Source organism: Trachurus trachurus (genome assembly GCF_905171665.1).
Source record: "Trachurus trachurus genome assembly, chromosome: 11".
Lineage (NCBI taxonomy): Eukaryota > Metazoa > Chordata > Actinopteri > Carangiformes > Carangidae > Trachurus > Trachurus trachurus.
The window spans coordinates 5,021,351-5,082,298 of record NC_139904.1 but is presented as its reverse complement, the minus strand read 5'-3'; the positions used below and the strand labels follow the sequence as shown (position 1 = coordinate 5,082,298).

The 60,948-nt window shown below is 42.9% G+C and overlaps 2 protein-coding genes and 1 long non-coding RNA gene across 3 annotated transcripts; all 3 read right to left on the bottom strand.

Moving 5' to 3' along the window:
* Positions 1-427: 427 nt before the first annotated feature.
* myo1g (myosin IG) lies at positions 428-43,505 on the bottom strand (the record flags this gene model as incomplete). The annotated part of the gene is made up of 22 exons (XM_083981639.1): positions 43,342-43,505; positions 36,439-36,647; positions 33,815-33,908; positions 33,529-33,694; positions 32,429-32,482; positions 32,232-32,327; positions 31,973-32,089; positions 30,737-30,943; positions 29,812-29,957; positions 28,808-28,922; positions 27,652-27,822; positions 25,618-25,688; positions 23,340-23,414; positions 22,022-22,154; positions 19,274-19,440; positions 17,934-18,141; positions 16,737-16,960; positions 12,026-12,170; positions 9,493-9,597; positions 8,575-8,688; positions 2,597-2,754; positions 428-590 (listed from the first exon to the last, which is right to left on the bottom strand). Exons 1-22 carry the CDS (start codon positions 43,434-43,436, stop codon positions 428-430), a joined length of 3,033 nt encoding a protein of 1,010 aa, XP_083837765.1. The 5' UTR covers positions 43,437-43,505.
* A 2,571-nt stretch (positions 43,506-46,076) lies between these two features.
* rbm43 (RNA binding motif protein 43) lies at positions 46,077-50,785 on the bottom strand (the record flags this gene model as incomplete). Its single annotated transcript, XM_083982341.1, has 4 exons — positions 50,714-50,785; positions 50,489-50,587; positions 47,442-48,905; positions 46,077-46,193 (listed from the first exon to the last, which is right to left on the bottom strand). The coding sequence occupies exons 3-4, from the start codon at positions 48,870-48,872 to the stop codon at positions 46,077-46,079; spliced, it is 1,548 nt and encodes a 515-aa protein (XP_083838467.1). The 5' UTR covers positions 48,873-48,905; positions 50,489-50,587; positions 50,714-50,785.
* A 660-nt stretch (positions 50,786-51,445) lies between these two features.
* Positions 51,446-55,205, bottom strand: LOC310993485. Its single transcript, XR_014595736.1, has 6 exons — positions 55,072-55,205; positions 54,844-54,875; positions 54,038-54,141; positions 53,169-53,272; positions 51,893-52,001; positions 51,446-51,500 (listed from the first exon to the last, which is right to left on the bottom strand). It is a non-coding gene; the product is annotated as an uncharacterized lncRNA (long non-coding RNA).
* Between the last annotated feature and the right edge of the window lie 5,743 nt (positions 55,206-60,948).

Here is a 60,948-nt window from a genome sequence, read left to right as displayed (position 1 = left end):
CTTGAACCCCCCCCCCAGCCACAGTGTTGCCATGGTTACAGCTCATTGATTGATTGACAGGTCAGTGACTCTGTGTGTGTTGTTAACCCCCCCCCCCCCCCCCCTCCCTCCTCTCTGTGGGGTCAGTGGGTTTCTGTGTCAGACAGCTGGGGGGGGGAAACACCTGTCGAAGTGTTAATAACACACATAGTGAGACAGCATCAAGTGACACACACACACACCTACACACACACAGATACACACACACACAGACTCGGTGAATAAACGATAATAATTTATTTATTTATTTGTTTGTTCTTCTTCTTCAACGTACAAAAATATCTCTGGTTTCTCTCTGAGCAACAAAAACTATCTGGTTGTTTCTTCTTTAACGTCGTTCAGATTCTTCTACAGTATAAACCCCCCCCCCCCCCCCCCCCCTCCCCTCTCAGTTTGCGGGGACCAGCAGGATGAATCCGTCTCGACTCTTCTTGAAGTCGGCGACAGTCTGACCCGGTTTGGTTTCCACGGCGACGCTCTTGGGCTTCCCTCTCATGTGGATCTGAAGAGTCGGACGACAGACCTGGACCGGGATCGGGACCTTCCTGATCCTGGAGCAGACACACAACACACAACACACAACACACAACATGATCATTTTTGGAGAAATTATGAGATTATAATGGGTGTGTATTGCACGGAATGTTCGTGTCAGAGTGTGTGACATCATCGGTTAGAGTGGGAGAAGTTGTCTGAAATCGTATGAAACTTTTCTCTTTCCACGCTCCTCCCGGACACAATTTTCACTCTACACACGTGATTTTTTCCTAATTTGTAGACAAACTTGTTCTGTGTCTCACAATGATATCAAAATATCAGAGAGACTTACAGAATTTGAATTGTCAGCCTCTAAGTGCGACCACGTCTGTCTCTGCTCCTCATTGACTCCAATACAAAGATTTTCTGAGAGAAGCAGAACGGACCGATGTTTTAAAATCGCACGTTTCTGCAAAATATTTACTGTAGAAACACCAAAATCACACCAAATCGTTCAGGAAGTCCTTACAGCGATGATGGTCTGGGTTTTTTCTGATAGGAGTTACCGTTTTGTCACAGTAAACCTAAATGTGAGACCAGTGCAGAGGCAGAAAATTGCTCTTTTTCTCCACGTTTCTGTCTGCCTCAGCCTATCGTCATTGGCAACCACCTCAAGTTGCCGTGGTAACCTCTGAGCCTCAGGCCAGAGCTCATTAAGGTTCATAAACAATCCACCTGGAGCTCGTTAAAATGTTTATAAACAATCCACCTGGAGCCACACACACACACCAAAACACACAGGTAACATACACATGTGTGCGAATGCGCGCACTCCTCTCCCATACACAGGTAACTTTTTTTAAGTATATTTTTTTGGCTTTTTTGCCTTTATTTGATAGCCATAGTATAGATAGACAGGAAAGGGGGAGGCAGAGAGAGGGGGAATGATCTGCAGGAAAGGTCTGCCCGACGCGGGATTCGAACCGGGGACGCCTGCGTTGAGGACTGTAGCCTCTACATGGGGCGGCCGCTTTAACCACTGCGCCACGCACCGCCCCCCACACACAGGTAACTTCATGTGATTAAAGAGATACACACACACACACAGGTAACCTAATGTGGTTACAGCTCCTCCATATCAGTGCTTATAGAAAGATGATTATGTGTCTGTCTGATCAGCTCTGTCTTCACCTTAAAGTCCCACTCCCGCGACCCTTTTCGGCCATTTTAAAACCAGCTCATTAGCCATGCACATTAGCAATGCACCTCCGGGGGGTGGGCGGAGACTGCGCTGTTTTGCACCCGCCCAGCCACCTCCTCGCACCCCACCCCCCGGTTGCTGACAGCTGGACATTGTACAACTACAGATTCAGCGTGTTTAGCGCAAAACTACACACTGGGATTCAATCCCAGACTGGAACATAGTCCTTGCTTACAGTGCAAGCTGCTCTACCAGGTGAGCTATACTTGCTATACCATGACAGTTACACCGAGCTGTGAAGCCTTTCACCTCTGAGCCAGATGCAGAGCGGGGCGGGAGCTTGTAGCACTAGTGCCCTCCCCTGGAGCTGTGACACCCTCAACTCCAGTCTCCCTGAAACTGCCAGTTTGCGTCAGCCATTGGTTCACAGCAGTTTGAAGGCAGAAAAACTCAGAAATGCAATTTTGCACTTCCTTTTCTGCTGATATGTCCTCTAACACAAGAAAAATGCCACAGGAACATGTGAAAAGCTCAAAAAACACGATTTTCACGGGAGTGGGTCTTTAAGATCGTGGGTGTTGATTCCCATGTCTACAGAGATGGTATACCCGGCAGTAGCCCCCCCGTGGTCCTATCAAAATTTCCCAGAGGAAATTTTCTAGTAAACTCGACTGTACTGTACCCACCTCCACTCTACTGTACTCTACTATTGCTGTGTAACGCTGGAGGAGCCTCAGTCAGTGGTAAGTCAGTGTAACATCTCATCTATAAACAGAGTTTGTCTCTATAACTGAAGTAAAAATGTGTTTTAGTTGTGTTAGCTGAGGAGAACTGTTGTTGTTGTTGTTGTAGTAGTAGTAGTAGTAGTTGTGTACTGACCGTGTGAAGTGGTCAACCAGGGCTCCCACCAGTTCTCCCACCCGGTCCTGGTTGGGGCTCAGCTGTCCTCGCTGCAGACACAGCAGGACGTCGTCTTCACAGGACGTGTGCAGCGCCACCATCTGGTCCACGCCAGACGTCACACTCACTCCGCTCAGCTGTAACACACACACACACACACACACACACACACACACACACACACACACACACACACACACACACACACACACACACACACACACACATCAGTATTGTGATGATAATACCAGTGAAACGTCCTGTTATCTGGATGCTATTACTGCTAAAGCTAACCATGCTAACAGTCAGCTTCAGGCTACACACACACACACACACACACACACACACACACACACACACACACACACACATACAGACACACACAGACACACATTGAGTGGCGTTCAGGGTCGCCTACTGGACGGAGCAGCAGTGTAAATTAATTTGCAGAGCGGAGCAGAGAGGAATGAGGTCGACGTATGATTTAATATAAAGAGTCAGGATCAAAGACCACACATGAGTGGAGCAGAGGATTAATACTGTGGGGGGGGGGGGGTGAATGAAGCAGAGGAAACAGCATCACAGTGACGGAGCTCAGAGACAGGACGGTTGGAGGTGAGTCACATGAGGGGGCGGAGCCAGAGGAGAAGGAGGAGGGGGGGCGGAGTCAGGGTGGACTAAGCCTCTTACGGCCCCCAGAACACAACACACAACACACAGGTTAATCCAGCAGAGACAATGGAGCAGGACGTCCTCTTCCCCCCCCGCCAGCCCCCCCCTCCACCCCCCAGCACAGAGGTCACCTGACCGTAACCCACGGTGACAATACGGCTGGACAAGAGGAGCAGTTCAGCAATATCTTTAAACATTGTCTTAGGTTTTGTATTCAGAATATGTTAAAATAAATGATTCCAGTTCTAACCTGAGAAGACCACTATTATCTGAGAAACCAAAGACTAGTGATGTTCGATACCACAAATTTTCTTTCCGATCCCATACTGAGTAAAATTCATCACACAATCAATCACACAATCGTACAAAATATGTGAAAATGGTGTTTCAAACACTAAAAAAAGAACATATTGTAAAATAATAAAACCATTAAACCAAAATATTATTTATAATTTTCCCACAGATATCTGTCTTCGCTGTTTGTGGAGCTGAAATAGCTCCACACATGACTGCGCCATTGACTGACTGTTGAGTGAGCAGCGGGTTACGCATTACGCACTTACCCAGGCGGAAGAAAAAGTAGTTCCTAAAAACTGCATGTCATTTAGACAAGGTCTCAATAGTTTAGTTACTTTCCACCATGTTCCTGTTAATGATATGCATGTATGAAGTATCAAAAGTATCGATATTTTCATTTGAGAATCGATTTTTGAGCACACAGACCTGGTATCGGAAGTATCGATATTTCAGTATCGATCCGCACATCACTACCAAAGACTCAAACTACTGTAAAAAAACAAAACAAAAAAAAAACACTGTCTTTCTGTTAGAGGGGTGAACATCTGGAATAATTGTCCTGAAAATATTACATTCTGCTGTACTCTAGTCAACTTTAAAAGACTTTATAAGAACAACATCATTTCTTGTTACAGTAAAAGGGGGTAGGGGTATATAAGTTTGGCTTCAACCTACACTACACCCTTTAAGCTTGATATACCAAAATAAATAAATAAATTCATGTTGGTTTTACGTCATTTGAAATGAAATTTGAACCATTTTTAACAAAAGTCAGACAAATGTCAACCACAAATGAATGATATTAAATATTTTATCCACCTACAGTGAATTTAATTCTGAAAACATTAAATTAAAACGGAGCAGGACTGACCCTAAAAACATGGCGTTGCTGTAAAGGTGGATTACACGTGTTTCACATCTGAGTCCAGATTTATTTTGATTTTTATGGAAGAAATATTGATATTAAAGGGACAATTCAACATTTAGTCAGATTCTCCTCTCACCATAATCCCTATAGTCACAGCAGTAGGGATCTCCTGAAATCCCTCCGCCCAGCAGCCATGTCTGGAATGTAGTTCCGGCTGCATTTCCCTCTAAAACAACTCTGTCTGGTAACGTTGTGTTATTATCTCATAGCGTGGTGAATGTACAGGTCACAACTTGTCCACCAGAGCGTTTTGGAGTTGTTGGATTGTGTATTTGATGAGTTTGATGAGGGAAACCAAGAAATCCCATGAGCCTCCGTAGTGTAGCTCTGAGCAGCTCACGGCTCTGCTCCGCCGTTCTAAAAATAGCTTGCACCGACAATTAAAGGTAACAAACCTACTGCTATGACTATAGGGATTATGGCATTGGGCCAGTTTGACAAAATGTTGGCGTATCCCTTTAAAAGCAGTGTGAACACAGGGAAGCTCTGACACAGCTGCTCACTGGTCACTGATCCAGAGTCAGAGGGATCGATCAGTTCATCTGCTCATCCATCATCACACACACACGTGACTTCACTGTGTGTGTGTGTTTCATCCAGTCGACTGGAGGGAAACCGGTGAAGTGTTACAGAACTCATCGGGCTCATCGGGTTCATCCAGAGTCTCGGTGCTTTTCATGTTCAACACACAGAGATCAGCTGTGTGTGTGTTTACATCCTCCTCATCATCAGCTGTTTGTCTGTCACATGCATCGGCCTCAGTTTGAAGCTGCACACTGACAGTCACATGTCTTCACACTGCACACACACTGACACACACACACACCTTAAAGGACAATTCCGGGCAAATTCAACTCGGGGCTGTGTGTTCCTAACATTTTAGGTCCAAAAGAAGGAATCTGAAGATTTTCAGTTTAAAGGGATAGTTCACCCAAAATGCAAATTGCACTCATTATCTACTCACCCTCATATGGACTAAGGGCTGGGAGAAGTTTCAGAGTCCTCCGTGCCTTCTCTGAGTTACAGCGGGGCTCCGTGCAGCACTGCATGTCCATATGATGGTTGAGAACGGAGCTCACTTTTCTAAAAACCTCCATAGTGCTCGTCTGTAATGTCCCTCTTGTATTGAAGCCCCAACATATAAATAAGTCTATATTTCAAGCTTGTTTGTAGTGGAAGCTCCCAGTGTCTCAGTTGACTGCTTTGCCTGTGTCTGTGCAAATCTCGCGCAATTTGCAGTTCACGGCTCCGCAAATCGTGCGAGATTCCCGCAGAGCAACACTGGGAGCTTCCGCTACAAACAAGCTTAAAATATAGACTTGTTTAATTTTTTTCTGAACAATTTCTCATGTCGGGGCTTCAATACAAGAGGGACATTACAGACGAGCAGTATGGAGGTATTTGGATGTTTTTTGGTGTGTCTTTTTGGACGAAGAGATTAACTCAGAAAAGGAACGGAGGACTCTGAAAATTCTCACAGCTCTTAGTTGACATTAGGGTGAGTTGATAATAAGTGACATTTCAATTTTGAGTGAACTATCAATCCGCTCCCATTCATCGTTGCCGTGGCGATGCGGGGACAGACACAACTACCGCAAAACAGGAGCAATTAAACTGAAAACCTTCAGATTCCTTCTTTTAGGCCTAAAATGTTAGGAACATACAGCCCTGAGTTGAATTTGCTCGGAATCGTCCTTTAAGCGAGCAGGTTAAACACAGATGTGATGGACTGTGTCTCCTCCAGCCTCCAGGGAAACTCTGATCCACTTTCTAACATCAGACTGAGCCAGGGACACACACACACACACACACACACACACACTCTGGACTGTAAGTTTTATTCCTCTCATACTTCTCTCACTTACTGATGGAGGCAGTGAACCAGGTCAAACATGATGGAAGGTGTGTGTGTGTGTGTGTGTGTGTGTGTGTGTGTGTGTGTGTGTGTGTGTGTGTGTGTGTGTGTGTGTGTGTGTGTGTGTGTGTGTGTGTGTGTGTGTGTGTGTGTGTGTGTGTGTGTGTGTGTGTGTGTGTGTGTGTGTGACAGCTGGGTGAAGTGAGACTGACCCAGATAGTGTGCGGTGAGGAAGAGGAGCGGTGAGGAAGAGGAGCAGTGAACAGAGCAGCTGTGTTTCCTCCATGTGAGGCTGCAGCTCACAAACAAACATCATCATTAACAGACTGAGTCTCATTCATCCTCAAATAGTTCAAACACACACTGAGCTGCTCTACTGTACTATATACTCTTATTATACTGGTATTATACTGTACTATATACTCTTATTATACTGTACTATATACTCTTATTATACTGGTATTATACTGTACTATATACTCTTATTAGGGCCACAGGGAAATCACACAGAGCACTGGCCCCTACAGTTATTTGTAGGGGCCAGTGCTCGGGGCGACGCAAACTGCGAAAAATTTTGCATTGAAGTCAATGGGACGGCCGAAAAAAAATAGCGAAAAAGAAGTTTTACAAACGTCTACTGCTCAGGCATACTTTCACCTAGAGACTTCATTTGAACTTTAAACAGTAGACACAAGTCTTGTGTATTGGTGTATTAATCCACATTTTGATAGGTCAAATAGTTTTTGATCAATCCCTGATCAATGACCATGATCATTTTTGGAGAAATGATGAGATTATAATGGGTGTGTATTGCACGGAATGTTCGTGTGAGTGCGTGACATCATCGGTTAGAGTGGGAGAAGTTGTCTGAAATCTTCTGAAACTTTTCTCTTTCCACACTCCTCCCGGCTACAATTTACACTCTACACACATGATTTTTTCCTAATTTGTAGACAAACTTGTTCTGTCTCTCACCGTGTGCTCAAAATATCTGAGAGACTTACAGAATTTGAATTATCAGCCTCTGAGTGCAACCACGTCTGTCTCTGCTCCTCATTGACTCCAATACAAAGATTTTCTGAGAGAAGCAGAACGGACCCCTGTTTTAAACTCGCAAGTGTCTCCAAAATATTTACTGTAGAAACACCAAATCGTACCAAATCGTTCAGGAAGTCCTTACAGTGACGATGGTCTGTGTTTTTTTTCTGATAGGAGTTACCGTTTTGTCACAGTAAGCCTAAATCGAGACCAGAGCAGAGGCAGAAAATCGCTCTTTTTCTCCACGTTTCTGTCTGCCTCAGCCTGGGGGGCCTCTATCGTCATTGGCAACCACCTCAAGTTGCCGTGGTAACCTCTGAGCCTCAGGCCAGAGCTCGTTAAGGTTTATAAACAATCCACCTGGTGCTCGTTAACATGTTTATAAACACACACAGGTAGCTTCATGTGGTTACAGTTACACACACACCAAAACACACAGGTAACATACACATGTGCGCACTCCTCTCCCACACACACAAGCACACACAGGTAACTTCAAAGAGATACACAGACACACACACACACACACACACACACACAGATACACACAGGTAACCTAATGTGGTTACAGCTCCTCCATATCAGAGCTCAGTGAAAGATGATCATGTGTCTGTCTGATCAGCTCTGTCTTGACCTTAAGATCGTGGGTTTGATTCCCATGTTGACACAGATGGTATGCCCAGTAGCCCCCCCAAGGTCCTATCAAAATTTCCCAGAGGAAATTTCCTAGTTATACTCTTATTATACTCTTATTATATTGTACTATAAACTCTTATTATACTGTACTATGTACTCTTATTATACTGGTATTATACTATACTATATACTCTTATTATACTCTTATACTTTACTATATACTCTTATCATACTGTACTATATACTCTTATTATACTGGTATTATACTGTTGTTATACAGTATAATATATGTACATGACATAAACAATGTGAAGCACAGAGAACATTGTAATTATAAAGTTAATCTGTTATTACACTGTTATAACACAGGATGTGTTGAGCTACACTGAGGTTGTGAAAATGAAATTCTTTACATGAGATTTATTGTTGATGAACAAATGAAATGTTGTTTAAAGGGATAGTTCAACATTTTGTAAAATTGGCCCATAACTATCCCTTTAAAGCTGAATGAAAATATGTGTGTGTCCTCACCGTGTCCAGAGGAAGCCTCTTCAGGACCTTGAACTGTTTCTTGGGCTCTAGTTTGTAGATGAACTTGTCAGTGATGAAGAGGCCGCGGTCGGAACTTTTATTGAACCTGTTCACCTGAGACAAACAAACAAACAAACAAACAAACAGACAAACAGGCTGAGGGTCAGTGGATCTGTTTTATTATTATTGATTCATTAGAGGATCAGAGGGAACTCATCTGAGCTTCATGTTGATGTTGATGTCACAGCTCAGTGAGTTTCCTGTCAAAGGTCAGTGATGGAGGAACAGCGTTATAAATAAACACTGTTACTAACGGAGATACTTTTATCAGTAAAGTTACTGTTTCCTCCGTTATAACTCTGTTACTGACGTCCAGACACATAATAACAACACACATGTTAAAGTGTAGTTAAAGTTATAAACACATTAGCTTCAGTTCATCAACTGGTTGGAAAACACATGTTTATCAGGAACTAACCGACTCACTACAGGCGGAGGGATACTGAGTGAGCCGGTTAGTTCCTGATTTAACATATTTGAGCAGTTTATTAAAAAAGGGACACAATAGTTACTTTTACTGGTATTTAATTACTTTTGTAATGTAGTAACTTTACTTCTGTACATTACATTTTATTTGCTATTTTACTATTTTATTATGTATAGTTTGTTCTTTATATTCTTATCCTATATGTTGTTATCATCACTGTGTGTAATGCTGCTGCTGCACTGTCATTTCCCAGCTTGGGATCAATAAAATCTATCTATCTATCTATCTATCTATCTATCTATCTATCTATCTATCTATCTATCTATCTATCTATCTATCTATCTATCTATCTCAGTTACTTTTTGGGGAGAGTAACTAGTTCCCTTAGTACAGTATGGTGTGTTGAGGTGTTTGTGTTTGTGTTTGTGTACCTTCCTGCAGAAGCCGGAGAAGATGACCTGAGAGAACTCGTCCTTGTTCCTCAGCTCCTTGGAGACACGGACGAAGGCGGCGCTGGTCTGAGGACAGTCCCTCACCTGCGGGGGGAGGGGGGGGGGGGGGGCACAGGAGGGTAGAGGGGGGGGTTATCGTTACGTGAGCTCTGATTGGTCGACTTGTCTCTCCACTTCCTGGTCAGACTCCTCCAGGTCCTGGTTCAGACTCTGTGCACGTTTCATCATCTCCTCTCTGGGTCTTTGTGCCGTTAAGCACCGTCACGTGAAGCTCTGGGTCACGGGGGGGGGGGGGCTCTGGACTGGGTCACAGCGGCGCGTGTGTGTGTGTGTGTCACAGCCTTCAGGGGGGTGGGGGGCATTCAGCTTTCAGGCCTCAGATTAACAGTGAATGAGCCTCATTAGAAGAAGCAGCGTTCACAGTCACGCTGCTGTTTACAGCTGTTTACTGTGACCTCATCACGTGCTGCACATACGTTCAAACACACACACACACACACACACACACACACACACACACACACACACACACACACACACACACACAACGCTGATGAACTTTTTAGTTTATATGAAGCACTGAAGTCCTGTTAGTGTACTGTAACTATACTGCTACTATACAATTAATATAATGTTAGTATATTGTTAATATACTGTAACTATACTATTACTACAGTGTTAAAGCAGAAGTAAGCAGAATATTTGTGTTAATGTAAGTCTTAAATAGTTATATCTTCCGACAGCAATCACTTATATAGAGTGTTTGGTCTGAAACACGGGTCTGTCAGTCACTCTGCTCTGCTGTAAGCCGAGGAGAAAACTTTCCTCGTGTCCTACAACCTTTATCCAATGAGGAGAGAGAACGGCATAAAGGGGCGGTCCTCTCTGTGTGTGCAGCCAAGGGATGCGCGTGAATGTGGTGACGTAGGGACGAGGACGGGGACTGCTAACTCCATCGGCTGACAAGAAGTTAGCCAAAACCACCGGATCGCTTACTTCTGCTTTAATATTATGTTAGTATAATGTTAACATACTGTAACTATACTATTACTACAGTGTCATTAGCCTGTTAAAGCTCCTACAAAGAACTTTTAGTTTATATGAAGCACTGAAGTCCTGTTAGTGTAGTTCTATACTGCTACTATACAGTTAATATAGTGTTAGTATAATGTTAATATACTGTAACTATACTGCTACTATACAGTTAGTAGGCTATAATGTTAATATACTGTAACTATACTATTATTACAGTGTTACTAGCCTGTTAAAGCTCCTACTAAGAACTTTTTAAGTCTCTGGTTCCTGTTGACGTCTCTGTGACCTACTGTACAACAGCTGATGAGGTCATCGTGTGAAGATCAGCTGTTTCTAAACGGTGAAACGAGGAGCCAGCGGTCGCTCCACGGCACTCAGACCGACACCGTCACGTAAAAATATGCATTTAGGATGATAATTAATAACCTCGGGGAGTGGGGAGCAGTCGGGACAAAGAGGATTTTGTTTTTGTGGCTACACAGATGGCGAGCAGCGTCTTGCAGCAGGAGACCTCAGCCTGCTTCCTGTCCTGCTCTGAAGGAGTTTAAATACTTTACCAAAGTGATTTGCCTAAAACTGCTTCTTGCACCTTGTTTTCCCGCTAGGCTAATCAGATTAGAATAATATATTATCTTAAGCGTCTTATCCAGATATCCAGAATCTGTTTAAAATGAAGGATTCCAGTTATAACCTGAGAAGACCACTATTATTTGAGAAACCAAAGACTCGAACTACTGTAAAAAAAAAAAAAAAAAAAAAAAAATCCCTGTCTTTCTGTTAGAGGGGTTAACATCTGGAATAATTGTCCTGAAAATATTAAATTATGCTGTACTCTAGTCGGCTTTAAAATACTTTATAAGAACAACATCATTTCTCGTTACAGTATGGAAAATTAAGTTTAATGATTTTGTACTATTTTGGGTTATGCACTGTGCACTATTCTTTATTTTGTTGTTATTAGAAATTTAAGTGTACGGATTAATTTCAAATGTCTGTGATCTGATCCTTTTGTATTAATGAGTATAATTTTATAAGGTAAAAGGGGTAAGGGTATATAAGCTTTGGCTTCAACCTACACCCTTTCGCTTATATAAGCTTGATATATACCGAAATAAAATAAATTCATTCATTCATTCATTCATTCAATTAAAAAAAAAAGCCCCCAAAAATATACTTTAAAACGCGACGGCTTTTATCCACAGGCATCGCCAAAGTCAACACAAGATGAAAGTTGTTTGTAGAGGCTTTAAAACAACGTTATTACACTATTACTATATTGTTGTTATATGCGGTATGATATATGTACACGACATAAACAATCTGACAAACAGTGTGAAGAAATGTCATAAACATCCAACACTGTAATTATACTGTTATTATACATTTATTCTGTTATTACACTGTTATAACGATAACTGATGTGTTGAGCTACACTGAGGTTGTTTTTATATTTCTACATGAGATTGTTGTGACTCACATTAGACAGGTAGTCCCTCTCCCAGGCGCGGCTCACCCCCCAGTCCTTCCTCTCCCCGCTCAGCGCCGTCAGAGACGCCACTTTGGCCCGAACCTCCAACATGTCGGAGGGAGGGATGTTCTTCACGATCTGCCGCGCCCACCACCTGACACCACCCAAGAAGAAGAAGAGGAAGAAGAAGTTTTATTCCATCACTGAGTCACAACAGCAGTTAGTTTAGTAGTTATAGTAGTTTAGTTTGAGTTTGAGTTTGAGTTTGAGTTTAGTTTAGTTTAGTTTAGCTTATCTTAGCTTACTTTAGCTTAGCTTAGCTTAGTTTAGTTTAATCTAGGTTAGTTTAGTTTAGTTTGGTCTAAAGACTAGAAACAGTGATAAACTACTGGTCTCTCTAAAGTTCAGCTTCTCATCCTTCGTGTTGTAACGTGTGTCAGGGCTCAGAGACATTTAAGTTTCCCTGACTACACGTGACCCATACACTGACAATGTGTGCATGAAATATAGAATAAAGCCGTATTAAAAATCATCCTGACAGCTGTACTTTCAGATATTGCCCCCCCCCCCTCCCCCTCTATTAAATATAAAGGGTTAGGTTAATACATGCCTGAGTTTTACACACTGACTTGTATCATCAGAACAGACATGAGCTGTGATTTTCAGCCTTGTTTCTATTTATATATATAGCCTATATATATATTTAGTCTAAAACCCTTCACGGGTTCTGTTTCTCTTCTATAAAACACGTTCTACATCTTGGAGGCGACTTCCTTCTCCTTTCAGACGGGTCAGAGCTCCGTAGAGCTGAAACAGTAGAGACACAGACACAACGCCGGAGAGAGGAGCAGGTCCTGGAGCTTTGCACCGCGGACAACGTGCATGAAAAAAAACAAGCGCATCAATCAAACCGAATGCACGCCGCTACAACGTTGCTTTGGGTTGTGAATGCATGACGACGTGCATCAACATTGACAGATAGCCTACTGGTTGAGTTTCACTGCATAAAACACATTCAGCTTTGGATCCGACCTGAAAGTCTTCAGTCTCCTGCACCTCGCAACGTACGACACACATGACCTGATGAAGACGACGGCTGACTGATCAGATCAATGCGCCAGATTGGTCGACACGAAATCACAAAATTGTATTTATCAATTGTAAATCAACCAGAGTGTTGCTGTTGTTATGTAGTGTATTTTCTACCTCCTAATTTGTAAGTAATTTACCCTGAGGGTTACTTTTGTGTTTAGTATATTATCCACTTTAAATTCTTTACTTTTATCTTTAGAATTGTCTTTCATCTCCAGGTGTGTCCTTTACTTGCCTGAAGGTAAATGACTGTTATAATATGAAACAAGGTTTTGTTTAGACTGAACACTATATGTTTACATAAGGTCACTTTTTCTGGACACCTGTAGGCTATTTGGTTTGCTTCGCCCATGTTTAACCCTTGAGGCCTCCTCGTAGAAAGATACCCTTGTATCCCTCGGGACCCAAACGGGTCCCTCTCATAAAAGTGCCATAAAAATGTCATACATGAATTTTTTTTTTTGCTTTCTTCACATGAAATCTGTTCAGCTACTTCAGACCTATTCATAAACATGAAGTTTTTTATTATTTTTTGTTATTTTTTATGTTTTTATGCCCTTTTTGTCATGTGACCCCCTGATTTTTTAATGAGGAAAAAACAAAATATGCAATATTTCCCAAAAATGAGATCCAAAGTGGATCACTCCATATGAAGTTATTAGAGGCTTGAATATGTCAACAATTGATAACAACATTGATTTGAATGCATTTTTTTTTTTTTGAGCTATAACATAGGTATCCCTCGGGACCCAAACGGGTCCCTCTCATAAAAGTGCCATAAAAATGTCATATATGAATTTTTTTTTTGCTTTCTTCACATGAAATCTGTTCAGCTACTCCAGACCTATTCATAAACATAAAGTTTTTTATTATTTTTTGTTATTTTTTATGTTTTTATGCCCTTTTTGTCAGGCGACCCCCTGATTTTTAATGAGGAAAAAAACAAAATATGCAATATTTCCCAAAAATGAGATCCAAAGTGGATCACTCCATATGAAGTTATTAGAGGCTTGAATATGTCAACAATTGATAACAACATTGATTTGAATGCATTTTTTTTTTTTGGAGTTATTACAATTTATTCGAAAAAGTTACCCTTGTATCCCTCGGGACCCAAACGGGTCCCTCTCATAAAAGTGCCATAAAAATGTCATATATTATTTATTTTTTTTGCTTTCTTCACATGAAATCTGTTCAGCTACTCCAGACCTATTCATAAACATAAAGTTTTTTATTATTTTTAGTCATTTTTTATGTTTTTATGCCCTTTTTGTTAGGCGACCCCCTGATTTTTTAATGAGGAAAAAAACAAAATATGCAATATTTCCCAAAAATGAGATCCAAAGTGGATCACTCCATATGAAGTTATTAGAGGCTTGAATATGTCAACAATTGATAATAACATTAATTTGAATGCATTTTTTTTTTTGGAGTTATTACAATTTATTCAAAAAAGTTACCCTTGTATCCCTCGGGACCCAAAGGGGTCCCTCTCATAAAAGTGCCATAAAAATGTCATATATGAATTTTTTTCTTTGCTTTCTTCACATGAAATCTGTTCAGCTACTCCAGACCTATTCATAAACATAAAGTTTTTTATTATTTTTTGTCATTTTTTATGTTTTTATGCCCTTTTTGTCATGTGACCCCCTGATTTTTTAATGAGGAAAAAAACAAAATATGCAATATTTCCCAAAAATTAGATCCAAAGTGGATCACTCCATATGAAGTTATTAGAGGCTTGAATATGTCAACAATTGATAACAACATTGATTTGAATGCATTATTATTTTTGGAGCTATAACAAAAACATATACTTTTATACTAACGGCCCTTGTCATATAAATGCCATAAAAAGGTAATATACATAACATTTTTTTTTTTTTTTACTGCATCAAATCTTTTCACAAACGTCAGACCTAACTGTAGATATGAAGTTTTATATGATTTTTTCTATATTTTGTATGTTTTTGTAGAGATTTGTATGGAGATACCACACAAATGGGAGATATGGACTCTGTTTATAAACACCAACATAAACAAAGCCTGTATGGCCTTTGATGAGGATCCAAATTTCACGCACACAGACACACACAGACAAAATATTTTTCTTACCCACATTCACACCACTCTTCTGCATTGGTCCAAACACACCCAGACCAGTTTTGGGGTTTTCATAGTTTTTTACTGCCCTATATGTTGCATAGAAAGAGAAATATGCCTAAACAGCGGTTTCAGTGAAGGCCTAGTTCTCTGGTGGTTTAGGGAGACCTCTAGTGGTGGAAGGCGGGCTAAAACCTATTTTCCCTTTAATTTGAAGGGAGAGGTTTAGATTAATCCGGTATTTATGGGAAAATATTTTAATATGCCAGGATTACAGTATATCAAAAAATATGTGTTTATAATGGGAGTCAATGGGCCCAGATTGGGCCTGAAGGTAGCGAGTGTATACGCATAATGCATATCTCCGTTTCTATACACCGTACAACAAAGGGGATCTAGAATTTTAACAATAACAATAAAACACACATCCTGACCAAGTTTCATACAATTAACTTGTAAACTGACCGAGATATTGAGAATCAAAACATAAAAAACGCAAAATATAAACAAAGCCCATTTAGCTATTTTATTATGATTCCAACTTTGCACACACACCGACACACACACCGACAAGATATTTTCTCATCCACTTTCACACCAGTCTTTACCATCAGTCTCCACACACCAAAACCATTTTTATGGTTTTCAGCTTTTTTATTGCAGTGCAATCTGCAAGGTAAGAAACCAGGAATCAAGGTCTCAATGGAGGCCTGGTTCTATGGGGGTTTAGGGGGGTCACCTGACCCACAACCTATTTTTCCTTTATTTTGAAGCCAAAAGTTTAGATTTATTAGGTTTTCATGGAAAAAGCATTATAATATGTCAGGATTACAGTGTATCGAAAATGAGTGGTTTTAATGGGAGTCAATGGGACCCGTTTGGGCCCGAGGGATACCTACGTAACTAATAGGTGTATCTCCTATTCTATAGACTTTACAAAGGTGGGGATTTGGAATATTAAAAAGCATCATAAAATAAACATTCTTGGGAAATTTCATTAAATTTGCTTTAAAACTGACTGAGATATTGAGGATCAAAAAAATACGAATTTCAAAAGGGACCCTTTTGGGTCCCTAGAGGCCTCAGGGGTTAAGTTAGCCTAAGGATAATTGCCTGGTCAGGATGTCAAATACCAGAGGGTAATTTGGACAGGTTAGGTATTGTCTTAGTTTATGACAATCCTGGTCACCCACATTCTTCTGTTTAGAGAAGGTGGAGTTTTAGAAACATATATAAGGTCTGGACTTTTGGCCAAGACCCAGAGGTCTCATATTTGGTTCCGGAGACTTCTCGAAGATTCGGCTTTTTGACACTGTATCTTTTTTGTAATAAACTCTTTTTTACCATCTACAAAGAAGACGTGTCAGAGTGGTCATCATTTCATCAGCATCGACATCAAAATATACCACAGTTACTAAGTGAGAAAACAACTCCAAGACTTCTCCAGATCTGTACCGGTATGAACCCTGATGTGTATCTGTTCAGTGTGTGTTCAGTGTGTGTTCAGTGTGTGCTGAGCTCTGACCTGCGGTGCAGCATCACCGTGTTGTTGTGAAACTGAGCGAGCGCGGCCGGGGGCGTCGGCCACTCCACGCTCTTCCCGTAGTCGCCCATCGTCCTCACGCTGGCGAAGCGGCGCTCCACCTCCCAGAAGTGAGACTTGACCTTGAAGCGCTTGTAGCAGCCCATGATGCTGTAGATGGCCCGCATCCTCCGACAGCGCATCCTCGCCAACGCCCCCCGCCACACCTAAAGGTCACACACAGGGGGAGGAGTTAGAGAGGTGGAGGGGGAGGGGTTAGAAAGGGGGAGGAGTTAGAGACAGAGGGGGAGGAGTTACAGTCAGAGGGGGAGGAGGAGTTAGGAGGACATAAGGACAGCCTGAGCTCCAGCTCCAGTTCAGAGTTAAAGTGGGTCAGATCAGATAGATATAGATAAATATAAAATATAGATAAATATATCTATATATATATATGTATAGATAGATTTAGATATATATATATATACATATATAGATAGATAAATATAGATACATATTGATATAGAAAAATATTGATATTGATATAGATAAATATAGATATTCAGATGTAGATAAGTAGATAAATATTGATATAGATATAGATGTAGCTAAATAAAGATATAGATATCGATAAATATAGATGTAGATATAGATCTAGATAATATAGATCTAGATTTAGATTTAGATATTGATAAAGATAAATATAGATATAGATAAATATAGGCTACATTTAGATATAGATATAGATTTAGATGTAGATATTGATATAGATATAGATAAATATAGATATAGATATAGATTCAGATAAATATAAATATAAGCTACATGTAGATATAGATATATAGATTTAGATGTAGAGATGTAGATGTTGATATAGATATAGATACATACAGATATAGATATAGATTTAGATAAATGGCTACATGTAGATATAGATATAGATGTAGATTTAGATGTAGATATTTATGTAGATTTAAATGTAGATAGATGTATAAAGTGAGATCAGTGAGAGCAGCTTCACTTTAACTGAACTCTCTCTCTCTCTCTGCTTCATTTTCTCAATTATCGTTCCAGGACATTAAGATTGGCGCCGGCGGCGGAGTTTGGTCTTCACGAGGCGCAGCGCGTCTCCACGGCGACTCTGAGCCTGAGGATGATGAGCTGTGATCACATGACGTTAATGAGCGGCGACATCACACCGACCTTCTGCAGGAACAGCACCAGGATGGGGATGAGCGCCGCCCGCTCCTGCTCCAGCGTGAACAGCGACCGCGGCGTCCGCACAAACAGCTTGGTGTGGCCGTACGCCACGTCGTCCTGGAAACCGTGCTGGTTGACGATGGCCTCCACGGCCTCGCGGTCCGACGCCATCAGGTGGTTGGGCCAGGTGTACTCACACGTCATCTTATACCTGCAGAGGAAGAAGCTGCTCAGTGGCCGCGTTTACATCTCCCCTGAGATAGCAGCTAGAAGATAAACCTCTAAAACGTTTTAACTATAAACAACTATAAACATTTTAACTCTCATGCGGTGGTTTTTGTTTCAGATTTATCGATATAAAAGTCTGATGGAAACAGATTCAGGTTGGAGAACATCACACAGCTGAACGTATCCCAGGGCAACCTGAACTGTTGTTCCCACAGTTCATCTGTGAAATCCTCATTCACAACCTCTCCCACACATTATATATATAATATAATAATATACATAATGTAATAATATTTATAAAACGGAAAGGTGAAATCTGGCGATCTGATTGGCTGTTAACCGTGGTATAACCACGGTTACTATTCTAAAGCCTTATCACAGCGTAGGCTATCACTCCGCCTCAGGCACGTATGACTGGTATGAATGGAAGTTGTTGTCATGTATCCATGACAACGGACTGTAGCAGTCCGTAGCAAAAGACAGCTGATGTTTTTACGATGTTAAAAAATGGACTAAAGTAGTTGAATTCACATGTTTAAGGTGAACTTTCACCTCCAGAGGGTTAACAACGGTAGAGGGGACTGAGCAGTGACAGAGGAAAAGATGAGATGCAGAGCTACTTGGAGCTAACGTCTGGAGAGGTGGGACTACTTTTTCACAGTGAGGCTATTTTATTGGATAATATGTATTTCTGGTTGAATAAAACTACATGAAATTGATTGCGTATCCCTCTTTTATATTACCTTTATTGGTAACCGTTTTATAAAAGCAATATATCACTCCAGGCGGCGGTATATGCTCATTATACCACGGCTAAGGGGCGTTGTTCAGCCCGACGTGATATAGCTATTGCTTAAATACAATACGAGAATTGAAGAGAATTATGGGATATCACTACTAGACTAGACATTAGACTTTTTTTTTTTTTTGCAAAAACACCTTTCAATGGAAACAGCTGCAAACAGCAACTGGACTTTTTCTAGATTTCAGAAATATCACTTTGATTTAGTGAAAACCTGAGATGGAAACACAGCTACTGACCTGGGACACACACACACACACACACACACACACACACACACAGCTGACACACACACACACGTGAACACACACACCTCTGCAGGACGCGGGGGTAGACCTGGCGGTAGGCGAAGCCGGCTCTGCGGACCATGACGTTCTCCAGCAGGCCCAGGTACGCCACCTGGTGCTGACAGCGCGCGTCGTCAAACAGAACCGGAGACTTCATCTCGTTGGGTTTGATGCAGCGCACGTAGTACGGCTCCTACACACACACACACACACACACACACAGGGACAGACATTACAGACTGGAACAGGCCTGAAACCCTGAGAAGCAGAATACACTTTTTAAATGTCTCTCATAAATTAAAGGAATAGTTCACCAAAAAATGAGATTCAGTCATTGTTGACTCCCCCTCATGCTGATGAATACTCCGGAGTAGTTTTTTATTCCTCAAAGTGCATCTGGAGACCCGGGAGGCCGGTTCGTATAGTCCAACCAAAACTTTATGAGAGTAATAGGGCCCGACACAAAAAAGTCCATAAAACTACACAAAAACCATTTAATATTCCTCCACACTGCTCGTCCGCTGCAATCCAAGTGTCCTGAAGGGAGATAGTCCAGAGTTTACTGGAAACTACCTCATTTAGGACATTTTTACAGCCTAAACAGTCCTGGATTGAATTTGAAAGGTGACCAGACTTGCCTCAATGACGTTGTTTCCAGTAAACTCTGCACTATCTCCCTTCAGGACACTTGGATTGCAGTGGACGAGCAGTGTGGAGGAATATTAAATGGTTTTTGTGTAGTTTTATGGACGTTTTTGTGTCGGGCCCTATTGACTCTCATGTAAAGTTTTGGTTGGACTAGGAACCGGCCTCCCGGGTCTCCAGATGCACTTTGAGGAATAAAAAACTACTCCGGAGTATTCATCATCAGCATGAGGGGGAGGCACTAATGACTGAATTTCATTTCTTGGTGAACTATTTCTTTAAAACAACAGCTAGTGGAGAATCAGAACGACACTCGTAGCTCAGTTAGTTCCTAGAACCTTTTAATGCATTGAATGTAATGAATCATTCTGATCTTCAGGAACTCATTTTAAATGTTTTATGTATTTTGGATCATAGACGACTCAGCTTTTCTTTTCTCTGATCATATAATACAGGACATTGTAACTGTTCTCTAATGCGTTGTGTTTGTAAAACGTGTAGACTGTGTTTCTGTGTCGTCTGTTGTCTAGTTGTGTTTCAGTTTGTGTGTTTGTGTTTTACATGTTGCGGCTGCACATGGAGATTCTCTTTGGTTTTTCCTCCTCCTGTATATTTTCATTTCTATCGTGATTTTTCCCCTCGAGGATCAATAAAGTTGTTCTGATTCTGATGAAGCGGCTGTCGCTATGACGACCGTCAGTGTGTGTGTGTGTGTGTGTGTGTGTGTGTGTGTGTGTGTGTGTGTGTGTGTGTGTGTGTGTGTGTGTGTGTGTGTGTGTGAGAGTCTGGACCCAGGTGCTGAACACCTGAGCAGCTGCTGCAGCAACGTGACCTGTTGTCCTGACAGCAGGACATCCCAGAATAACAACAGCAAATGTCAGAGCAGAGGACACACACACACACACACACACACTCACACACCCACACAGTGAACACACACACACACACACACACACACACACACACACACACACACACACACACACACACACACACACACACACACACACACACACACAGCCTTCAGGGAAAACAAGACTGAATCAGTTTGAATTAATATTAAATTCAGTGACAGGAACCAGGACCAGAACCAGAACCAGGAACCAGAACCAGGAACTAGGACCAGGACCAGGACCAGGACCAGGACCAGGACCAGGATCCAGGACCAGAACCAGGACCAGGACCAGGAACCAGAACCAGGACCAGGACCAGGAACCAGAACCAGGACCAGGACCAGGAACTAGGACCAGGACCAGGACCAGGACCAGGACCAGGACCAGGACCAAGGACCAGGACCAGGACCAGGACCAGGAACCAGAACCAGGACCAGGACCAGGAACCAGGACCAGGACCAGGACCAGGAACCAGGAACCAGGACCAGGACCAGGACCAGGACCAGGAACCAGGACCAGGACCAGGAACCAGGACCAGGAACCAGGAACCAGGACCAGGACCAGGAACCAGGACCAGGACCAGGAACCAGGACCAGGACCAGGAACCAGGACCAGGAACCAGGACCAGGACCAGGAACCAGGACCAGGACCAGAACCAGAACCAGAACCAGAACCAGAACCAGGGACCAGGACCAGGAACCAGGGACCAGGACCAGGACCAGGAACCAGGACCAGGACCAGGACCAGGAACCAGAACCAGCGACCAGGACCAGGACCAGGAACCAGGACCAGGAACCAGGAACCAGGGACCAGGACCAGAACCAGAACCAGGGACCAGGACCAGAACCAGGGACCAGGACCAGAACCAGGGACCAGGACCAGGAACCAGGGACCAGGAACCAGGACCAGGACCAGGACCAGGGACCAGGGACCAGGGACCAGGAACCAGGACCAGGACCAGGACCAGGACCAGGACCAGGACCAGGACCAGGACCAGGAACCAGGGACCAGGAACCAGGACCAGGACCAGGACCAGGACCAGGACCAGGACCAGGGACCAGGACCAGGAACCAGGGACCAGGAACCAGGACCAGGACCAGGACCAGGACCAGGGACCAGGACCAGGAACCAGGGACCAGGAACCAGGACCAGGACCAGGACCAGGACCAGAACCAGACTGAGAGGAGGGGGAAGAGGAAGCGGGTCAGAACCAGAACCAGAACCAGCAGCACCGACCTTACAGGCCAGTTTGTCGACCAGAGCCACGATGGAGTTCTTGAAGAGCGTGGCGGCGGTCAGCGGCCGCTTGGTGACCTCGGTGATGCTCAGCTGGCCGTCGGGCCACATCTGCTTCAGAACCGGGTCGGCGCTGTGGACCCAAACACACGATCATCAGGAGAAAGAAGAAGAAGAAGAAGAAGATTCTGGTCTGGGTCTGTGGACTCAGACAGAACCGGTTCTGACGGAGCAGCCGAGGTCTACACTGCAAAAACTCAAATATCTTACCAAGAATATTTGTCTTATTTCTAGTCAAAACAAATCTCATTATACTTCAAATAAGACTCATCACATAAAAAATCTGATAGTGGAGCAAGTTTTTCTTTCTTATTACAAGCACAAAAAAACCTGCTTTCACTGGCAGATTTTTCTACTTATTTCAAGTGAAAATTTGTTTGAAACAAGTGAAAATTATCTAAAAACAAGTTAATTTCTAGGTGATGAGTCTTATTTTAAGTGGAAAAAGTTTAGTTTTGACTAGAAATGAGACATTTTGACAAGAAAAAGGACAAATATTCTTGGAAAGATTTTGAGTTTTTGCAGTGTAAACCATAGAGTCAGTTTGGCATTTGAACGGCGCCATCTTGGATTTTAGGCGGAGTCTACTTTCCATATTTGGAGAGGTGCGGCGGTTTGCCGGCCGAGAACCCGCCCACTGAACTCGAAGCAACCAATTAACGGCCGGTAAACTGTCTGTAAACCTGTCACTCAACGTAACCACGCCCCCCATTTATGAAGCCTAAACAACACTAAACCCCCCCCCCCCCCCCCCCCCCCCCCCCCCACAGTGTTCACAGAGGTGGAAACTATCGGTAGAGACCAAAACAATAAAATGTAGCAGGCTGTGAATATGTTTTTTTAAGCTGTAAAGTCGACTATTTTAACATGAGGGTCAGTGGAGAACTGGTCTCTTCTGGTCCCAGCCCCCTAGTGGCCGCCGGAGAACTGCAGCTTTTTAAACATGGAAGTGGATTTCACTTGTAGAACCCCCCCCCCCCCCCCCCCCACCCCCCCTTGGTTTAAACTGATCCCTTCAGAGGAATGAAACAAGACAGGAAGCAAATAAAGGTTTTTAATAAAGGAAGTAGCTCCATGATGTAGCCTCGTTACCTCATGGATCTATTAATATAACACATCCATGAGTTCTGAGTCTGGACTTTATTTTGAAAAGCTCCATGTTTGGACATTTCCTCCTGAAGTGAAGTGAGTATTTTCTGCTCTGAACGTGATGTGTTTTAGTTTTATTCGGAGTATTTGTGTCCATGGAGTCTCTCACCTGTTGTACATGAGACGTTTGAAGTCCTGGAAGAGCAGGTCCTTGTTTTTGTCCAGGAAGCCTTCAACAGAATATCTAAGGGAGGGGTGAAGAGGGGGGGGGGGGGGGGTACAGGAAAGTCAAATTATTATTAAAGCTCCGTTTAACAGGAACTAACCGACTCACTCAGTAGTATCCCTCCACAAAGACAGACAGGGAGGGATACTACGGAGTGAGTCGGTTCTTGACCAGTTGATGAACTGAAACAACAACAACCTGTTTCTAGACTATAACATCCTACACTGAAACTGGTTATTATGGGATGTCTGGAGTCAAGTAACGGAGCAGCATGTTAATATCGTCATAACAACGCTGTAACGGAGGAAACAGGAACTTTATTGATCACTAGTTACTGAAACAAGTAGCGCCGTTAAGTTACACTACTACTGCTGCACACACACACACACACACACACACACACACATGTGGCCTGTGTCCTCGTCACATCTGGAGGAGGAGGAGGAGGGGGGTGATGGGCGGGGGAGGGGGGGGTGACAGATGTGACAGAAGCACCTGACCTGAGTCTGGAGGAGGAAACAACAACACAAACACAGACACACAAACAGGCTGAGGAGGAGGAGAGGAGGATTCTGGGAAATAAAGTTGTGTTGAGACAGAAACGATGAATGTTAGAGCTGCTGGGGGGGAGGAGGGGGGGAGTGAAGTAGGTCAGAGCTGTGATGGAGAGAGAGAGACAGAGAGAGAGAGTATATTTAGCCTGAGTAAAGGATGGACCAGTGTGTGTGTGTGTGTCTGTGTGTGTGTATTAGTGTGTGTGTGTGTGTGGGGAGGGGGGGTGAGGCCACCAGAAGGAGATGAACAGGGTCCGACAGCTCAGCTGGAGCCGACGTGGCCCCGAGACGGAGAGAGGACACACACTGACAGGGACACACACACACACACACACACACACACACACACACACACTGAGACACACACACACTGAGACACACACAGGGAGACACACTGAGACACACACACACACACACACACACACAGACACACTGAGACATCAACGTCTCCTCTGACGACACGTGACCAGAACTGAAGCTGCTGCAACACAACAACTCTGCTCCGACACACACACACGTACACACACTGACTCCACAGTTTGAACATGTTGCTGTTTAAAGCGACGTCGTCCTTTATAAACCCTGTGATGTCATCACATGTAGGTCACACATCTGGGTCACAGGTGTGTGTGTCTCTGTGTGTGTCTCAGTGTGTGTGTGTGTGTGTGTCTCAGTGTGTGTGTGTGTGTGTGTGTGTGTGTGTCAGTGTGTGTATCTCTGTGTGTGTGTGTGTGTGTGAGTTCTGCTCACGTTGATTCACTCACATCACCAACACACAGTTATTAACAGTAATTAACATTATTATTATAGTGGAGACGATTATTAACCTGATTAAACTGATGTGACTTTAGGACGTCGTGCAACACACTGCAAAAACTCAAACTCTTACCAAGAATATTTGTCTCATTTCTAGTCAAAACAAATCTCATTCTACTTAAAATAAGACTCGTCACATTAAAAAGCAGCTTGTTTTTAGACACTTTTTACTTCTTTCAAGCAGATTTTCACTTGAAATAAGTAGAAAAATCTGACAGTGGAGCAAGTTTTTCTTTCTTACCACAAACACAAAAAACTTGCTTTCACTGGCAGATTTTTCTACTTATTTCAAGTGAAAATTAGTTTGAAACAAATGAAAATTATCTAAAAACAAGTTAATTTTTAGGTGATGAGTTTTATTTTAAGTGAAAAGAGTTTAGTTTTGACTAGAAATGAGACATTTTGACAAGATATAAGACAAATATTCTTGGAAAGATTTTGAGTTTTTGCAGTGCACAACCTGGTAGCTATGCACTGCTGCACTGCTGCACTTTATCTTTTATTAATTTTACTTTATCTCCCAGAACTAAACTCTTCTGGTCCCTCTACCTGTAGAATGTGTTTGTCAATATGTTCTTCATTGTCATATAGTCGCCTTTTTGTCTTTTTGTGTTGCCTACAATATTATGTGTAATGTGTAGCTACTGTTATTGAACTGTTTTTATGTTTATGGGGATGTGGACTATAATCTGGTACATTTACATGTCCATTTTGTCCATTAATGTGACGTTGTCCCATTCAAATAAACTAATAAAGTAAATTAACAGTTATTAACACACATACCTGGTAATGGGATTATATGGTGTGTGTGTGTGTGTGTGTGCGTGTGTGTGTGCGTGTGTGTGACTCACGTGACGTCTCCTGCGTAGTGACGGATCCTGAAGTGTTTCTGAAACTCCATGGTTTTGTCTGTGGGGCTGAGCTGGGAGGGAGGAGGGGGAGAGGTCAAAGGTCAAAGGTTAACACTCAGTCCAGAAGTTTGTTCAGAGGAAGGAGAAACTACTGCTATGATGTGCATAAATGACTAAATGTTGTGGAGGTTGAACTGATAGTTGTGAGAATTTTAACTCTGATCTGAGAGCAGCAGCAAAGTGACTGAGAGAAACTGTAACAGTGACGAGTGGAGGAACTCTGCTGCCCTCTACTGACCACAACTACAACTACAGCAGTGAATAATCTGCAATCAATAAACACTATGACAAGAGGATTTAACATTTAAAAGCTGAGTTTGACTCTGGAATTAACATCATAGATATCAACAAGGTCTTTCTGACGGGTCGTAATTACATTTTGAATAGTTGGATTTTTCATTCAAGAGATCTGTAACGTAACTGTGACTAGTGGAAACGACATAGAGAGATATCCAGGCAGAATGAGAGTTAAAGATACCTCAAACGTTATTATGACCAGTCTTTGTCCTTAATCTGCAACGTCATTTCACTTATTGTCAAAACTCTAATTCAGGATATCTGTAATATCTCCAGTTTCAGATATCCCTAATCATAATTCAGCCTCGAACTTGATAATAAACATCTACAATTAAATTATGACTATTCCTAATTCCAGTTACAGATATCTGCAACACATCCAGTCTGGCTTTTAGGTCCAGGTCAAATGAAAGGTCACTGGGGCCTGGTTTTTGGCGAGGAGGTGTATCTTTGGGTAAACTCTGAATGTCCCCAGTTTCAGAGTGAAAGTCCAATTATTGGACCCGTAAATAATTTTAACAACACCCATGACCCTTCGCCAGACAAAAATGTCCAATGGTTTAATGTCAAAATAAAGTAAAAATTTTAACTAACAGATATCACCATGAAACATCCCAAGTTTATAACTCACATTAAGACAAATATTTTTTGTATTACAAGTTTTGTCGAATTTTATGTTTAAATATGTAAATGCAGCAATATCTAATTAAATATGCGCTAATTTCCAGAACCGAAATCTTAACAACGGATAAAGCTACTTTCAAAATTCTTGTTTTATTTTGTTGACATATTAGAGTCAGAAGTTTTCACCAAGGGGATTTTGGATATCTCTTTTTATCACTCTGTAAATGAGAAAATATTGTCACCAGTCCTAAAGCCCATAGAGCCCTATAGAAATCATGTGTTTTTGCAGCAAAAAGGAAGGGGTTAAACATGTTGAAACATATGTCAAAAGTGAGTTTCATGTTTAGTCCAGACCCAGCCTTATTATGTATCACAAATATTTTGGGAGTAACTGATGTCTAAACTTTGTCCAGGGGATCGTCCGAGGGATAATGAGCTGTCCAGCTGAGTGTCACTGAGACGTCATGTGGACAGGATGAACACTGAACAGCTGCCTGTCATTTAAAAATGAAATCGCGGAAAGTGAGACTCACCGTTACTGCTTCTGATCACAGCGGTACCGTTCAATGAAGCTCTCGTTACGTAATGAGCGCTCATCTAAACGAGGAAGTCTCCTCTCCCGGTGTAAACTACGAGGCTACATCAATAATTTCCGGCCGCTTCCAGTCAGAATCCGCACCTTGCAGAGTTTGCACTGCACCTCAGTTTCATTTGTTTTTTATTTGACGAGAGTTTTACACAGAACTTTCTGGTGGAGTCTTTCCATGTTTCTCTTTCTGCGCCGGTTTAAAGGGAACATTTACATTTTTTCATACAAGATGATTGTCTCATAAAATATGTTTTTTTATTTGCCCATCCCTAGTAAAAAATCTTTTGAATGGGGAGGAGTGGTGACATTCATGTAACCGATTGCTTTCTTTTCACATGATAAGTATCTAATGAAGTTGAAAAAAAGTATCGTATGAAGTACTCAATTGGTATCGGTATCGTGTTGGTATTGGGTCTACCTTGCGGGAGGTGTAGTGGGGGGTGTAGTGGGGGGGGGGGTCCTACCTTGCGGGAGGTGTAGTGCGGGTGCTGCGCCAGCTTGGTGTCCATGCTGTCCAGACACACGGTGTCGGTGACGTTGCCCACGGTGAGACAGGCCTCGTCCAGGATGGACAGGATCCCCTTGTGCTGCTGCTCCACCAGGTCCACGATGATCTGGTTGTTGAAGTAGTCGATCTGGGATGGGATGGGAGGAGACACAGTCGTCATGGTGACCAGTCAGACCCATCACACTGTCTCTGTGTGTCTCTGTGTCTTTGTCTTTATTGTTTCCTTTGGACCCCCATCAGTCTCCAAACTGCAAAAACTCAAAATCTTACCAAGAACATTTGTCTTATTTCTAGTCAAAACAAATCTCATTCTACTTAAAATAAGACTCATCACATTAAAAAGTAGCTTGTTTTTAGACACTTTTTACTTCTTTCAAGCTGATTTTCACTTGAAATAAGTGGAAAAATCTGATAGTGGAGCAAGTTTTTCTTTCTTATTACAGGATCAAAAAACTTGCTTTCACTGGCAGATTTTTCTACTTATTTCAAATGAAAATTAGTTTGAAACAAGTGAAAATGATCTAAAAACAAGTTAATTTTTAGGTGATGAGTCTTGTTTTAAGTAGAATGAGATTAGTTTTGACTAGAAATTAGACATTTTGACAAGAAATACGACAAATATTCTTGGAAAGATTTTGAGTTTTTGCAGTGCATAGAGATGAAGACTATTCTTCCTGGGCTCCACATTAAACCCAACAATTATTACAACAATTACATCATTACAGCATTTATACAAAGAATTACATCAAATCATTCATCCTGAATATATTAACATGATTATAGAAATGTAGTACAATGTAAATGTGTTAACATGATCAAGAGGAATAATATAGTTTTTTACATGATTATAGAAGAGTTACATGAGGAAACCTGAAGCATGAATGTACCAAGTTGTTCAACGCAGATGAATTAACATGCTGAGTTCAACTTAACATGATTTACTAATTTAATTTGTCTGTGTGTGTGTGTGTGTGTGTGTGTGTGTGTGTGTGTGTGTGTGTGTGTGTGTGTGTGTGTGTGTGTGTGTGTGTGTGTGTGTGTGTGTGTGTGTGTGTGTGTGTGTGTGTGTGTGTGTGTGTGTGTGTGTGTGTGTGTGTGTGTGTGTGTCTCACGTGCTGCCATGTGATCCCCTCCCTCTGATATTCTCCTTGTTCCTGTCGGAGGATCAGCTCGATGAAAAGCTGCTGCAGCTTCTCGTTGCAGTAGTTGATGCAGAACTGTTCAAAACTGTGGAGCAGCAGGACACACGTCAACAACACAACTCAACAAAATCATCACCGTTAGGGTCAATTACATCGTTAAAGACATCATCATCTATTAAAGCTTCAGTTGGTAACAGTTATTCAGTCTTATAAAACGGAAAGGTGAAATCCGGCGATCTGATTGGCTGTTAACCGTGGTATAATGAGCATATACCACGGCTACTATTCTAAAGCCTTATCACAGCATAGGCTATCACTCCACGTCAGGCACGTATGACTGGTATGATGTAAAAAAATGGACTAAAGTAGTTGAATTCACATGTTTAAGGTGAACTTTCACCTCCAGAGGGTTAACAATGGTAGAGGGGACTGAGCAGTGACAGAGGAAAAGAGGAGATGCAGAGCTACTAGGAGCTAACGTCTGGAGAGGTGGGACTATTTTTTCACAGTGAGGCTATTTTATTGGATAATATGTATTTCTGGTTGAATAAAACTACATGAAATTGATTGCGTATCCCTCTTTCATATTGTCATTATTGGTAACCGTTTTATAAAAGCAATATATCACAACAGGCCGTGGTTTACACTGCAAAAACTAAAAATCTTTCCAAGAATATTTGTCTTATTTCTTGTCAAAATATCTAATTTCTAGTCAAAACTAAACTCTTTTCGCTTAAAATAAGACTCATCATCTAAACTTGTTTCAAACAAATTTTCACTTAAAATAAGTAGAAAAATCCGCCAGTGAAAGCAAGGTTTTTGTGCTTGTAATAAGAAAGAAAAACTTGATCCACTATCAGATTTGCACACACAGACACACACTAGTAGAGTGTGTTTCATGGTGAGGTGAGGTCGTTATGGAGTCTCTGGTTGCTATGGATACGGTACGTCTTCTACAGCAGTAACCAGCTGACCTGTTGTTGTCGAAGATCTCGAAGCCGTAGATGTCCAGAACTCCGATCACCGTGTTTTTCCCATGAAGCACTGGGTTGTAGTCTTTGACCTCGATGACGCTGTTGATGCGGGCGACGATCCAGGCAAACAGCCTCTCGTACAGAGCCTGGTGGGGGCAGAGGGGGGGGGGGGGGGGGGCAGAGGGGGGAGAGGGGGGGGTACAAACACCTTAAAGGGATACGCCAACATTTCTTTTTTCGTGTCGAAAGATCGGCCCACCGGTTTCTGTTTAGAGTTGCTGAAGAGTTTCTCTGATGACTTTAGGTGGAGGCAGGCTAACACTACCTATACACTTCCAGCGTTTGAGCTAAGATGATTACGGGCGATACGGCTTTTACTTTATTTGTTTATTTGGGTGGGACAGTGCACATCAATGAACATATAAAAACATGTAAATGAGCCGGATTATAGCAGCACTGCTAATTTCCATCCGGAGTCCAAAACATAAAAACAGTACAGTGACAGAAAAGCATAACAGAAAAGCAACAAGGACATAACAAAACAACTATAACGAGATAAAACATTGACATTTTTACAACACTTCCTCCATGGGTAGAGGGACCTAAAGAGTTTCTGAGAGATAAAGTGCGAGATGCAAAAGTGCTGGGCCAAAGTGACAAGTGCTAGAGTGCAGGAGTGCATGGGTACCAAGTTGTACTGCACGGTGCCCTAAAGTGCACATCAGTTTAAAGTGCCAGGTGTATTGCATCAGATTAAAGGCTCTATCTCCCTTGTTACTGCACGCACAGTCGAAAGGATGGTGTCTATCTGCTGGTCATGGACTCGGGAGTGAGGCAAGACACGAAAAAAAAATGTTGGCGTATCCCTTTAACACCTCCTAATGCAGCAGCGCAACACTGAACCAGCAGGAACAGGAAGTCTGACCTTGGCGAAGGCGTCGCGGCCGAAGCAGGCCTGCTGCTCCGTGTGGCCCTTCTCGATGACCTCGCCCCCCCCGGTGGCCACGGTGCGGAACAGCAGCGTCTTGCTCACGCTGTCGGCCTCCGTGGACGTCAACTCAGCGATGTGGCTCACGGCTTCCTGACCCACGACCTGGACGACCTCGCCATCGCTCTCAAAGCTCAGGTTACCCTGGAAACACAAGGCAAGGCAAGGCAAGGCATCTTTATTTATATAGCGCATTTCATACCAAGGCAACTCAATGTGCTTTACATAAAGACAAAACATTAAAAAAAGAAGCATAAGACAGAATAAAAACAAACACAACACTAAAGCACACACACAGACACACACTCATCCAACAGCTGCACTGGAGTCACACGTCTCAGAGAGGATTGATCATTGATTAATTACACTGCAAAAACTCAAACTCTTACCAAGAATATTTGTCTTATTTCTAGTCAAAACAAATCTCATTATACTTAAAATAAGACTCATCACATTAAAAGTAGCTTGTTTTTAGACACTTTTTACTTCTTTCAAGCGGATTTTCACTTGAAATAAGTAGAAAAATCTGATAGTGGAGCAAGTTTTTCTTTCTTATTACAAGCACAAAAAACTTTTTCTACTTATTTCAAGTGAAAATTTGTTTGAAACAAGAGAAAATTATCTAAAAACAAGTTAATTCCCCCCACTTTCACCCCGGATTTACTCCAAAATACAATTTTGCACAAAGTTTGGGCTCCATCGTCTGATAGATGAGTAATTACACAAATGTTAAGGCCCATAGTGGACTCAAATTCAATTTTCTTTTCTGTACAGCTTTAAAATAAGACTCATCACATTAAAAAGTAGCTCGTTTTTAGACACTTTTTTCAAGCATATATTTTCATTTGAAATAAGTAGAAAAATCTGATAGTGGAGCAAGTTTTCCTTTCTTATACAAGCACAAAGAACTTGCTTTCACTGGCTGATTTTTCTACTTATTTCAAGTGAAAATTTGTTTAAAACAAATGAAAATTATCTCAAAACAAGTTAATTTTTAGGTGATGAGTCTTATTTTAAGTGGAAAGAGTTTCGTTTTGAGTAGAAATGAGACATTTTGAAAAGAAATAAGACAAATATTCTTGGAAAGATTTGGGGTTTTTGCAGTGTATTGATCAGTTATCATTGATTATATTGAATATTGATTATTGATGATTGGTGAGTGCAGCTCCTCACCAGCAGCAGGATGGAGGCCAGGATCTGGTAGATGGAGCTGATCTCGTCCTGGGAGAAGCCGATGACGTCCAGAGCGCTCATCACGGCGCGGTGGCTGGACCGGTCGTTGTTGGACGTCTGGACAGAGAAGAGACACATGCAGGGTCATTGATCAGCTGAGCAGCTTCCGATCGGTTCTATTGATCTGATCTGATCAGATCTGATCAGGTTGATTAGGTTTTTAAAATGAGAGGAAGAGAGAGAGAGTCGATGAGCTCACGGTGGCTGCAGCGCCCTCTCTGGTGTAGACGTAAACCGCAGCGTCGTTCTGCAGGTGGAAGGATGAGAGCTGCTCCTCTGAGCCGCCACGCAGCAGCTGCACATGCACACACACACACACACACACACACACGGGTCAGCATCACACATCTTCATCTTCATCTTCATCATCATCATCATCCTCAGGTGAGACTGTACCTGGTAGAAGGAGTGGAAGTTCCTCTCCCCCTCCTGCTGCTGCACCACCCTGGACTGAACACAATGAGACCAGTTAATCTGAGGCCGTGTGCTGCCTTCAGGGACCTCGGTTAAAGGGACAGTTCACCCAAAATTGAAATTTCACTCATTATCTATCTACTCACCCTCATGTGGACTAAGGGCTGGGAGAAGTTTCAGAGTCCTCTGTGGCTTCTCTGAGTTACAGGGGGTCTCGGCGTAGCAGTGCATGTCCATATAACGGTTGCAAATGGATACCAACTGTCTTCGCAAACAAAAAGACACACCAAAAAACATCCAAATATCTATTTCAAGCTCGTTTTGTAGCGGAAGCTTCTCGAAGCTCCTCTTCCCGCTTGAAATATAGACTTTTTTTTTTTTTTTCGGGACAATTTCGCATTTCGGGGCTTCAGTACAAGACGGACATTACATACGAGCAGCATGGAGGTATTTGGATGTTTTTTGGTGTGTCTTTTTGTTACGAAGACAGTTGGTATCCATTTGCAACCGTTATATGGACATGCACTGCTACGCCGAGACCCCCTGTAACTCAGAGAAGCCACGGAGGACTCTGAAACTTCTCCCAGCCCTTAGTCCACATGAGGGGGAGTAGATAATGAGTGAAATTTCAATCTTGGGTGAACTATCGCTTTAATCTGAGGCCGCGCTGCCTTCAGGGACCTTGTCTAGACTCTCCACTGGATTTATAAATCAATCAATCAATCAGACTTTATTTATAGAGCACTTGTCATACAAATGAAATGTAACACAAAGTGCTTTACACCATAAAAGCAGACAAAACAAAGCAAAAATAAAACCCACACACACTCATTTATTATAGATCTTAAAAGAAGACAACTGAATCAACTGAATCAACTGAAGCACTCTCTTACTCTCAACAATTTGCCGTGAGGAAACACCAGGGACTGGATAAAACCAAATAAATAAAATGAACTAAAAGTTATCATAAGGACATGATAAAAATAACTCAAATTATACAATAAATAGGCTATAAGACTAAAAAGACTAAAGATAAATAAATAACTACAAATGAAATAAAATAAAATAAGACAGACACACACCTTCTCCAGCAGGTAGTTGTTGATGTGTCCTCCCGTCGGGTCTCCGTTGAAGTTGAAGTTGATGTCCATGTATTTGCCGAAGCGGCTGGAGTTGTCGTTGCGGTTGGTCTTGGCGTTGCCGAAGGCCTCGAGGACGCAGTTGGACTTGAGCAGCACGTTCTTCACGCTGAAGAAGGTTATCCGAGTGTTAAAATGTTCAATAGTTTTTACTTTTATTGAGTTTTTCAGTTTTTTTTATTTTTTATTTCAGTTCAGTAGCTGGTATCACCCCCCTATCCCTCCTCACCTCTCCACCTCGGCCCTCTGGCTGGGGTTGGTTATAGCTGCGATGTACTGCATGATGTATTTACTGGCCTCGGTCTTTCCTGCTCCACTTTCACCTGCAACAACAACAACAACACCTGTGATGAGCAGCTGCTTCACTGTTGCAGATACGTTTGATGGCATCAATGCATCGGGTGTGTTGATGAGTTTCACTAATAAGATGACTGAAATCCATCCTGTACGTTATCGCGCTTAAATACACAGATTACTAGTGAAATAAATAATTAGAGATAACTACAAATCCCACAATTATCTGGCCTCAACAATAACAGTAGTTAGTGTAAGTAAGGGAGAGTGGAGCTGTAGGTGAAAAGAGGAAACAACGCCACGTCTGGTCCTGTTCTATGTTGTTCGTTCACACCGTCACCGTTTATTCGTTACGTCCGCGGTGTAAAAGGCCGTGACGCAAAGACGCGATTAGGCGCGAGACGCGATTAGGCGCGAGACGCGGTAGACGCGACTTTTTTTTTTTTGCGACGCTACACCCGATTCTTTTATGGCGACGGGACCTTCGCGTCTTCGTCCTTTTCATCGTGTTTGGTGGGAAGACCCACGAGGGGCTTCCCACCAAACACGAGGAACGCTTTTTTTTCGCTCGAGTTTATACGCGCGACCAAACGCGAGATACGCGAGAAATGCGATTTATCGCTCGTTTTGACTTTGTTTAAATTCGCGTCTTCACGAGCCCGCCCATTTTCACTACAACAACAACATTTCTGCTCTCACCAACCATGGTTGAGGTCACAACGCTGCTGTAGCTGCTCTGGAAGAGTTCCAGCTGATGAGCTACAGAGACTTTAGAGTCAAAGAGGAGCAGTGCGTCGCTGTGTCGGACTGTTTGGATTTAATGAAGAAGCTGCACAGAGTCAGGTGAGCAGAAGCTCAGGACAAACACTTCGCTCCGGGACATAATGTAGCTACACCTCACATGTTCTTGTCTTTTACCTCAGGGAGATTAAAGTAGTGTCTGTTTCCACTTTCCCTCCGATCTCGGCAGCTTCCCTCTGCTAGTCTGTGTGTGTGAGGCTAAACTGCGTGCGTGTGTGGTTTGTGTACAAACTGAACACTGCCTCTGATTGGCTTAGCATGAAACCTTACTCTGCCTCAACCAATCATCATCACTTATGCGGTTGTCTCGTCCCTCCCTCCTCCCCCCTCCCCTCACCAAAGGAGAGGAGGAAAAAACAACAACAGTTTAGCAGCTTCTGTGGCTGAGATGAGCCAAGTCGGAGGACAACGGCTTCACTGAGTAGTTTGTAACGCGCCTCATTTAATTGTCGGTAACGACGTTGTAACGGTGGAAATAGTAATTAGTTAGATTACTCGTTACTGAAAAAGATAACGCCGTTAGTAACGCCGTTTATTTTAACGCCGTTATTGCCATCACTGGTTATCACATCAAACACTGACACATTCAGGCTGTGGAGAAGAGTTCTTTTCTACCGTTGAACCTTGTTTTGTACAGTTTGTTTCTGTGTTTCTTCCTCTCTCAGCCCCAGAAGTCTGATTTAAAGATGATATTATCTCCTCTCTTTGTCACTCAGCAGAGGAGAGGAGAGAGAAAACCATAATGTTCACGCTCCAACACTGAAAACACTCATCAACTTAAAGGGATAGTTCAACATTTTGTCAAATTGGCCCATTGCCATAATCCCTATAGTCATAGCAGTAGGTTCGTTACCTTTAATTGTCGGTGCAAGCTATTTTTAGAACGGCGGAGCAGAGCCGTGAGCTTGTCAGAGCTACGCTACGGAGACTCATTATGGGATTTCTTGGTTTCCCTCATCAAACTCATCAAATACACAATCCAACAACTCCACAACGCTCTGGTGGACAAGTTGTGACCTGCACATTCACCAAGCTATGAGATAATAACAGAACGTTACCAGACAGAGTTGTTTTAGAGGGAAATTCATGCAAAACCACTGATGCACGTTGCCTTCAGGGACAGTTTTTCATCATCAGTCTCTGTATTTCCCTCTAAAAACTCTGTCTGGTAACGTTCTGTTATTATCTCATAGCGTGGTGAATGTACAGCAGTATCTGTCCATATAATGGTTGTCAATGGATACCAACTTTCTTCGTCCAAAAAGACACACCAAAAAACATCCAAATACCTCCATAGTGCTCGTCTGTAATGTCCCTCTTGTATTGAAGCCCCGACATGAGAAATTGTTCCGCCGGTCAGTGCAAATCACGTGAGATTTGCACTGACACAGGAAGAGCAGTGAACTGAGACACTGGGAGCTTCCACTACAAAACAAGCTTAAACTATAGACTTATTTAATTTTTTTCGGAACAGTTTCTCATGTCGGGGCTTCAATACAAGAGGGACATTACAGACGAGCAGTATGGAGGTATTTGGATGTTTTTTGGTGTGTCTTTTTGGACGAAGAAAGTTGATATCCATTGACAACCATTATATGGACAAATACTGCTGCACGGACCCCCCCGTAACTCAGAGAAGGGACGGAGGACTCTGAAAATTCTCACAGCTCTTAGTTGACATGAGGGTGAGTAGATAATGAGAAATTTATCGTGTGTTGTTGTGTTTGAGATGTTTGACCATGTGACTTCCTGTCCCACCTGAGATGACGATGCAGGTGTCCTTGGCGCGCCGCTTCATGGCCTTGTAGGCGGCGTCGGACACGGCGTACAGGTGCGGCGGGTTCTCGTAGAGCTCGCGGCCTCTGTAGGCGTCGATGTTGTCTTTACCGTAGATGTCCATCTGTCTGTACGGGTTCACCGACACCACCACCTCCCCGATGTAGGTGTAGATCCGCCCCTTCTCAAACCTGTCGACCAATCACACGGCAGCACGGGTCACACCTGCTCTCTCGGTATCAGATCACAGAGCCGTGGAAAAGGATTCCCCCCACCCTCCTGAATTCTTCGTTTTTTACATATTTGAGTTGAGTTGAGCACTTTTATTGTCAGAATCACTTCTGAAATTTTGCGTCTTGCGTCCAAGACACTTCACTGCAAAAACTCTAAATCTTTCCAAGAATATTTGTCTTATTTCTTGTCAAAATGTCTCATTTCTAGTCAAAACTAATCGCTTTCCAATTAAAATAAGACTCATCACCTAAAAATTAACTTGTTTTGAGATAATTTTCATTTGTTTCAAACAAATTTTCACTTGAAATAAGTAGAAAAATCTGCCAGTGAAAGCAAGTTTTCTGTGCTTGTAATAGGAAAGAAAAACTTGCTCCACTATCAGATTTTTCTACTTATTTCAAGTGAAAATCTGCTTGAGAAAAGTAAAAAGTGTCTAAAAACAAGCTACTTTTTATGTGATGAGTCTTATTTTAAGTATAATGAGATTTGTTTTGACTAGAAATAAGACAAATATTCTGGGTAAGATTTTGAGTTTTTGCAGTGTTGTTCCTCGTGACAAAGAAACATTACAAAATATAAACACAGTATAACACCAAACAAACATCAAATAAAATATCACATCAAACAATGCAAAAAATAAATAAATAAATACAAAAAATTGTCACCAGTGTGTGAAATACCCGTCAATATTGTTGCGCAATACCGCAGAGTAAGTCTCAATCTGGTCTGGCTTCAGGTTTGAGCAAATAAAAGCCGGTTTCATTTAAAAGCAAGTTCTATTTCTATTTTCTGCAAGTTCTGGTGAATGTAAAAACCACTATTAGCCGCCGATCGCCCGTTTACACCGTTTCTAAGCTGCTTCTTCGTTCGTGCCAGAGTTCTCAATCTGGTCAGGTCCAGATGTTGAAGCCTGGACCCGACGCAGCTGGACTCACGAGCGTTAATTCTCGTTTCTTAGTTTCTTATAATTAAATAAATAAAAGAAGCCCGTATGGAGACGTTGACAGGTGAGGCGCGACAAACTGGTGACCAGCTGTGGTCACAAGGAGTTATAATAACTCCTTGTGACCACAGCAAACATGAAATTGAAATACTGTAACTACATTATTTCAATTTCATGCGTCTGTATTTCTTCCTCACTAGTTTTTATTTTTCATGTGCGGATCGAGAGTGAGTGAGCAACGAGACAGAAACAGGTGAGAACCAGATTCAACGTTGCCGACCGGCAAAAACTGAAACGAGACGGTTGAAGAGAGGAAAAACACAGAATATACAGAGGTTTATGTCGTTATATGTCCAAGAGACGTCAGGACGTGAACGAGGGGCCGGGGTCAGGTCCCTGTCAGCTGCACATCTGTCAGCAGCCGCTCCAATCACACACCTCACAAACTTTAATTTGAAGCAACAGAGATGTTGATTTTGTTAACAGTGACTTTGTCGCCCATAAACGTGACTGTATACGTCATATCTGTCGGCTGCTGTCTCATCTTGTACCATCGCCTTTTATTTTTCAGGGGATAATCCCACCCTCCAGTATTTCACACACTGTTTGTCACACTTCATTGTTTACAATCGTCAAACAAATTTTAATGTTAAAGACATAGATAACAAAGATAACCCAAGTAAATATAAAAAGCAGTTTTTAAATGATGATTTTTTCATTTTCACTGTGGTTCACTGGAGTCCCAGAGCTCTAGAAATGTCTCTGTAACTCTTTCATGACTGAAAGGAGTCAATGATTTAGTTTTTTTTTTTATCTTTCTTTAGATTTTCATCATGAAATGTTTTTTTTTTTAAGTCTCTCGGCCTCCAACAGCTTCTATTGAAGTGGTTTCTTGATCCAACAGCTCTGACAGTGGTCAGGTCTGGGTGTGGACAGTTAACTTGAACTCAGCTTTCAAGAAAATGAGGTTCATCACAGTTAGTTCATGATTTAACAGTTACGTCTTCACACAGGGCCAGGTGGGTTTGGATAGATTTGTTCCCTTAATAATTGAAATCATCATTTAAAAACTGCATTTTATATTTACTTGGGTCTCTTTGTCTTTGTCTAATATCCAAATTAGTTTGAGGGTCGTAAACATTGAAGTGTGACAAATATGTAAAAACCTAATCAGGAAAGAGGCAAATACTTTTTCACAGCACCGTATATGATATAGCATATAGCATAGTAGCTGAGCTCTCTTAAGAACTTCAAACTTTATCTATTTTCTTTTCTTTTACTTTTATTTGCTTTTGCTTTTAACTCTGTTTTTAGTGTTTTGTTTGTTTTTATTCTGTTTTATGCTTCTTTTTTTAATGTTTTGTCTTTATGTAAAGCACATTTGCCTTGGTATGAAATGCGCTATATAAATAAAGATGCCTTGCCTTGCCTTGCCTATACTGTATGATATATGATGTAATATATTTGATGTCTTCCACCTGTGTGCGCTCCTCCAACAGCGAACAAACAGCAGTTTCCTCTGACAGTTTCACACCACCCATGAAAAACCTCAAGACTTGAGTTCTATAAAGATCGTCACCTCATCGTGTCTCTGGCAGGAAGTGACACAAGGCTGTTCTCTGAAAGCAGGAAGTGAAACTTGTGGTTCAAAGGGCGTCACTGCCTTGTGTAACCTCCTGGGGGGGGGGGGCAACTTCACCTCCAAGGTTTGTCCCCCCCCCCAGGTCTGTTAATGTGTTAAACAGTTCATCCAGTGGAAGATGAAATGATCTCCAAAAGACTTAAAGTTAAACACGAAACACTCTTTTTCAATAGTTTCATCAATATCAGTGTATTATTTTAGTTTTCTACAGCTTCAGAGTGAAAAAGGGAAACAAAGCAGCAGCAGCAAAAGAATGAGAAACTTTGACCAAGGTATCAGACAAGATATTTACTATTTACACACTGGGATCGATCCTTTTCCTTTTCTGTAGTTTGAACATGAACATTTATTTGTATCAGTTTCACAGAAGACAAATTTATTTTCAAGCACCAAATTGTGGCGGCTGTTAAAATAATATGGAATTCCTTATCAACAGTCGAATAAGGAAATATTTTTCAGTTCAAGAGAATATAAGCAAAAAAATATTGTATAAGCAAAAAAAAAGAGGGGGAAATTATATAAAAAGTAACATGTAATAAAAAAGAACAGTTATGGATTTTTTTGATTAGTATATTGTTGGCTGTAACCAGTTCATTATTATGGTATTTCATCTGATGTTAGTGTTTGTTTTTTAAGAAAGGAGCAGGTGTTATAAGTTCTCTTCATCCTGCTCCTTTAAATCTGGAACAAACTAATGGAATGAAATAAAAATGTAAAAGATAAAAGTAATAAAAGCAAAACGATATAGTTTAAAATGTAAACATCTGTAACTTTATGTCTTTTGGGATCATTTCATCTTCCACTTGATGAACCGTTTAACACATTAACAGACATTTGGAGCGGGTGGGGGGGGTGGGGGGGTTGATGTGAGTTTACAGCTCAGTGTCATGACTCATCCGTTTCTGCTCTGTTACATCATAAGTGACATTTCACACTGGTGATGAAGTGACGAGCTAACACTGGAAAACTAAACGCTAACTTCAGTTATTCATTTAGCTGAACTGTAGCTTCAGGCTAAAGCTGGAGAAGCTGTTGTTAATTAAAACTGAGGCTAACGATAATAATCCATCAGTACACTGCAAAAACTCAAAATCTTTCCAAGAATATTTGTCTTATTTCTTGTCAAAATGTCTCATTTCTAGTCAAAACTAAACTCTTTACACTTAAAATAAGACTCATCACCTGAAAATGAACTTGTTTTTAGATCATTTTCACTTGTTTCAAACTAATTTTCACTTGAAATGAGTAGAAAAATCTGCCAGTGAAAGAAAGTTTTTGTTTGTAATAAGAAAGAAAAAATTGATCCACTGTCAGATTTTTCTACTTAATTTAAGTGAAAATATGCTTGAAAGAAGTAAAAAAGTGTCTAAAAACAAGCTACTTTCTATGTGAAGTCTTATTTTAAGTAGAATGAGATTTGTTTTGACTAGAAATGACATTTTTGACTGGAAATGAGACAAATATTCAAGGTAATATTTTAGTTTTTGCATTGTACCTGTCACAGTCAGACAGTGAGGTGCATTAAACCAGCCAGTCAGTCTGTTAACAACATCCACCTCCAGGTCATTATGTCTCATTAAGGTTTCTCTAACACTGCAGTCAGATAAATGAAACGCTGCTCATACACACTGTGAACCTTTCTACACTTCCTTCTTCGTCTTACACACAGTCGGTCATTTATAGCCTGAGAGCAGCGCTGGGAAGTTTCACTATGAAGCCGCTGCGTGTTGTGTTGGTCAGAAACACCAGTTTCAGGTGGTTGACTGACAGCTGAGAGCAGAAACACGGAGGTGGAGCTGAGGTTTCCTCTGAGGCCGAATACAGAAGTCACCCGGTTCCTTCCTGCTCATAAACGCCACAGAGCAGCGTGAGGCCGAGTTCACCTGTCACCATAAAAACATACTCAGACTAATGACTACACTGCAAAAAATCAAATATCTTACCAAGAATATTTGTCTTATTTTTAGTCAACATGTAATTTCTAGTCAAAATAAATCTCATTCTACTTAAAATAAGACTCATCACATTAAAAAGTAGCTTGTTTTTAGACACTTTGTACTTCTTTCAAGAAGATTTTCACTTAAAATAATCTGATAGTGGAGCAAGTTTTTCTTCCTTATTACAAGCTCAAAAAACCTCCTTTCACTGGCAGATTTTTCTACTTATTTCAAGTAAAAATTTGTTTTAAACAAGTGAAAATTATCTAAAAACAAGTAAACTTTTAGGTGATGATTCTTATTTTAAGTGGAAAGGGATTGTTTTGACTATAAATGAGACATTTTGACAAGAAAGAAGACACATATTCTTGGAAAGATTTTGAGTTTTTGCAATGTAACTGACTCTGCTGTCACTCTGTGGTGAGTGTAGAAATAATGGGTAGAACGGTGCACAAACATACGCAGACCGGTGGTGAATGGTCCCAAAAAACTGAATGAGAGAAAGTCAAGGTTTCAGTCTCAAAACAGAAACATTGTCCTTCTCTCAGTAAATCTTTTGGCAGCATTCATCACCGGTGCTGTGTGTGCATACAGTACGTTTTTTTTCCCTCTTTCAACAGAAGTGTAGAAATAACCAGCAGACAGTGAAGGGGTCATCGGAACAGAAAGAGAAGAGAGAGAGAGAGAGAGAGAGAGACAAGTCTGATCAGGCCTGTGATGAAACTGTAGCTGCAACAGTGTTGGCCAACGGCTGAGGACAGACAGGCAGGCAGAGACACAGAGACAGAGTCCAATGGTAGAGTGCTAGACTGCTAACATTTCCATATTTCGCACATTCTGTGACATAAACTATAAACTGTTTTCTTGTCCGTAACAACATCTATTGCACATCTGTCCGTCCTGGGTGAGGGGAGGGATCCCTCCTCTGTTGCTCACCCTGAGGTTTCTCCGATTTTTCCCTGTTAAAAGGGTTTTCCATGGAGTTTTTCCTCAGAAATCTTTCCAAGAATATTTGTTGGATTTCTTGTCAAAATGTATCATTTCTAGTCAAAACTAATCTCTTCCCACTTAAAATAAGACTCATCACCTAAAAATGAACTTGTTTTTAGATCATTTTCACTTGTTTCAAACAAACTAGAGTAGCGAAGTAGAAAAATCTGCCAGTAATAAGGAAGGCTTGTAATAAGAAAGAAAAACTTTATCCACTATCAGATTTTTCTACTTATTTCAAGTGAAAATCTGCTTGAAAGAAGTAAAAAAGAAGGTTTCTCCGATTTTTCCCTGTTAAAAGGGTTTTCCATGGAGTTTTTCCTCAGTCGATGTGAGGGTAAAATTGCCTTGCCTAGAGAGTTATACACAATATGAACTGACATGTCTGTCTCTCTGTCTCTCTGTCTCTCTGTCTCCTGGACCTGAGGACTCGATGCCTTGGAGACGATGCTGAGGAAGTGAGACTGGACAGAAATAAAACATGTGTGTGGAGCTGCAGACACAGACTCAGACTCAGACTCAGAAGACTCAGACTCAGAAGACTGTCCCATTCAATCACTTCAAATTATTAATTAATAATTCCCTGTCTTCCATTTGTAATTGTTTCCTCTGATGTCTACTGTCCTTTACTGTATTTTATTGTGTATATCTGTTCTGTTTTGTTTGTTTTGCTCTGTACTCTCGTCTGCACTGTAAATGAGGCTTGCCTCAGTGTACTAACGCGTTTAAATAAAGGTAACTAAACTAAACTAACTAACTCAGGACTCAGACTCAGAGGACTCAGAGGACTCAGAGGACTCGGACTCAGAGGACTCAGAGGACTCAGAGGATTCAGACTCAGAGGACTCGGACTCAGAGGACTCAGACTCAGAGGACTCAGCTGCTCCACATGTGGAATCAGACCAGGTTCATGTCTGAGCCCGAGGCCTCGTGTTTGTCTCTGTTTCTCTGTCTCTGTCTCCAGCTCATGAACATCTCTCCTCTGTCCTCAGAACTTCTACAGCCTCTTCACTTTAACTTTATAACAACAACTCAACAAAGACCTGAGGACACAACATGAAGACGTCTTTTGTCCATCAGGAGAATGAAGTGTCCTCTGTCCATCTCCCTCCCTCCCCTCCCCTCCTTCCCTCTCTCACCTCAGCTTCAGGTTCTCCATGAACTGCTCCATCGTCACCTCGTCCAGAAGAACAAAGTCCGACTTCCCAAACTCCAGACCCTCCAGCTCGGCCATGACGGAGAGAGAGAGAGAATCAGCCTCCACCCGCCGGCAGCTCAGACAGACAGCGAGAGACACGACAGAGACAGGAACAGAGAGCGGCACAAGGAGGAAGAAAGTACAGAATGGTCCTGAGTGGGCGTGGCCGTGGGGCCGTGGGCGGAGCCTTCAGCGCTGCTCAGTCAAGTCACACAGAACCGCGGTCGACAAGCTGCAGCACGTCATCCTGTCAGCCGCCCGCACCCACACGCTAACCTATATAAAGAGCAGGAGGCTATCTTTACTAACACACTGCACTTCTGCATCCTCTGCTGTCGCCTTCTTCCTGACACGCACACACACACACTAACAACACGCACACACACACACGCAGTGATGCAACTCTGCAGCTCTGAAGCTCTAAAGCTGTTTGACTGCAGCTCTGCAACTCTGCAACTCTGAAGCTCTGAAGCTGTTTGACTCTGCAGCTCTGAAGCTCTGAAGCTGTTCAACTCTGCAACTCTGCATCTCTAAAGCTGTTTGACTCTGCAGCTCTGAAGTTCTGCAGCTGTTCGACTCTGCAGCTCTGAAGCTGTTCAACTCTGCAGCTGTTCCACTCTGCAGCTCTGCAGCTGTACATCTCTGAAGCTGTTCCACTCTGCAGCTCTGCAGCTCTGCAGCTGTTCAACTCTGCAACTCTGCAGCTCTGCAGCTGTTCAACTCTGCAACTCTGCATCTCTAAAGCTGTTTGACTCTGCAGCTCTGAAGTTCTGCAGCTGTACATCTGTGAAGCTGTCCCACTCTGCAGCTCTGAAGCTCTGAAGCTGTTCGACTCTGCAGCTCTGCATCTCTAAAGCTGTTCAACTCTGCAGCTCTGAAGCTGTTCAACTCTGCAGCTGTTCCACTCTGCAGCTCTGCAGCTGTACATCTCTGAAGCTGTTCCACTCTGCAGCTCTGCAGCTCTGCAGCTGTTCAACTCTGCAGCTCCGACTGTGTGAAGTCTGAAGAACTTTTCTTCCCAGACTCAGGAACCCACAGCCGACCCGGAGCCAGATCGGAGCAGCTCACCCTGAAACCCTGAAACCAGCCTCGATCTCCTGGGACGGATCGTGGCATTTCCTTTCTTAACTTGGCACCAGCAGCACATCGTGTCACTGAGGGTTTCCCTTCTCTCTCAGCTCGGAGCTGCAGCTTCACAGAGCAGCTCACCATCACACACAGGGAACAGAGCAGGGAACACAACGGGGAAACAGTAGGGAACACAGCAGGGAACACAGCAGGGAACACAACGGGGAACAGAGAAGGGAACAGAGCAGGGTACAGAACAGGGAACACAACAGGGAACACAACAGGGAATACAACAGGGAACAGAGCAGGGAACAGAGCAGGGAAACAGTAGGGAACAACAGGGAACACAAAAGGGAACAGAGCAGGGAACACAGAAGGGAACAGAGCAGGGAACACAACAGGGAACAGAGAAGGGAACACAACAGGGAACAGAGCAGGGAAACAGTAGGGAACACAACAGGGAACAGAGCAGGGAACACAGCAGGGGACAAAGCAGGGAACACAACAGGGAACACAGCAGGGAACAGAGCAGGGAACACAACAGGGAACAGAACAGGGAATAGAGCAGGGAACAGGGAACACAACAGGGAGGGAACACAGCAGGGAACAATAGGGAACAACAGGGAACAGAGCAGGGAACAATAGGGAACAACAGGGAACAGAGTGTGATAACGATCAGGCGACTTCTTCCCTGAAACCAGGAAGTTTCCTGTGCTGAGGAGCCACCGGTGACACCTCATACAACAGAGGAACCGCTGCAGCTCAGGAAGCAGGTCGCTGTTTTCACCTAAACACCCTGCTGCCGTAGCAACCACAGCTCAACATTTTGTTCCCGTGGCAACCACAGTTGACTCATCTGCAGGTTCAGCTCACTGCTAACCGTTATTAGCCGTCCGCTATAGCTGTTTGAGCAGCTGTTCAGTGACTGATGGGATGTCGACACGTTTCATTTCCTCACACTTTTTAAAATTATTTTTATACATTTTATCAGGCTAATCATTCAACAACAGCATAAAGAGTGTAGGAACAGATAAAAGACATTCCAAGACATAAGGCATAAACTGATAACAGAGGAGGCATAAAGACAAACATGGTCAAATTATTAAAATAAATAAGTAATGTAGGAGTGATAAAAAAAATAAAAAAAAATAGAATTACATTTTGAAAAAAGGAAAGAGATAAATAATAATGTGACAGACAACTTCACTTAATGTAATTTTAGTAAAACTGAAGAGCTGATGAGCATTTTCTGTTAGTTTCAATATTATATATGGACATTTTAACTTTATGTTGGGATTTACCCAGCAGTATGAAAAGATGGACAATGTTAAACCTGTTATTCTGAGAGAAAGAGACAAAAATCAAAGTGATATTTAACTGTCTTCATATTCTCACACTGTAATCTGGTAGATAGATATCATCTCCTACGTCACTTCCTGGTGGAGCTTCACACCCACATTTATTTGTTTCTGTGTTTGTGTTGATGTTATTATCTGTTTTGACCGAGTTCCACCTGTTCACCCGTTTGACTGAGGCTGGTGATGCGTTCACTGACACTGGGTGGTTTGATAACAAAGAACCGTATCGCCTCAGCTCAGGTTTCCTGTGTCACATCCTCCTCCTCTGACTCATCTTCAGCCAATCGGCTTCATCGTCCAACTGAGAAACACAAAGCTGCTGGAGTCTGAACGAGTCTCTGATGGACACGACTCCGTGTGTCCTCGTCTGCAGAGACACAACAGAGACAAGAAGCCTGCACTGCAAAAACTCAAAATCTTTCCAAGAATATTTGTCTTATTTCTAGTCAAAATGTCTCATTTCTAGTCAAAACCAATCTCTTTCCACTTAAAATAAGACTCGTCACCTAAAAATTTACTTGTTTTTAGATCATTTTCACTTGTTTCAAACAAATTTTCACTTGAAATAATTAGAAAAATCTGCCAGTGAAAGCAAGTTCTTTGTGCTTGTAATAAGAAAGAAAAACTTGCTCCACTATCAGATTTTTCTTCTTATTTCAAATGAAAATATGCTTGAAAAAAGTAAAAAAGTGTCTAAAAACGAGCTACTTTTTAATGTGATGAGTCTTATTTTAAAGCTGTACAGAAAAGAAAATTTAATTTGAGTCCACTATGGTTCTTAACATTTGTGTAATTACTCATCTATCAGACGAAGTAGCCCAAACTCTGTGCAAAAGTCTATTTTTGAAATGACATTTTGACTAGAAATAAGACAAGTATTCTTAGTAAGATTTTTAGTTTTTTTTATTGATTTGTTAAATACACCTGTAACTCACCTGTACATGAGTTTACAGTTTTCATATTAGAACTTGAATCCCTTCATCTCTCACAGGCCTCTTCTCCTCTTCCTCCTCCTCCTCCAACATCAGCAGGTTCACATGTTCACACAGGAAATAAAAACAGTCCCAGTGTCCCAATAATCAATAATCAGATACCTGAACTCAGTGATGAAGAGTCTGGAGTGTTCTGTGTCATAGAGCGACATCATCACTGATGATCAACCAGAGCAAACAGCTCATCAATAATCAATGATCGATAAAGTGATTAAATATCAAACAGCTTCAACGCTCTGATGATGATAAAGTTTATTTTTGATTCTTTGTCTTGAAGCTCATCACAGTTTGTCCGAGTGACGTCATCGTTCTGTTTCCTGATTGGACGTCGTTCACTTCCTGTTCAGACTAATTCTCCCCCACAGAGCTGAAGCTGCTGCTCTCAGCCCAGCAAGCCGCCACCAGGAGGAGCCAGCTCCTTCTGCTGCTGCTCCTCCTCCTGCTCCTCCTGCTGCTCCTGCTACTGCTAAGGAGGAACCTGCTGCTCCTCCTCCTCCTCCTCTTCCTGCTCCTCTTGCTGCTCCTCCTTCTGCTGAGGAGGAACCTGCTGCTCTCCGCTCAGCAGGCCGCCACCAGCAGGAACCTGCTCCTCTTGCTGCTCCTGCTGCTCCTGCTACTGCTACTGCTAAGGAGGAACCTGCTCCTCTTGCTGCTCCTGCTGCTCCTGCTACTGCTAAGGAGGAACCTGCTCCTCCTCCTCCTCCTGCTGCTCCTACTCCTGCTCCTCTTGCTGCTCCTGACCCTCCTCCTTCTGCTGAGGAGGAACCTGCTCCTCCTCCTCCTCCTGCTGCTCCTACTCCTGCTCCTCTTGCTGCTCCTGCTCCTCTTGCTGCTCCTGACCCTCCTCCTTCTGCTGAGGAGGAACCTGCTGCTCTCAGCCCAGCAGGCCGCCACCAGGAGGAACCAGCTCCTCCTGCTGCTCCTGCTCCTCCTCCTGCTGCTCCTCCTGCTGCTCCTCCTGCTCCTGCTGCTCCTCCTGCTGCTCCTCTTGCTGCTCCTGACCCTCCACCTTCTGCTGAGAAGGAACCTGCTGCTCTCCGCGCAGCAGGCCGCCAACAGGAGGAAACTGCTCCTCCTCCTCCTCCTCCTCCTGCTCCTGCTGCTCCTCCTGCTCCTCCTGCTCCTGCTGCTCCTCCTGCTGGGGAGGAGTTTGCAGCTCCACCACTGTTCCTGTGTGAGCGGTTGTTTGGCGGCAGGGAGCTGCTCCTCCCCCTGGCACCGCCGTGGGCCGTCCTCCCGCTGCGTCCTGATTGGCCGTCCGTCCTCCCGCTGCGTCCTGATTGGCCGTCCGTCCTCCCGCTGCGTCCTGATTGGCCGTCCGTCCTCCCGCTGCGTCCTGATTGGCCGTCCGTCCTCCCGCTGCGTCCTGATTGGTCGTCCGTCCTCCCGCTGCGTGCTGATTGGTCGTCCGTCCTCCCGCTGCGTCCTGATTGGTCGTCCGTCCTCCCGCTGCGTCCTGATTGGCCGGCCGCCGCCCCCAGGAGCCGCTGCTGCAGCTGGTAGCTCTGGGCCGAGGGTCCGACCAGGTGCAGTCCGTCCTGCGTCTCACGGACCAGAACCGAGTCCTGGACCAGAACCGGGTCGTGGCCCGGCGCCGTCTGGCCCCGGAGCGTCCGGAGCAGCGCGGTGCCTTCAGGGCCCAGGTCCTTCAGGGGAACTTCCTGCGTGCGCAGTGATTGGCTGAGGCGGCTCAGCAGCCGCTGCAGCTGCGCGGCGGCCGACTCCGCCCCCCTCCCCTCCAGCCTGACGGAGGCGTCTCCTCCGACCTGCGTCACCGCCGCCGTGACCTCTGACCTCCTCATGATGGCGTCCACGTCTCCTCTCCGGAGCCGCGCGGCGTACCTGAACACATCACCGTCCGCCACCACGGTCTGAGCCGCTCGCCGCTCCAGACGCAGCTTCACCGCTCGGAGGCGGAGGAACGACCCGCTGACCCTCAGGCGGCCCGCGCCGAGGTCAGAGGTCACCAGGTCCTGGGACCGCAGCAGTTCTCTGACCTCCGACTCCTCGGAGAAGAACCGGAGGTTCAGCGTGAACTCCACCGGGAAATCCATGAAGAAGAAGAAGAAGGTCAGAGGTCAGACCACCTGAGGAGGACACACAGGGTTACACAGGCACGTCTGCAGGGGCAGGACACACAGGGTTACACAGGCACAGCGGCAGGGGCAGAGGCTCCGTACAATTTACACTTCAGTCACAACTATTTATATTAACATATCATTTGCATAAATACATATGTGGGAGCCAAAGTGTGTTTTGTGTGCTTCTACATGTTTTGTTTGTTTATATTGTAAAGTTCATATGAGTGTAAATAAACAATTGATTTGATTGGATAAAAAGCTGATTAAAATAGGCAAAAGATGAGTTAAATTCATGTGATTTAATTCATGATAAGTTAAAAAGGTTTTTTTGTAACCTTTGTTACTGTGGCTTTAAGAAGACAGAGGCATTGAGGCTTGGTGAGGACAGAGCCGTAGTGCCTTTTTTGAATGAGAAAACTTTGATTTTGGATTACTCCTGTAATTGGATACTTTTGGAAAACAAGGAATAAATACATTCTTTCTCATCTTTTTACACCGGAGTCCTGTGGACATTTTTTTCCATGCAGTAAAGGTGCACGAGTCCAGTTAACCCGGGCTAAAAGCTTCAACTCCCACAACATATTTATTATAAAGGTGTTGGTTATATTACTGTATATATGTCTATGTGATATCGGACCGAGACCAGAGCGGTGGTTTGATCCGGTCCAGGCTCTGAGGCCGGTTCACACCGACCTGAACGAACCGGTTCAGTTCAACCGGACCAGAGATGGACAGAGTACTCGACCCCAGTACTTGAGTAAGAGTACAAATACAAATACTACTGGTCAAAATTTACTCCGTTACAAGTAAAAGTAGCTCAGTCGACATGTTACTCGAGTAAGAGTAAAAAAGTACTTGCTTTTATATTTACTTTAAAGGAGCATTATCGCAAATACAGCAGTAACAGCAATAAAAAGAACAAACCAAATATGATGAGGGGAGCCATAACTATATGTATACAAAATATAGCCCACAGTGTAGTGTTATGTGGAGCAAATGCATTATTTCTTTTTGTTATGAGACAAGCCAGTCGGCCGCTCCTGAACGGCATGCTATGTAGGATGTTTACTTCAGATACACTGCGCCACCAGCCCCATCTAGTGGCAGAAACAAAGAATTGTAATTTGCAATAATGCTCCTTTAAGTAAAAGTAAGAGTAAGAGTAAATTTCTTATTTTTCACATCAATGAATTACTATAATTTTTTCCTAAATGAATTTAAGGACCTTTTAACTCTTGTTTCTGAGAATTAACTCTTTGAAAGCAGCTGCACTGATGTGCTGCTTTTAGGGGTTAGGGTTTCCTTCTTTGACAAACACAGCTTGTGTCCAATAGGATTTTAGAAAAAAGAAGAAAAAAAAGAGCAGACCTGAAAGTAACGAGTACTTTTCAGCCTTCCTAGAAATTAATTCCAGTAAAGGTTAAAATATTTGTCTTGGAAACGTATTCAAGTAAGAGTAATAAGTACCAAATAAATCTAACACTCAAGTAAAGTACAAATCCTCTGGATTGTACAGATGTACAGTACTCAAGTAAATTGTCCACCACTGAACTGGACTAAACAATACTGGTATAAAATCCAGCACTCACCAGCTGCTCTGAGGTCAGAGGTCAGAGGTCACTGAGGACAGGAGAGCAGCTTCACCTCCTCCTCTCTATCAGCTGGTGAAACAACTTCCTCCTCTCCACCTGAGGACACGGGACAGTGAAGGCAACACACACACACACACACTTCAGCTTAAATGTGACAATGACCTCATGTTTACCTCAGTGACGTCAGAACGTAAACAAACAGTTGTTTACAACAACAACAACCTGTGACAGAGTGTGACGTCGCTGTTTCACCTTCTTTCTTCTTCGTCTTTTCTTCACTGGAACAAAAACTTCAGCGTCTCCTCCTCCGACCCCAAACCGAAACTAACAACACCGACTACGTCACATCCGGTCCGCAGGTAGAACACAATACCTTTCAAAATAAAACTTCCAAGTCAAATTTCTCCGTGAATTTAAGTTAATGTTAAAACTGAGTCTGTTCCAGATCTATTAACTCTTTAATGACCTGACGTGTTTTTACTTTAATCTCTGATAGGAAAAAGTAAAGTCTGCACAGCAACAGAAAAGGTTAGAACTTCATCAGACTAAGACAGGTGGGAAAGCAAGTCACTTGATTGATCGTGTGTAAATAAATGTGTGATCAAAATACACACGAAAGTGCACAATAAGTTACATAATTATAGGACACACAACATAAACCGTCTCTTCTTCCTGTTGAATATTTTTCACTGTAAAGTTTTTTGAGTAGTGAAACCAGGAGGACTTTTATTTTGAAGAGATCAGTAACAAACCTTTTCTAACAGTTTTATTTAAATATAAAGTGTGTATGTCTGTATGTATCATGTATGTATGTATGTATGTATAATGTCTAATGAGAGAACAAGCAGCAGCGTCAAACTGAGCTCAGATCAGTTTTATTTCATGTTTCACATCTTTACAATAAACACAAAGGAACTCTGGTCTTCAGCTGCTACTTCCGGTTCTTCTCCAGCAGGGGGGGGGCACACGCCACCAGGTGAGAAACATCTGGTTCCACTTCCTGCTTCCTCTACAAAATAAAAGCATGATAACGATACAGTCCATTAAAGTTCTTCAGGTAAAGAAAACAACATGTGGGGGGGTCAGTCCACCAGACTGAACAGACTCATCTACAGACAGAGACAACAGCTTCAGACCCACAGAGCAGCAGCAGAGTTATCAGAGATCAATACGTTCACTATGATCAATACCTGATCAGTATTGATCAGTGTGTGGGGTTTACCTATAACTCTGCTGAGCAGTAACAACAGCAGAGCCTCAAACAGCCCCAGGTCTCTGTAGCAGACACGACAGGAGAGGACGAGGCCACAGCAGGACAGGCCTCGCTGGACGGTCTGCACGTACACACTATATACACACACACATATACACATATATACACAGACACACACATATACACACCTAAGCACCTTCAGGGCCGTGTCTCCGCTGCAGGACGACACACCCGAGTTCAGAGTTTAGTCGACTGGTGAGGAGACGTCAGTCTGGAGCTGCAGCCGCTCCGTCAGTCCTACAACACAACATGTTACTACACAACATTACACAACACTAACTTTACAGCAAGGTACACACAGTTAGAGTAGTTACTGAGGAACTAAGGTACACAATGTGTGTAGTTTTGATGTCTCACTTTACTTTAGGGAACAGAACTACTAACTATTATACTGTTCAACAGTATAAGTACCTGGGCACTATCATTGACAGCAACCTCTCATTTGAGGCGAACACTGATGCCATTTGCACAAAGGCCCACCAACGTATGTATTTTTATCGAAAGCTGAGAAGTTTTAAGGTAGACACCACTTTTATGAAGATATTTTATTCTTGTTTTATCGAGTCTATTTTAACCTTCTCTTTTATCTGTTGGTTTGGGTCCCTCACTGCTAAAGATAAAAATAGGCTCAGTAGCATAGTGAGGATGTGTGGCAGGATTGCAGGGACAAGCTTGGAGGAGCTCTCTGTTTTGTACAGAGCCAGGGCGACTAGGAAAGCTAAGATGATCCTGTCCGACCCTGTTCACCCGCTGGCCTCCCATTATAGGCTCCTGCCGTCTGGCCGCCGGTACATGGTACCTAGGCTAAGGACGAATAGATTCAAGAATAGTTTTGTGCCTACTACTATTAGTTTTATAAATCAGTCACTGTGAGCCTGCCCTCCCCTTCCCCCCCCGAGGCACTGGTGCCCGGAGTCTTACTGTTTGTGACTGAAATGCACTTGTTTTGTTTTTGTTTTGTATTTGACTTGTTTGTGTTTTGGTGTTGCTCTGCCTGCCGTACAACAAATTGCCCCCTAGGGGGATAATAAAGTTTTCTGAACTGAACTGAACTGAACTAACGATGAAGTAATAGTTCCTCATTAACTACTCTAATTATGTGTATTTACTTGTGTGTGTGTGTGTGTGTAACAGACTTCACACACACACATCCATCAGAGTGATCAATGATCAGTAATGATCAGTATTGATCAGTGTGTGGGGTTTACCTATAACTGTGCTGAGCAGTAACAACAGCAGAGCCTCAAACAGCCCCAGGTCTCTGTAGCAGACACGACAGGAGAGGACGAGGCCACAGCAGGACAGGCCTCGCTGGACGGTCTGCACGTACACACACCTATACATATATATACATATATATACACATATATATACACACATACATACATACACACACATACACACCTAAGCACCTTCAGGGCCGTGTCTCCGCTGCAGGACGACACAGTTCAGAGTTTAGTCGACTGGTGAGGAGACGTCAGTCTGGAGCTGCAGCCGCTCCGTCAGTCCTGCAACACAACAACACAACACTACATGTTACTACACAACAACAACCTCCTCAGAGCAGCAGCAGAGTGATCAGTGATCAATCAGTACGTTTACAGTCTCAGCTCCATGTGAGCGTCTAGTCCCAGAGTAAATCTACTGACTCCTCCTCCTCACCACCAGGGGGCGACGTGTCATCAGGTTCATATGAACTCCTTCCTGTTGAATAACTTGTTCTCAGCTTCAGTTCCTGCCTGGACGCGGTCCGCTCTGGTTTCAGGCTGAAAGAGGAGCAGCCCGGTCGCTCCACCGGTTGAACCGGGTCAAACACACTCACTACTTTATTTCCTCTGATCCACTTTGTGTCGTCTCTCCTGTTGTGGAGCGTTAACACACTGACACATCGTCCAGTTTAACTCTGATCAGGGTGAAGACGCTGAAGGAAACTGATCTCTGATCAGATCATCTGGGTCTCAGTCTGATAAGGACTCTGATATTAGACAGACTAACACGTTTGTACATGAACTTCAGTCGCCCAGTTGTAGTCGGATTAAGGCCATGTAAACGTACTGACTGATCAGAGTGATCAATGATCAGTATTGATCAGTGTGTGGGGTTTACCTATAACTCTGCTGAGCAGTAACAACAGCAGAGCCTCAAACAGCCCCAGGTCTCTGTAGCAGACACGACAGGAGAGGACGAGGCCACAGCAGGACAGGCCTCGCTGGACGGTCTGCATGTACACACACTATATACACATATACACACAGACACACACACATACACACCTAAGCACCTTCAGGGCCGTGTCTCCGCTGCAGGACGACACAGTTCAGAGTTTAGTCGACTGGTGAGGAGACGTCAGTCTGGAGCTGCAGCCGCTCCGTCAGTCCTGCAACACAACAACACAACACTACATGTTACTACACAACATTACACAACACTAACTTAACAGCAAGGTACACACAGTTAGAGTAGTTACTGAGGAACTAAGGTACACAATGTGTGTAGTTATGTCTCACTTTAGGGAACAGAGAGGGTAACTAACGATGAAGTAATAGTTCCTCAGTAACTACTTCAATTACTTGTGTGCGTGTGTAACAGACTTCACACACACACATCCATCAGATAACGATCAATACCTGATCAGTATTGATCAGTGTGTGGGGTTTACCTATAACTCTGCTGAGCAGTAACAACAGCAGAGCCTCAAACAGCCCCAAGTCTCTGTAGCAGACACGACAGGAGAGGACGAGGCCACAGCAGGACAGGCCTCGCTGGACGGTCTGCATGTACACACACATACACCCCCCACCCCACCCCCACCTACACACACGTGGTAGCATGTAGCATGTCCCACAGTAGGACAGGCCTCTGGACGGTCTGCACACACATACATATATACACACATACACACACAGACCTATACATATACATATATACATACACACACTGAGACATACACACACTTATATATACCCCCCACGATACCCCCCCCCCCCCCCACACACACACACACACACACACACACACACACACGTGGTAGCATGTAGCATGTAGCATCATGTGGCTGAAACAACTGAACGTGTTTTACCTGCTCGTGTTCATCATGATGACGTCAGTCTTCTGTCTGGAGATGAGACGGAACTTTATTAATAACAGGTTTAATGTTCAACTAACTAACTAACTAAAGTGTCTGAAACTAGAACTCTTCTCAACAGTAAAACAACGTGTGGCTGTGACTTCCGGTCTGGATTCAACGCAGTTTAAAGATTAAAGAGTGAAACCGATGGAAACAGATTCTGTTCAAACACCGACTCACCTGCTGCTGTAGACCTGTTAGACCTGTAGACCTGTAGACCAGGACCAGAGACCAGGACCAGAGACCAGGACCAGAGACCAGGACCAGAGACCTAGACCAGACCATGCTGTAGCTGTAGACTGGCTCTGGCTGAGCTCAGCACCGGATGTGACGTAACTCCGCAGGATGTGACGTAGCTCCTCTTTGGCATTTATGTCGGTGGCACCTGGCGCATTACCGCCACCTACTGTGTTGGAGTGTGAACCAGAGTCACCTGTTCCCATAATAATAATACTACTACTAATAATAATAATAATAATAAATAAATTATTCTATCCAACCCTCTGTCTTTCATAAACTGAAGAAGTTTCCCAACCCAGTGGTATAACTCTACTCTTCAGACCGTCTCTCACTGCAGAGGAGAATAACTTGTTCTTCTACTGAACAGTCGTCACAAAGACCTGATGGATGAATGTGTCTTGTTTAACCCGGTGTGTCCTACCACCCTCATATGTTTGTTTCCTTCTTTACTGTTCCTCTTGACTCATCTCATCCTGCCAACTTCCTGTTGTAGCACACAAGTGTCTCTTGTCTCTCCACTGCCCCACGTGTGTTGACATTCCTTCTTTATTCTTTATACAGAACAAAACTGTTTAGACAGGGGTAATATAGTCATAAAAATAATATTCACAAAGAGTTGAAAAAAATATAAATAAAAAAATTAATGAAAAATATTAATTAATTCTATGAGTAGCCTAGTAATAGTTTCGACATATCACAAAAACTACAGGAGTATTAATGTTAATCTTCAACCTTTCTAATGTTTTGTTGTTGGGTATATCCTGTGTATAATTTTAAAAGATAGTTGCATTGATCTTATTGTTGAGACAGAATCAATATCTCCATACAGTGACGTCCAAATGAAGGAACAGTTACATTTAGCATGAGGTTTCTGATGGGAGGATGTACGGGGTCGACCAGCAGGGGGCGGCAACGTGTTACAGATGGCCGCCACATACAAACTTTAGTCAGTGTTCCTCAATGGAGACAAAGATTCAGAGATCAATGAAAAACCTGATGAGATAAGAACAGAATGATCAATAACTAAACCAAACAGAGCAACACACACACACACACTGAGGTCTGATAAACACTACAATCAAAATGTTCAATAATCTCATGGTTTTTGCCAGTTTACTGTTTATGTTTTTTATGTTCCCAGTGGTTCAGATATAATTGCAGGTCTGGTGTTTTACAGCTGTAACAGGAGGAGCTTTCTTTAGCCAGGTTGTTTCGTGTCAATAATCTTTTGCTAAAGTAATAACGATAAGTTACTTTCCCCTAGCCATCAGACTGCTTAATGCAAAATAACCCCCCCACCCATTACAGTGCAATATTTTTTTTATGACGTGTGCAAGAATCTCCTCCCTGCTGCTACGATGATTTTAACTTAATTGCATTTTTTCACACTGATACTATTATATTACATTATTATTAGGCTATTACTATTATTCAACTCTTTTGTACACATTTTACAGATTTATTTATTTTTTGTATTTTTATATAGATTTATTTACGTAATACTGCTTATTTATTTCTGTTTTGTCCGGAGGCCCTTAGCAACGACATTTCGTTGCCGTTAAATCACTTTCGTGTTTTTATGTGCAATGACAAATAAAGAAAGTCTGAGTCTAAGTCTAATGTATTCTATCATCAGAGGATAAATCTGGGATGGTGGTGATCAGAAGAAGCCTATATGTGATTTAGGCTTCTTCATATTGTGTCTTTTTTCATTTTTTGAGAGACACACGTCTTATAGATAGATAGATAGATAGATAGATAGATAGATAGATAGATAGATAGATAGATAGATAGATAGATAGATAGATAGATAGATAGATAGATAGATAGATAGATAGATAGATAGATAGATAGATAGATGTGTTGACGTCACTCAGCTCAGTGACGACAGAACGAATGCAACCTCATCTGGATCAGAATCTGATGCTGCACACACACACACACACTTCATATATTTCTGCTAACCATTAATCATTACAGTCATCGATCTGAACGAGCAGCTTTTACTTTCTTTTTCTGTTTCATCTTTATAATGTGAAACAGCAGCTTCCTACGGCTCATTGATGGTGGTCAGCTGACACAGGACACACACACTACACACACTACACACTACACTACACACTACACAGACTACTATACACACTGCACACACTCACACAAAGGCATCATTCACATGCCGACCCAGAATGCTCTAATGCCTCTTACATAACTCTGCCTTAAGACTCAGCAGCTCGCTATCAACACACACACACACACACATTTGAAATATTTATTCATGCCCACATAACAAAGAAGTACAAGGGTTCTTGCACAAAGGGACATAAATACTGCCTCTGCAGTTGTGTTTCACTTCAATTTCACGTCTGATTGAAATCTGACTTTAAAGGGATACTTCACCCAAAATCAATCATTCATAATTCAATAGAGTTCAGTTCACTGTTGAATGGCCCAAAACACTGTGAAACATCCAGATAGCTCCATACTGCTCGTCCTACTGACCCAAGTGTCCTGAAGCCGCCACATGAAGAAGCTGTTCTCTGTTTTTATCCTTGTTGTAGCAGCAGCTCTGCAGTGGCTCAAGATTCAAGATTCAAGATTCAAAGAGTTTATTGCCATGTCAACACGTAAAATCAAGTTGATAGGAATGTGTCTTGGTTTTTGCTCTCACAGAAAAACAATACAGTACTCCCACCACAATAAATACTGTAATACATACAATGCAGTACAATGCATGTACGGGGAGGACAATACCCAGCAGCGTCACATTCAGCATAAGTGCCAGTGCGAGGAGAAAGTGCAAAGTGATCAGTGCAAATTCAAATGTATGATGGCTTGGAGGTAGGTGCTGTCTCTAAAACGAGATGTTCTACATTTAATACTTCTGTATCTCCTGCCTGATGGGAGGAGATTAAAGAGGTAGTGTGCTGGGTGAGAGTGATCTGCTATAATTGCATTGGCCTTTCTGATGAGTCTAGTTGAGTAAAGTGATGTTAAGTGAGGGAAGTCTACTGCAACCGATGATCTTGGAAGCTCGGCGCACTACTGGCTGTTGATGTTTGTGAGCATGTAATGTTGTAAACCTGGATGTGTGATGTAAACATGGAAGAACATCAACAGCCACTGGGAGCTGCTGCTACAACAGGATAAAAACAGCTTGTCCATGTCTTGGCTTCAGGACACTTGGGTCAGTAGGACGAACAGTATGGGGGTATCTGGATGTTTCATAGTGTGTGTTTTGGACCAATCAGAAGTGAACTCTATCCGCCGCCATTATATGAAAACCCGTGTTTTGATGACTCTGAAAGTTCTTCAGACCCTTCCTTGGCATGACAATGAAGAGATGGTTTACAGAATTCTTGTGCTGAAGCCCCGAAATGCGAAATTGTCCCAAAAGAAATTAAATACTGTCCAACTTAATGGACAGGTTTCAGTCATTATTGATGTGTGTCTCTGACATGTGAACATGACACGTGTGTGTGTGTGTGTGTCTGTGTTGATGCATTATCAGAACTTTTCCAGGACAGGATCTTCCTGCTGCTCTGACTCAGCTTCTTACCGCTGCACAGGAGGCAGGATGTTCCCTCTGGGGCTCTGATTCACCTCCCCCCTCCCCCCCCTCTCTCTCCTCCTCCCCGTGCACCACTGTACATCTACCCCCCCCCCCCCCCCTCGCTCTCTCTCTCTCCATGGCTCCATGACACTTGCAGGGTATTTAAAGAGGACAGATCCGTCGCTAAGAGTCTTAATCCTGACACGCTGTCCATGACTCTGCAGATACACACACACACACACAGGCACACACACACACACACACACACACACACACACACACACACACACACACACACACACACACACACACACACACACACACACACCACCTAGCGTCATCTCTGTCCTGGGACATCTATCATCACACTCTTATCTCCGTGCGGTTCCTCAGGTTCGTCTCAGAACGACCAGTTCTCAGAGTCGTGGTGCGTTCAGGGACACGACATTGTTCACTGCTGCTGTTTCACAACAACAGCAACAATATATCGTTGTTGTTGTTGTGAAACAGCAGTTCAACAATGTTTGAACACACGACAATAAAGTGATAAAACATTTATTATTGTCATGTGTTCAAACATTGTTTCCTAATCTAACGTCTGCTGACTGATCTGTCGTCAGGTTTTACTGCTCCACAGGTTGTAAACCTGACACACACACACACACACACACACACACACACACACACACACACACACACACACACACACACACAGTGATGGAAAAACACCAATGAGCTTCATCACTAACACCTTCATTCAGAGCTAATGAGGCAGTGAGCTAACATTAGCATTAGCATTAGTCATAGATGTAAAGAAAGGAAGGAGTTCCACTGCACACAATGTGGTCATTTCAACACTGATTTACTGTTGAAATTAAAATAATAAATCAGTGTTGAAATGACCTGAACTCCTTCCTCCTTCTTCATGGACTCCTGACACCACCGGCACCAATGTGAGGATCTACCATAATCTGTGCACTGCAGGGCAATCTCCCCTTTCTCCATTATAGGCTACTGTACTTTACTAGCCTATCCACCTTTTTCCGAACGTCAAAAACGTAAGCCAGTTTTGCTCTTCCGGTGGAATTTTATGTTTACGTTTCGGTAGTCGCGGTAAATTCATGGATTTTCTTTTTTGTTCAATGAAAATCTGTAAAACGCATGGATCATCACACCAGCTTTTAACAATGGATACCACACAAATGGACATCCGTGTTAAAAGCCAGCGTTAATGATCAATGCGTTTACCGTAACTATGACAACGACTGAAAACCATGGAAACATAAACGTACAATTCCACCGGAAATGCAAAACCAGCTTCCAGTTTTGACCATAGATGACGTTCGGAAACTTGTGGGTCTACTAGTTAGCATGATACTAACCAGCTCAGAGCTACGGAGGCTGACAGAGGTCAAACTTACTCACATTCACTTTAATCTCACTGTTTTTTTTATAGTGAAAGATTCAGAAGTGAAACTACTTAGCAACAACCCGTTAGCCTGTTAGCTCAGTTAGCACTGAGGCTTGGAGCTTGGAGTGAGAGTAGGGGCCTATGGATCATGGGTGAAAGCCACATGGGGCCCGCAATTGCCCCCCACGTGGGGCCCATATGGACCCCCCCTATAGCATTGCTGGCTGGGTATGTATAGTTTTGTAGCAGGTGGAAGCGTTGTGGCATTGTGGCCCTGAGTCCAACCTGTGCACGTGCTCAGAACATTCAGAGAATTCGTGGAGCGCTTGCTTGCAGCGCTGCAGAAACATAGACTTTACCCGGCAACAAGAAATACTATTTTCTGATTGGCTGATAGGTCGCTAGTTCAAGGCAGCTGTATGGACGGACTAAACAATCTGCCTTCACATCATCTATCATAGAGTAGGCTACTGATTCATGTTCAGCGAGTTTTATCACTTGTCAGCGTGAGAAATGGCGTGTGAGTGTGTGAACTGATTGAAATGCGTGTGTGTCAACCTGAGCCTGTGAATATTTCTGTTGTTAATGTTCTGATGAGTTTACAACAATGAACAGGTTGATTATCTGTTACAGTGCCATGGTGAAGTTTGGCCTTTCTCAGCTTCTGTAGCTACTTTATCACCTGTTGTCCTGTAAACTCAGTGACTTTCATCATCATCATCATCAGTGGCGACAGGAAGCAGAGGCGGTGGCGCTCAGCTCAGTGCTGCTCTCTCTCTCTGAGCTTTAATTGTGAAGTAGATGTGAGGAGGCAGAGGGGGCGGGGCCAAGGTCACGACACGCTGCTCCGCTGCTC